The sequence below is a fragment of the Camelina sativa genome, chromosome 2 (assembly GCF_030686135.1).
Source record: "Camelina sativa cultivar CO46 ecotype springtype chromosome 2, ASM3068613v1".
Lineage (NCBI taxonomy): Eukaryota > Viridiplantae > Streptophyta > Magnoliopsida > Brassicales > Brassicaceae > Camelina > Camelina sativa.
This window is the reverse complement of record NC_141881.1, coordinates 4410017-4482105: the sequence shown is the minus strand read 5'-3', so window position 1 is coordinate 4482105 and position 72089 is coordinate 4410017. Positions and strand designations below refer to the sequence as shown.

The following is a 72089-nucleotide window of genomic DNA, read 5'->3' as shown; positions in this document are numbered from 1 at the left end:
AATAAAAAAATTACAATTAATATTTTTTGAAAAGTATATAAAATCAAAAGTAATCTATTATATCACTAATTCTAATAGGAAAATTATCTATTAAATTACTAATTTCAATAGTAAAATATTTGCAATTAATAAGGAAAATATGTGCAATTAATAAGGAAAAATATTTGCAATTTAATTGTAATTATTATTTATTATAATCATATAGTAAAAAGAAATTATATATACTTTTGCAACATTATCCAACCGAATCATTTGATAATATATATATACTTCACTAGAATAGGTCAGTGTATCATAACATTATGAAACATCAATCTCTAGAATAGGTCAGTGTATTATTGACTTTATGGTGTATATATATTATCATAAAGTACAGTCCTATTATATAGAAGTTTGTATTCAAACTCAATTTCTATATTCAAACCCAATATGATAGTTTATACAAACTCAATTTCTATATACCCTTAAATTCATCTCACGGGAACCCTTAAATTATCATCTCAAAGTGTATATATATTATCATAAAGTACAGTCCTATTATATAGAATAGCTTAATTATATAGAATAGTTTTATGAGTTATGAGTTATATATACTTACCATAAATTATTTGATGTTTTTTCCAGTGATACTATCATGGACTGTACTTTATGGGAGAATCACGCTGAAGATGTACATTCTTATGTTACCAAAAACACTGCAGGTCCTATAATATTACTTGGGAGTCTTATGAGGATCAAAAAGTTTAATGGTAAGAAATTTAATCTTATTACTAATTTATAATATGAACTCTTCTCTATGTGACCTTTTAACAAAACATTTACATTTTTTTTATATAATATAGGTAAAGTATCTGTTCAAAATTCTAGATTCTCTACAAAATTGATTCTTGATGGAGACCTACCTGAGATTGCTGAATTTAAAATGCAGTAAGTCATTTTTTTTGTTTTAAATGTTCTAAGGAAATACTATCTTAAAAGAAAAAATGTTGACAGTATCTTCCCTTATTTTCAACATAACATTACAGGCTGGGCAATAGGGACTCAAATGATGTTCATAGAGTTTCTCAACTTATGACACCTGATTTGAGCAACAAATTTGAAGATTCTTTCCCATTAAGTAGCTGGGAATCTATTGATCAGATTACTAAAACTTCTCAGGTATTTGTTTTCTCATTTGTTTTCATATTCAAGTGTACATAATATAAAGTTGATATATACTTATCTGATTTTTTTTTAAATCTCAGGAAAATACTTGCGTTACTTTTGCTAAAATTTTGGAATTTCGAAAAGACATCGAATGGTACTATGTTGGATGCACACAATGTTTCAAGAGGGCTGTGCCCTATTTTAATCCAGAAACAGAAGCACTTGACCTCAACAAGTATTCATGTGATCATTGCAACAAGGAAGAAACTTCAACAAGTATAAGGTAATGCTCATCTTAACAATTTAATAAAGTTTGACACTGCTTTGCCATAGTCCTCATAAGCTGTCACATAAAGAGAAAATATTGAACGGTACTAAATTTAGTGTTGACGTAAAGTTGTTGTAAATATTGCATAAAAAATACAGCTTACATATTTGACTAATATCTGTTTGAGGTGGTATTTCAACTTGCTGAGTATTTGAGCTGCTACATATGTTTCTCCCTGCATTATTAATAATGAAGTTAGTATGAATATAACTATTACTTTAATCAAAGATTTGAATAGGTTTACTGATTTTCCTATCTTCTGTGTGAATATTTGATGATAGTCATACTTCATCACTTGACTTTATTCGAATTCATACTTTAGTTGAGTTGTTTAGTAGAAAAGTGAAGTTAACTTACGGTTTAATATTGTTTAGTAGTCATATCACATGGACTAAGATATTTGCCTTCTTTCTCTTCCTCTCAGGTACAAAGTACATGTTAAAGTTGTTGATCATACAGCTGCAACCGCTTCCTTCCTTTTGTTTGATAGGGAAGTTATGCAACTTATTCATAAGTCTGGCTATGAATTGCTTGAACAGCAAATTCAGGTGTGGTTCACATTTTCTTAATACAATTCTTTGTCATGTTTTAACCCGTTATTTTTTTCAAATATACTAATCAGCTTATAACCAAACTTCTTTCTCTATTTTATTTTGTAGTTTAACCGTCAAGGTGAAATTCCTCAAGATCTCATTGATATACAAGGAAGGGACATTGTTTGGATTGTTCATGTCAAAGGTACAGAAAAAAAGAATCCACAATCAAGTTTCAAAGTTGTTAAACTGACTGAAAAACCACAAACTATTCAGAAATTTCAAGATAACCTGATATTCAAGGTACGTTGTTACAGAGGTAGTTATTGTATTTTTAGTAATGTCTTACTTGTGATTGGAAAAATCGTTATTAACTCGGTTTCCATGTACAAGGAGAGAACTCCATCTGAAGTTTCTATCATTTCAAGCACATCAAACGCTATTCAGGTTATATACTTTTTCATATCTCTACATACTAAATTATTACTATAGCTCTCTCATATATACATGAAAGATTTCTTTAACAATTGCAGATAAAGAATATATTTTCAGAAACAAAAGATAATGAATTGCCTTTGTGTTCTCCTCCTACTCCAACCACAAAACGAGTACGTGATGATGTTGTTGATGCTGTTCAAGAGTCATCAACAAAGCAAAAATCAACATCTAAGGTAGCTTACAAAAGCAAAACATACTTCAAATTTATATTTGTCATTTAAAAATATGAATTAAGTTCATTTACAATTGTTAGGTTGGAACACTTGGTAAAGGTCAGGAATCATCATGCAAAGCAAAAGCATCGACATAGTTGATTCCAAAGAGAGGAGAAAGTAATATGTTATGTCATTTACATGTTTGTTTCATGAATGTAAATCATCCCTTTGTGCTTCTTTTACTTTAACTATTGTGCTTCTTTTACTTTAACTATGACTTATTTAGGATTTATATGTTTGTAACTATTTATGTAAATCTAATTTTCTTTCTGTCTAATGTTAATGTTCTATCTGTTTATAAAATACCTAGGACATTTGTAAGATAAAGTGCAAATAAAATAATGTTGAAATCAATAAGAATCAGATTTTTTTTAATAACAATTTCGAATAAAATTCCTTATTGTTATCCTATTAATAACAATTTACTTTCGAGGTATGTGCTCCCAACTGAAGTCGTTGTAAAATATGAAAGGATTGCTCAGAGATAACTATCCCAAACTACAATTATACAATGTTTAATAACATTACGACATTTCATTTAACTAACTCACATGATTTTTAAGATTTCATATAATCAATCTGTATGCATGCAAAACCAAATAACTTCTTCATATTGTTATTACATAAATAAAATGGTTTAAATAATCACATATAATCCCTAAATTTACTCCAACACAACACCACAATTATGATTGCACGATCTTTGGATAGTTGCAACCGGCTCCAAATTTCTGCTTTTTTTTTTTTTGGGCCAACTGTTATAACATAAGTATAAAAGCATTAATCAAAGATCGTTACATCCCTTCCTCCCTTATAATCTTCTTTTGTCTCTATGTCTTTCGTTCTCTCAGTTCCTTTCTTTTACTTTCTTCATATTATTAAATTCTACTTTTCTTTATTTTTCTTCCACAAAACTCTTTCTACATGGTTTTCATAGCCTAAGATGAAAATCTTGGTAGATAAGTCCGTGGAGATCACATCTAACAAAAGGAAACGAGTTGTTGCCGCACCACCAAGTAATCAGAGTCCAAGTGAAAGCAGCCTACAGATCATTAGTCGAAGAACATTTGAAGCTGCGGTTTACAAACTATCGAAGAGTTTTGAAGTTGTTGCTTCTCCAACATGTGTCATTGCTTCACCGCAAACATGTTCTGATCAATTTGGTAGCAGCGTAGTGGTTATAAGTCGTGAAGCATTTGAAGCCTCTGTCTCCGCACGTCCAAAAACAAACAAATCTCCAGATGGTTCTCAATGGATTCATTGTCACTCTCTTGGCGAAGGTGCTCATGGCTTTGTTTATTTAGCCAAGCGAAACACCGATGTTGACAATGATGGTTTGCCATTAAAGATGGCAATCAAATGCTCATCCATTACATTTTCATCAACCCTTATTGAAGAGGAACAAATCCTCACAAGCCTTTCTTCTCCATATGTTATTTCATGCTATGGTAGCAGAATAACAATGACAAAAAGTCGACCACACGGCAGCGACTACAATTTGATTCTTGAATACTGTTCTGGGGGAAGTATTGCAGACTTTCTCAAATTTCGAGGAAAGGGGATGGTGGAGAGCGATGTTCAGCTTTTTTCTACAGATATCCTCAAAGGTATCAGCTATATACACTCAATGACGATTATTCACTGTGATATTAAGCCAGGTAATATTTTACTTAAACCTCAAGTAACTCGTTCTATGCCTAATGGTTTTGAACCAAAGATTGCCGATTTTGGGTTAGCATTAAGAAAAACTTCAGTTGAGTATGGAGATGGTAGTGGTCATAAAAGAGGAACATTATTGTACATGTCTCCTGAAGTTTTAAGAGAAGGTGTTTTGGATTATGCTGCTGATATATGGTCGTTTGGATGCACTGTGTTATAGATGTTAACTGGGAAGAAGCCTTGGACTGAATTCCGTGTATTAGATAGAAAGAAACTGGAAGATGTCATCGCCCATAGCTGTTTAAAACCGTCCATACCTCCTTGGTTATCTGATGATGCACAGGATTTTCTACACAAATGTTTGGAGATTGATCCCTCGCATAGGTTTGACTCTACAGCTTTGTTGAAACACAAGTTTCTGTCATCATGCAATGTTGATGATAATGTTGTCCAAAAAGGGTGAAGATAACAGAGACGGTGATCGGACCACATAGATTCGAAAAAATCCATTCAAAGATCCTCAAGACGATCCTTATTGTACTTATATATGTTATTAAGTTTTTATTCCTACGTTTTTAACATGTGTGAATTATGTAATGTTTTTCCTTTTATTATGTCCTGCTTTAAGTAATTAAAAAAAAAAAAGTCTACGCATTGGTTTTTCTTACGCAATCAAATTTCAACGTTCATTCACGTATGTAGGAAAAATAACTAAATATGAAAAGCAAGGATCAATAGAAGCTTCACAACTAATACTTTGAAGCTCAATTTTAATTGAATCCACCTCCACTAACATGTTATGTTTCACCCTCACTTGGGATCGTCAAATAAGCTTCAACCTGCAAGTAATGATCAATAGAAGCTCCAAATAATAACTTTGTAGCTTCAATTTCATATCAAACCTCTATAAGCTCCACTTATATATTACAACCTTTTATAAGTAACGAAACCTGTATAAGCTCCACTTATATATTACAACCCTTTATAAGTAACGAAACCTGTATAAGCTCCACTTATTCATTACAAATTAAAACATTAATGAACGTTAAACCAGCAATGTCATTGACTATATATGTCACCTGTCCAATTTCTGTTAAACCAGTAACCAAGAAAACAAAATCTCAACAACAACATATCAAATTTAATTTTGGAGAATCAAATACTCTGTGCCCTTGAAGAAGATCCATCAACGATCCGTTTTCTTGCTGAAGCTCAATCTCCCAACCAGTTTATACAATATAAATTCAAATCTTTTGAACTTACCTGCAATCCTTTCAACTCCATCTTGGAACTACAGGTTATAGATCAGATCATTAGAGACTATAAAACAAAGGTTCTATATAACCATAGAGATATCATTTATCCAACAAAAGTATCCTTAGAGATAAGATATAAAACTATATAATCATTACGAATATGCAGAAAGTGTATAAAACTGATAAGATATAAAACTATATAATCGTTATGAATATGCAGAATGTGTATAGAACTGATTTCTAAATGATAATTAAACTTTATATTTTCGTAACCGTCCAAAGATATGGACGACGAACATGGATATATAAAAAAAATTAAAACCGTAAAAATATAGCCATCTTTTCACAAAACAACCTGTATCGCTCATTTTCTTATTCATTTCCAAACTCCTATCTTCATAGTAAGAAAAGTATAATTCTTTCAGTTCTTCAAAATGTTTCACAGAGATGTATTTCTTCTCTAGAGCAAGATCCTATTCATCTATATCTAAGTGATTCCAACCAAACTGCGAAGATGAATAGCCAGAATTCTAACAAAAGGAAAGGGAAAGAGCTGTCAAACGTAATAACCAGAAAGGAAAATAAAATATGTTGTGATGGTAAATTTTTTATTCTCAACAGATTTTTCATGATAATCTTCTTCAGCTTTTTAGAAAAGATGTATACCTTTTGCAGAGAATGATCCTATTCATTTACATGTAAATCATCCTTCCGAAGCTCATAAAATGGTAAGGCAGAACCCTAACAAAAGGAAAGGGAACATGGTGTCATATGTAAACACCAGAAAGGTAAAGAAAATCTTTAGTGATGGTAAGTTACTTATTCTCATATTATTATTCAACCTAAACTAAAACAAGATACATATCTTATTTAACTCTTTCTATTCAATATGTTATCCTACGAAAGGGAAAATGCAGTGTCAAGTGGTACCTCCTCTTTTGCATCGTCCACACATAGTCAATCAAATCAGCCTCTAAGTGATATTACAAACCGTAAGTTAACTTCACTTTTCTACTAAACAACTCAACTAAAGTATGAATTCGAGTAAAATCAAGTCATGAAGTATGGCTATCATCAAATATTCACACAGAAGATAGGAAAATCAGTAAACCTATTCAAATATTTGATTAAAGTAATAGTTATATTCATACTAACTTCATTATTAATAATGCAGGGAGAAACATATGTAGCAGCTCAAATACTCAGCAAGTTGAAATACCAGCTCAATCATATATTAGTCAAATATGTAAGCTGTATTTTTTATGCAATGTTTACAACAACTTTACGTCAACACTAAATTTAGTACCGTTCAATATTTTCTCTTATGTGACAGCTTATGAGGACTATGGCGATGCAGTTTATTTGTGTCAGCATTGTAATGCTTTGATGTGGTATAATGAACGTATAAACAAAAGAAGAAACCAAATACCTCTGCAGTTTTCATTGTGTTGTATGCACGGCAAAGTTGAACTCCCCCCCCCCTCCCATGTTACCTCCAACCCTTTTCAGACTGATGTTTGGCATTGACAGTGTAAGCATAAACTTCAGAGAGAACATAAGGCCATATAATTCCATGTTTGCATTCACTTCCATGGGTGGACAAATTGATGCATCAGTTAAAAACGGACGTGGACCATATATCTTTCGACTTCATGGTCAGAACTTCCATCAAATGGGCAGCTTGCTACCTTTTGAAGGCACTGCTCCTGCATTTGCACAGTTGTATATATTTGATACTGAAAATGAATTAAGCAACAGAATATCAGCTTTCAGATAATTATGATAACTAAATCTTAACAGTGGAAATATATTCATCATATTATTTCACTTTCAATTATTATACCAAGTACTAATGTTTTGAATCACCTATCCACTTTCTTTAATTTTGTAGTTCAAAACGAAGAACACCTACTTCAGAATCCAGAACACTAAGACATGATATTGTCGAAGCAATCAAATCTATGCTAGATGAGTGCAATCCATACACTAAGATACTCATAACTGCAAGGGATCGTTTCGGTGATTCATTAGAATCATGTAATGTTAAGATTGTATTGATTTCTGGTCGTGATGTTCATGACAAGACATATACGCTCCCAACAAGTTCTGAAGTTGCTGCATTATTTGTTGGAGATTTTGACACTGAATTTGATGGTAGAGATATTGTTGTGGAAACAAAGACTAAACAATTGGCAAGGATTAGTGAGCTTCACCCTGCATATCTTCCTTTACAGTATCCTCTTTTGTTTCCATATGGAGAAGACGGTTACCATATTGATCTGCATCTTAAGAAGACGACAACAACATCGAGAAACCCACGGTTTCGAGTAAGCATGCGAGAGCTTTTTGCTTATAAAATCATTGAGCGTTATTGATGTGATCGCAGGACGCGACCTCAGCCAAGAAGACCAAGATACGCCGGACGCGACCGAGACGCCTGGCCAAGACGCGGCCAAGGCTCCAACGATCCTTCCCGGAGCCACCACACGTTCCAAGAGCTCAGCAAAGGCGGCCAAACAGCGGCTCAACCTATTTGTCCAAACCTACGTCCAACACCAGCCACCCCACGAAGACTCCGAAGGCTCAGTCCGCTTAGTCTTCACTCTTACCCAAGAGTGAAGACGGTCAAGTCGTTAAGCGAGGAAGTGTACTCTTTTTCCTCACTCCGGGTTTGTCCCAATGGGTTTACCGGAGAAGGTTTTAACGAGGCATGGAGCTAAACGCAAAACGCCTAAAGGCTAAGTTGCTTCACGCGCAAGGCCAAGGCGGTTATCTCTTTTTCCCTCTTATTTTTGGTTTAATTTTGAACTTGAGAATATTCTCTTTTGATCCTATGTTTGTGAACGTTGGAGAGTGTTTGTGACTAAGCGTGTTAGTCAAAAGGTGGCGATGTGTTCTCTTTGTAAAGGGGACACGTCAAAAGGACGATGTGCGGATCAAGATGAATCCGCGTGTCCTTAAGCTCCTATCTAGACCTAGCTATTTAAACTCTCCTTAAGCCTTTGTTCCTCCTTAGACTTGTATGAAAATAAAACTTTTCCTCAAGAGAGATTCTTGAAACTTGTCTCACTCTTCTCTTCCTTCAATCCGGGATTGAACCTTGAGAAAACCCTAACAAGCCTCGAACCGGGTTCGACCTTGTTGGAGACCGTATCAAGAGGAGAGCCAAACCTCTTGTGTCGTCACTCGATCCATCCGTATTTCCCCTCACTTCGTTTCCATCTGTCCTCTTCTTAAACTCGAGTCCTCCTTCTTCGGTTCTCGAGCTCCCCACGATTCATCTCAAATCATCCCCGCTATCGCTTCCCCTCGTAGACGTCCACCCGCTCGTTCCGCATCCGTACTGTCCGATTGAACCGTTCGTGGCTTCTCGACGTATCTCCCGAACAGCTCGTTTGAAATCCTTCAAACTCCGTTTCCCTCGTTTGATTCTCTCCTAGATCCGAAGCCCAGAACCTCGGCCGAGGAAAGATTCACCGACTGAAAGTTGGCCGAGAGCTCAAGCCGCGACCGTACCGTGACCGTGTCCTCGGGTCGCATCAGCTTGGTATCAGAGCTTCAAAGCTCCTACGAGGTTGTTTCTTTCCAGAACTCTCAGTTCCTTTAAAGTTTCAATCTTTGAGTTTAAAGCTTGCACCTTTTAGCTCCATAGGACTCGCTTGTTCCTTTTGGTTTAATTTGGTGCATGCTTAGGATTGTCTTTCGTTCGCTTAGGTTGTTAGAATTCGCATTAGTTCTTCGTGTTCATATCTCTGTTCCTTTGTGTTCTTGCGAGTTCACTTTTGGATCCATAAAGCTAGTTACGCGTTTTATTTTTGTGTTTCCGATCTTAGGCATAAAGCAATTCTTGTCGCATAGCACTTTTACTTTTGCTTTTGCTTTATTTGTTTTAGTCATAGGATTGCATGTGTCATAGCTGTCCTCAATCATTGTTAGTGAAACGAATCTTTGTGTGGTCCTCTTGAGCGTGTGAGACTCACGTGTGGTATTCTTTTGCGAGGTTTAAATTCAAACTTATACCGCGGAGCCACGCCACATCACCAACAACCAGTCCGTACGATGGCCGAAGAAGTTCCACCAGCGCCACCAGAGATTGGTGTCACCCTCACCGCATTACGAACCGGCCTAGAGCAACTAGCTGATCGCCTCACGAGGATTGAACTTATGAATCCTCCTCCCGAAGATCCGTTACCCGCGAGGCGACCACGACGCGAGCCGGCAAGTGATCAGTCCGATGAGGACTTTGAACCGAGGCCTAGACGACGACACCGCTGTGACGATCAAGACGACGAAGGCCCAAGACGTTACGAGCCGAACCACAAGATGGTCCCACCAACGTTCGCAGGCAAGTCAGACCCCGAGGCCTATCTTGAATGGGAAAGTCGCATGGACCACTTATACTCGTGCCATGCCTATCCGGAGCTACGAAAGGTCCAATATGCGGTGGCACAATTCACCGACCACGCCCTTACCTGGTGGGATCGACTGGAAGCTGAACAACGACGCAACCGCGACCGACCTATCACCGTTTGGGAGGTCTTGAAAGCAGAGATGCGAAGGCGCTACGTGCCTCCATACTACCACCGCGAGCTCCAGAAGAAGTTTCGGCGACTAACGCAAGGCGCACGGAACGTGGAGGAGTATTACGAAGAATTTGAACACTTGCGCAACCGGTTGCATGTTGATGACTCCGAAGAATCACTCATGGCCTAGTTCTTGGACGGATTGCAAGAACGCATTGCACGCAAGGTCGAGCGCCAACCCTATCAAACCTTTGAGGAGTTATTGCATCTCTCGGTGCAAATTGAAAATCAAATCAAGAAGAAGAGCGCCTCTGCGCCTCGTGGCCGAACTCAAGGGACTACCAATTGGACTCCTAATGCGTCGCCATCAAACCGAATGCCGGAAAAGCCAAAGGCGACCAGCGCGGACTCGAGATTCAAACCTAGGGAACCGTCCACCAATGAGCGCCAAGATCCGCGACGCAACACCACCGACGTCCGGAGCCGCGACATTGTATGTTTCAAGTGTCAAGGGAGAGGCCATTACGCTCGTGATTGTCCGAACGCACGGACCATGATACTGACCGAGGCTGACGAGATCGAGTTCGACGATGAGGCCACCGAAGAGATTGTGCGAGAAGAAGCTGAGCTGGAAGAAGCTGTTGCGGAACCCGAGGTTGGAGAACTGCTCATGATACGCCGCATCCTGAACGCCGGTGTAGCCACGGATGACGCCAACCAACGTGACAACATTTTCCACACGAGATGCACTGTAAGTGGTCGCGTTTGTGGCTTGATCATAGATGGAGGTTCTTGCACTAACGTGGCAAGTTCCAGTCTTGTCAAGAAACTTTCTCTTGAAACCACAAACCACCCCCGCCCTTACCGCTTGAGATGGTTAAATGATAAGACTGTGATCCAAGTAAAGGAACAGGTCACGGTCCCATTCAGTATCGGTCCGTATAAGGATCAAGTCCTTTGTGATGTGGTGCCTATGCAAGCTAGCCACCTCTTATTGGGGCGCCCATGGCAGTTTGATAAGCGCACCACACACTGCGGCCATACTAACCAATACTTTCTCGTTCATGACAACAAACGTATTTGCTTGAAACCCTTGAGCCCCACGCAAGTGCATGAAATGCAAGACAAGTTGTCTAAAGATTCGAACGATAAAAAGAATTTCCTGATTCAGTATGGTGATATTAGAAAGTCCCTTAAGGACTCAGCCCAAGTGATTTTGATGTTGTTTCGAGATGCATTGCTTTCAGGTCTTGATGGTTCTCTAGAGGCCTTACCGGAGGTCATACACGGCGTCCTCAAGCGTTTCGCCGATGTGTTCCCCGAAGAACTCCCCGAAGGCCTACCACCGATCAGAGGCATCGAGCATCAGATCGATCTAGTTCCAGGAGCGCAGCTTCCCAACCGGCCAGCCTACCGTGTCAACCCCGAAGAGGCGAAGGAGCTTGAACGACAAGTCAAAGAACTTATGGCGCAAGGTTACGTCCGAGAGAGCTTAATTCCGTGTGCCGTGCCAGTGCTCCTAGTTCCGAAGAAAGACGGATCATGGAGGATGTGCGTTGACTGTCGATCCTTCAACAACATCACTATCAAATACCGCCATCCCATTCCGTGCCTCGATGATATGCTGGATGAGCTTAGTGGCACCAGCATCTTCTCCAAGATCGATTTGAAGAGCGGTTACCACCAAGTTCGAATGAAGAAGGGAGACGAGTGGAAAACGGCCTTCAAGACAAAACAGGGTTTGTACGAATGGCTGGTAATGCCATTCGGTCTTTCTAACGCCCACTCGACCTTTATGCGTCTTATGAACCATGTTTTGAGGTCGTTTATCAATAAATTCGTAGTGGTTTATTTTGATGATATATTGGTATATAGCGCTAGCTTGACTGATCATGTTAAACACCTAGAGGCTGTCTTGCTTACTCTCCGCGAAGAGCAACTCTACGCAAACTTGAAAAAGTGCGTGTTTGCTGCTAATGAATTGGTCTTTTGTTGTGAGTTCGCAGGGCCTTAAGGTCGATGGAGAGAAGATACGCGCAATAGAGGAGTTGCCCACGCCAACGAGCATCACTCAAGTCCGGTCGTTCCACAGCCTAGCCAGTTTTTACCGGAGGTTTGTGCGAGACTTCAGTACGATCGCCGCGCCTCTCACCTCCGTGATCAAGAAGAATAGCGAGTTTCGATGTGGAGAGGAACAAGACAAGGCGTTCACCGAGCTCAAGAAACGCCTCACGCAAGCACCCTTGCTTACATTGCCCGACTTCAACAAAACTTTTGAAGTCGAGTGCGATGCGTCGGGAGTCGGGGTCGGAGCTGTCCTGACTCAAGGAGGCAAACCGGTGGCGTACTTTAGTGAGAAGCTTAGTGGAGCCACGCTCAATTACCCGACGTATGACAAGGAGTTATACGCTCTCGTTCGTGCCATGGAGGTTTGGCAACATTATTTATTGGCAAGAGAGTTTGTGATTCACACCGATCACGAAACTCTCAAGCACCTCCGCGGCCAGACCAACCTCAAGCGACGTCATGCGAAATGGTTGGAGTTCATTGAGTCGTTTCCATACGTCATTAAGTACAAGAAGGGCAAGGAGAACGTAGTCGCCGACGCCTTGTCGAGACGGCTTGCACTAATCACCACAATGGACGCGCGAGTATTGGGTTTTGAAAGCATCAAAGATGCTTATGCTGGAGATGCTGAGTTTGGAGATTGCTTCCAGAACCATGGGAAGGGAATCTACACCGAGTTCTACATTCACGAGGGTTTCCTGTTCAGAGGTCGAAGGCTGTGTATACCAAATGGTTCTATCCGGGAGTTGCTAGTTCGTGAAGCCCATAGTGGAGGTTTAGCGGGTCATTTTGGCATCACCAAGACCTTGGCCGTGCTCAAGGAGCATTTTTACTGGCCAAAGATGCGAAGTATGGTGGAGAAGCACGTCGGCCGTTGCGTAGTTTGTCGCACCTCCAAGTCGACAACTCACCCGCATGGCCTCTACATGCCTTTGCCCGTGTCCACCGCACCATGGATCGATCTCTCCATGGATTTCATACTCGGCCTACCCTTCTTGGCGCATAAAGATAGTATCATGGTGGTTGTTGATAGGTTCTCGAAGATGGCTCACTTCATTCCATGCAATAAGAACAATGATGCTGTGCAATTGGCGAATTTGTTCTTTAGTCAGGTCGTAAGGCTTCATGGCGTTCCGCGCACCATCATATCCGATCGGGATCCCAAGTTTCTTGGCCACTTCTGGCGAACTATTTGGCGCAAGCTCGGGACGAAACTACTTTACTCCACCGCGGCTCACCCTCAGACCGACGGACAAACAGAGGTCGTCAACAGATCAATAGGCGCCTTACTCCGCACAGCTATCGCAAGCAACAAAGGCTCCTGGCTCGAGTGCATTCCGATCATCGAGTTTGCGTACAATCAAGCGGTGCATTCAGCCACAAAAAGGTCGCCAAACAGCGGCTCAACCTATTTGGAGAATCCTTCCCGGAGCCACCACACGTTCCAAGAGCTCAGCAAAGGCGGCCAAACAGCGGCTCAACCTATTTGTCCGAACCTACGTCCAACACCAGCCACCCCACGAAGACTCCGAAGGCTCAGTCCGCTTAGTCTTCACTCTTACCCAAGAGTGAAGACGGTCAAGTCGTTAAGCGAGGAAGTGTACTCTTTTTCCTCACTCCGGGTTTGTCCCAATGGGTTTACCGGAGAAGGTTTTAACGAGGCATGGAGCTAAACGCAAAACGCCTAAAGGCTAAGTTGCTTCACGCGCAAGGCCAAGGCGGTTATCTCTTTTTCCCTCTTATTTTTGGTTTAATTTTGAACTTGAGAATATTCTCTTTTGATCCTATGTTTGTGAATGTTGGAGAGTGTTTGTGGCTAAGCGTGTTAGTCAAAAGGTGGCGATGTGTTCTCTTTATAAAGGGGACACGTCAAAAGGACGATGTGCGGATCAAGATGAATCCGCGTGTCCTTAAGCTCCTATCTAGACCTAGCTATTTAAACTCTCCTTAAGCCTTTGTTCCTCCTTAGACTTGTATGAAAATAAAATTTTTCCTCAAGAGAGATTCTTGAAACTTGTCTCACTCTTCTCTTCCTTCAATCCGGGATTTTACCTTGAGAAAACCCTAACAAGCCTCGAACCGGGTTCGACCTTGTTGGAGACCGTATCAAGAGGAGAGCCAAACCTCTTGTGTCGTCACTCGATCCATCCGTATTTCCCCTCACTTCGTTTCCATCTGTCCTCTTCTTAAACTCAAGTCCTCCTTCTTCGGTTCTCGAGCTCCCCACGATTCATCTCAAATCATCCCTGCTATCGCTTCCCCTCGTAGACGTCCACCCGCTCGTTCCGCATCCGTACTGTCCGATTGAACCGTTCTTGGCTTCTCGACGTATCTCCCGAACGGCTCGTTTGAAATCCTTCAAACTCCGTTTCCCTCGTTTGATTCTCTCCTAGATCCGAAGCCCAGAACCTCGGCCGAGGAAAGATTCACCGACTGAAAGTTGGCCGAGAGCTCAAGCCGCGTCCGTACCACGACCGTACCGTGACCGTGTCCTCGGGTCGCATCAGTTATGGTCAGTTTAATCCTTTGCTGCATTCCGGGAAACTCTTTTAGCAGTTTTTGGTTGATGGATTTACAATGATCGAAGCTGAAAGAATAGGATATCTTAGACTAAACCAAAAGTTATTGCGGGCAGATAAGTACAAAAACATTGCAGCTTCTGCAGCGAGTGGAAACCAAGATGCTGATAAGTGCGGGAAGCGAAATCTCTTACCATCAAGTTTTGTGGGAGGTGCACGATATATGCAAGAAAAATACAAGGACGCAATGGCAGTTTGTCAAAACATTGGGTATCCGAGTTTATTCATTACATTCACTTGCAATCCTAAATGGCCAGAGATTACAAGACACTTACAAGCAAGGGCCCTAAAGCCGGAAGACACGCCTGACGTGATCTCTCGAATATGCAAGATGAAATTAGATAATCTCATCTTTGACATCCATAACAAAAACCTTTTTGGTCCATCAATCGCAGGTAACCTACATCTAATTTTTTTTTTATAAGTGATCATGTTCACAATTGTATTTTTATCCTTATCCATCTCCTTTTATATTTTTCTCAAACAGTGATATATACGATCGAGTTTCAAAAAAGAGGTCTACCTCATGCCCATATTTTGTTATGGTTAAAGCGTGGATCAAAACTAGCTACTACAAAGGATATCAACGAAGTCATATGTGCTGAAATCTTTGATGAAGCTACTAACCCTGTCCGTTGTATTTGATTTGCTTCTGTATTGTATAAACTCGTTTTGATATCATATATATTAATTTGCCGTTAAAAAAAATATAATACTAATTTTAATTTTAAATTACTAATTCTATAAGAAAAAGAATTAAAAATATATATACAATTAATTACTAAAATACCATAATTAAATAAATTATACTGTCAATTATTAATCTTAAAAGAAAAAGGATGGTAGATACTCACCTTTACATAAACAAATAACTTTTCTCATAATAACGTCTTTAAATTTTTGATTAATTATGATAACGTTAGTATAGTTTTATTTAAAATTAGTTGGACAAATAGTATAACTATTACGTATGAGATTACAAAATCTGAAACTTATATATTTAAGATATTTTTTTTTTCAAATATGAGATAAAATTAGTTCTCAGTGTTTTTCTTTGATAAATATGTTTTATTAATTTTTAAATTTTTAAAAATATTAAGTAAGATATAAATTTAATACAATGCACATTTTTTTGATATGAAAATTATAAATGTTACTCATTGGGATTGAGTGCATATAATTAAAATCTAATTTTATTGTTATATAATATACAAAGAAATTGTATTGCAAGATGGAGTGTGTGAACTCTAAATCCGGTTTAAAAAAATTCAAATAAAATAAAATTAATATTTTGTATACAACTTAAAATTTTACATATTTTTCTTATATTCGCAATAATACACTGACCTATTCTAGTTTATTATATTTTGAAGTTTTCTAGTTTTATATATTTCTACAAATCGAAGTGAATTTTTGACTCTTCTTAGCAAAGATTTCGATTTGATATATTATTTATAATTTTTTTGCCAAACTAAGTGTAATGACGATGATTAATATTAAGAGTAATGACGATGATATATTATTTATAAACATTTGATTTCATAATATTAATCTGTAGTTTTTCTTTAAGATGAAAAATTACTAAATAAGAATTAACGATTTAGTGAGATATGAAAAAAATAACCCCTCCAATGAAGTATGATATATATTAATGGTGTCACTATTTTTAAAGAATACTTTTTTCACCCTACGTACTTCTATTTCTTACAAATAATTTATCCACCGATTTGTATATAAAAATTTCCCAACCTAACAAGTTGTCGTAGTTTAAAAAATGATTAATTATAAAACTTTACACTTTACTAGTATAATTTTAACAGAACAAATCAAGAAGCCCCGTTGGAAGCTGTACACTCACACTTCGTTCCAAACTCTTTACTTCAGATCGCCAGCTAAAATAATCTAGGGGCTAGGGCTTTTCACATGGTCGGTACATACATATTCTTGATCATTTTGGTTTTACATACATAAATCATTATTATAATCCTAAGTTGCATTTGAATATATAGTCGCACTAATACAATCGTCTTACTCATTTGATTCTTTACTCAAACTACTCCACTTACCCTATAAATACCGACTCATACACCCTCGATATCTTCACCAATCTCAAGCATAAACAACACTCCGATCTTCATTCAAGGCTAAGCAAAATGGCTCTTAGAAACTCTCTCGCCATTTTCCTTGTCCTGAACATCCTCTTCTTCGCCTTAACCGAAGCCACCCGCTCCGGTTGTCCACCATCATTTTCTAACAAACCGAAGCCAACCCCAAGCAGCCCTCCTGCCATCGAGACATGCCCAAAAGATGCTTTGAAGCTCGGTGTTTGTGTTCAGGCGCTCAACCTGGTGAATGTGACATTAGGTGCTCCTCCGGTTAAGCCGTGTTGCAGCCTCATTGACGGTTTGGTTGATCTTGAAGCAGCAGTGTGTCTTTGTACCGCGCTTAAAGCCAGCATTCTCGGCATCAACATTAACCTTCCAATCAACCTCAGCTTGCTCCTCAATGTTTGCAGCAGAAAGGCTCCACGTGGCTTCCAATGCCCTTAATTTAAATTTTCTTAATCCTGAATTTGTTGGGTATGCATGAAATGTGCTCGAACGTTAAATTGTATTCCTTTCCTTTTTTTTTGTTTTTTTTTTGTGTTTTCTGTTTATTTGATTTGGTGCATGAAAAAAGAGAAAGATCCTCATCAAGAAATATGGGTTTGTGTTGTTGTAATTTATTTCATTTGTCTTGATAATAAAATAATGCTTTTGTTTAAGTGTTACAAACTATGTTTGCTCCGTTTTTAATCAAAACAATGTAGGGGAAAATAACTTTAATCGGGTCCGTGAGTATTGGATTTGTTCATGCACACGTGCATTTAGGATTATTCAGAGTAAATGAACTGTACTAATATTAAGAGGAATATACATACAAACACTAATCAGGGATTATTTAATTCTGCATCAGAAAGCCATGCATTGTTTATAGCAACTAGCAACACGTACGTGCGAGGAATGAGCTATATATAGAAAGATAATTATGATAAATAGTGAAAAGGTACTAAACTATAGTAATTAGTATTATCTTATTTAGAATAAGCTACGTACTCTGAACTTCTACATAGAAGTTACCAAAATGCGAATTATTTTCAGTTGGTACGCATCTTTGATTTTAAAGTCGGACCTCACAATAAGATCGACGGACTAAACCCAAAAGCCGATTAAACCTCAAACGAAGAGTAAATTAACGTTTTACCAAAAAAAAAAGAAAAAAAAAGAGTAAATTAACTTGAGCATATGAATGTTTTATATGTGAACTATATATACACATGTAGGGTAGGGAGTTTGGATTATGATTGTAGCATTTATACATATTGTTTGCTTTATAAGTTTCATAGTCAAAATCTATTAGTAATCAATAAATTGATTATTGTTTTTTATATAATATTTTAGGAGTCTCTTCAAGCTATAACCTCGCCAGAATTATAACACTAAGTTTGGTTCAGTTTGGTAAGATCAGTTTCAACCGATTGAATTAATTTTGGGTTAGGAAATTTCTGTTTGATATGGGTTAGCATATGTCAAACTATAACACTATATGAATTTCTGATTCAAAACCAATGAATAATTACTAGCTCTTTTAACCTGACGTGATTTGATTTGTGAATTAAATTTTATCAAAGTTTGGATCTAAATTATATCTTTCTTTCTGGTTTTCGAATTTCATTTTTTTTTTAGTTTTTAAAATTATTTTTCTTTCATATTTGAATTCTGACCTGTTGGGAACTAAGACTTATTTTCTTTCACCTTAAATTTCTGACCTGATGAGAATTCAAATGAACACCAATACTCTATTGAATATCTGAACTTACGTTGTGGGCGAGTTTGGGTTAATTATGATTTGTTAACGAATATTATGAAATGCGAAGCATGATTTTTTGGTAACAAGTAACATCTCTGAAAACCTAAGCATCATAATTTATTTTGTACTATCGTTTATGTGAATCAAATCGTTGCACATCCCATGAATTTCGGGTCAACTTTCACTCAAAAAGAAAAATATACAGAAAAAGTTCAACTTCGTTGTAACTTGATGATTGTTTTTGATCATTGATTTTCTAGGTTTTATATTGTACAGAAATATGTTTTAAAATTTATATTGTACGCATCTTTTTACTTATCTTCTATTAACTGAAAGAATTCATATGGAAACATTTGTTAATCTCCTATAACCATATGGTAACTTAAACATAAAAATAACTTTGCCTTTTGATAGGATTTTCTTAAGAGACAAGAAGACGATAATCACCATGCATTCACCACAACATATTACTTGGTTTAAACTATTTGAACCATACCAACTTTTTTCATTTTTCACTTCTTTTAGAACTACTATGTAGTTAACTAAAGAGAAATTCATTATTAGAAGAAAAAAGAATATAATTGACCAATCAATTGATCAATTTATTAAAAAAAGAATAATATGGCATGATGATTATCATATTGTTACTAGCCTGTCGAAGGAATAACTACATTCTCCATCTCTCCTATAGGCTGTAGCTAGCTACTACCCGTGAACCACATTTTGGCATGTAATTCGACCGTATTTTATAATCCAAATATGACAAGATAGACACCACTATACACGAAACAATAAGTTATTTATTCAGCAAAAGGATAAAATAGTAGGATCTCGCACATACATCTCATTCAATATAGAAACATATTATATCCGGAATAGAAATAACAACAATGATTTGATCGTTATTACAACTCAATATTGAATAAATTTTGATTTTAGTTCTTGCAATTATTTTTATAACAATCCATATTGGGCATGGCTGTCCTACCGTAGTTGCAACTTTCGCATATGTAAACTATATTGCATGAAAACAGAAATGGATATAAGACATTGAAAATTTCAAAAGTTAACGAAAACTATTTTTTTATGAAATTAGAACAATGATACGTTTTAGAAATGTATATCTATAACATTATATATATATATATATATATATATATACTAGATTAGGACTCGTGCTATAGCACAAATTGAAATTTCTTTTATATAATTTTTATATAAAATATAATTTATGTGATTGTTTGTAAAAAGTTGTTGTTAAAACATTATGCAAAAATCATATTTAGATGGACCGTGCTAGATCAGAGATTGAAATTTGTTTTGTTTGTTTTGTAATTTTTATTTAAAGCATCATATACGTGATTGTTTTATTTGTTTTAAAAGTGTTTTTTTTTCTTTTTTTGATGAAAAATTATGCTATTAAATCATATGTTGAATATGACTTATGGAAAGAACATATATTTTGTATAGATTTTGACCCGCGGTATACTACGAATTAATTTGATATAAAAAATTGTTTGTTAATTTTTTTTGAATTGTTTAGTGTTTAAAATTATATATTGTATTTTGATTGTTAATTCTACGATTTAACCCACAATAGACCGCATATTAACTTTTTGCTACAATATTAATTTAATCAACTTAATTAGATATGTCTATTAATTTAATATTTATATTATTAGCAAAATAATGAAATGATGTTTTACCCGTGTAGCAACGAATTAATGAAATTTTAGATTTATATTAGTATCTACTCAAACACGTAAAATCATATAACTCCGTCCTGTAATATTTTAACTTGCAGTACACCATGAATTTTTGTAGAGTTTCAGACGGTTTAGCATTGTAAACTGAGAAACGATTGTCATTTTTTTTTGTATGAATATGAGCGATGTATTTTGGTAAATTGAGATCTGAATAATTTATATTAAAAGTTTGAAAGGGTGTTAGGTAAGCTTTTATTTTGAACTGCACAATAAAATTTCAGAAATCACGATTAAATATGATTAATTGCCAAGATTTTATTTATTTTTACGCATAACCGTATATTTTTATGCCTAACAGTATATATGGTGTAACAATACATGGAATAATACAGATTTTATTTTTGTAAATTGTATAAATCATTGGGATATTCTCTTTAAGAGGATTCTTTATGATATTCTTAATTGTATTCATATAGCTTACGGATTGACCAATTAATCAATAACTTTTTTATGTAAACAACTTATATTTAATCTCTAACCTATTTTATAACCAACCTATAAATATTATATAGTCTACAAAAAAGTTTGTGTACTTCTGTAATATTATATAGGGGATATATATATCCTAAATAACCAAACATCAAACCATGATAAAGAAAAAATGTTTAATACAACAAGTAAATCTAAAACTATAAATATTACATAGTTTAACTAAAAGAAAAATATTAAAACTCTAAAATCCACAATTATAGGCTTTTAAATATCATATATTCTTGTATGTGTATCTTAAATTAAATTAGTTAGGTTTTTTAGGTACACAAGTATATACTATACGTATCATAAATCAAAATATTTTTAAATAATTTTTGTTAAAATTTTCCCTCGCATTCCCAAACGGAAATGAGAGTTTCTATCGTGTTTTCAAATAAAAAAATAGTGCTAATTAGAGCTTGTAAACATCTTTACGTGTTTACAAGAGTTTTTGTTTCTGAAATATTTTGGAAATAGAAAACAGACCTCAAAGTGAGTTTTTGAAACATCTCTACTGCCACCTTTCTTAATTTGCTTCACGTCTTCTATCGGCCGTGTATCCACCCTGATCTGATGGTGAGTATGCTACATTTGGAAGGTTTTAAAAGCTTCTTTACCGATCCTACAAACTTTGAATCACTTATACGGTGTCGACAATCACTTTTTGAAAAGTCACCCATTTTGAAATTGTTGTAATTCAAGTACGCTTAATTATGGAGTTTTTCCGGAATAGTTTACCAAAAAGATAAGTATATTTTAGCGATATAGATGACCAAATCAATTTTTTAAATCTTTCTGCATGCATCACCATAATTCCTGAAATCAAGGTGTTACAGTTTGGATTTTTTTTGTTCCAAACTATCAAATTGACCTTTTTATCTCAAATTTGTGTTTAACCATCTCATAAAGTGGGGCAAGTCTATACAATGAAAAAATACATTTGAGATATTTCTATATTTTAACCCAAAAAAAAAAAAAAAATCCAAACTAGTCTATCTGTTATACGTAATGATTTGATAGGTCGTCCCACCATTTGAGATTACTAAACGATTATCACATGAAGATGAAGTCATAAACTCTGTCTTTGTGTGAGATTATGTGTAGACTAAGTGTTGTTTTGGAAATAATGGTGATATAAATCTACCCCGTGACATAGAAATCTGTTGAAGGATAAGATATGTTCATATGGACAGCGTGAAGGATTAAAGAACAATAATTTCATTCTAGTCTTTATATGTGCTAAGTACATTGGCCGAGGGTGCCCAAAACACACTTGCAATGTACGTAATATATTTGCTTAATTATAACTTGGTCCTATACTAATTACACTCGGAATAATTGTTCTTTATTAAGGTAAGAACAGAAATGTTAAGGTAGCAATAGAAGTGTGATCAAGAGTGTATAGCTCAACTGGTAAAAATCTCATGCAAAAATTTAAAGGTTGTTAGTTCTAATGACTTTTGGAATTAGATCATTAACATGTTCTCGTTCTAAATAAAATAAAAATAATAAAAATATGTAATTTAAGAAAACAAAATAGAGTGATAGCTAATACGCGTAAATTATTGCAGGCCAACTAGTAAAGCACATAGAACAACAAATTCGAAATCAATTCTTAGCTCTTCAGCAGATGGGAGACCAAAGGTACGACGAGGGCTTGCTCTTATGGTTGAGTACTAGGCTGTGATTTGTGGTTTTCTTTTTTTTTTTTCTATCTAAATCTTTAGCTTTTGTAATCAAATATACGCTGCACTAGTTTTACCAACGTTATTTTTTCTTTGAATCTAATTTAACATTATATTCAAAAAAATATACGCGTAAATTATTAAAGGTTGGCCTTAGTCTAAAAGGATGTTTGGAAATTCAGCATAAAACCTCTATATTATATAAAAATAATAATAATAATAATAATAATAATAATAATAATAATAATAATAATAATAATAATAATAATAATAATAATAATAATAATAATAATAATAATAATAATAATAATAATAAGTAGTTATGTATTCTAATTAGAAAATTGCTCATGTTTTGAAATAGCCACATGATATATGTCTAATTAAGGCTTTAGATGGTAATTTATCTCATAAATAGCAAGAAAGAAACATGATGACAAGTATTATGCTTCAAAACAATTAAGTTTTTTTTTTAAAATAATAATAATAAAAAAGAAGGTACTTCAAGCAAGTCGTGTCATTTGGGTATGGATATTTGGATATCCTACTATATTAATTGAGAAGTACAAATCCTACTATATTAATTGAGAAGTACAAATATAAAACTAACCTTAAAATGTGTAAAAAATTACATTCAATTGCCATTAGAAAAAATTAATTAAGCTTAATTAACTAATTTAAATAAATATAATTAAATTAAAAATAAAAAACATTCACATATCAAATATTAAAAAATCTAAAAAAATCTAAAATAATATTTTCTCTCTCTAATAAATTATGGACGAAATTACTAATTATTTTTTTAAAAAATATATATTAACCAATCTGAATTTTAAAAACTAAGATTTTATATCCAAGTATACAATACAATTATTTTTAATAACTAAATTCGAAGATTTTGTTAAGATTTCAAATTATGATTCTCCTATCATTGTTATTTTATTTTATTTACAAATTGTTTAGAACTTTCATATAATACTTATAATTAATAAAATGCATATTTTTCTGCATATGTTGTGATTTGAATTTTTTAAACGAAGATATATTACTCAATGTATGAAAATATGTGTTTTAATTTCCACATTGGCGGGTTGGTAAAATTAAATTTATATAGATGATAAATTACTAATTTTTATTTACTCACAATTATAATATTAAAATTACTATTTTATATTTCACAAAATATGATGAAAATACAACAAATAAACAATATAAAACTGTAATAATACGTCAAAAATAAAATACTATAATATTCTAAAATAATAGTATTCAAATAGATTAATAAATTAACATAATGATTAAAACTAAATATTATCTCAAATAAAAAAAATTTAAAAAATAAAATAAAACAATAATTTTTATTATTATATTATAATTTTTTTTTAAAATGTTGACCCGTGCTTTAAGCACGGGATATATCCTAGTATAAAGTTATAAGGGTGATAACCAATTTGTGAGACTTTGCACAATTAATTTCTGAAATAAAACAGTATATTTGATTATACTTTTAATAATCGTGAAGGCCCATGTCACCAACTAAGTTGTTAATTAAAATTAGAACGATATATATACTCTTAGAGATTACCAGCTAACAATGATGAGTTGATGACAAGTAAGTTGTCCTTAATAATCAAACTATATCTATAAAAAGATATTAGTCAACTAATCCACTATTAAAGACAAACTAGATAATAACCCGCGCTGGTAGCGCGGGAAATTTTTTTATTTATTTTGTTATTTGTTAATATTATGTTTATGTTGTATCATTCATTTACATGTTATATAATATAGTACTATATGGTGAGTTTTGATTCATATTAAACTACTAATAGGTAGGCCTGAAAACTACTACCGATACCCGTATTCGACCCGTTTTTCGGTTTGTATCCGTCCCGAAAAAAGGTACCCGCAGCTTTAGGATCGAGTGAAGGGTATAATAATTATATTATCCGTGAATAATGATCGAGTATCAGATATTAATTTAATTTTTTAGCATCCCGTTACCCGTCTCATTACCCGTTTTATTACCCGACTCATAAATACACGTTAATATTTTGTAGAATAATGTTACCAGCGTGAGCAAATATTTATGTAATTTTGGATTTGTTTGTTACAAAATAATATAATAGAAAATATATTAATTTTATACATTTTATAAAATTATATATTTAATTTACTTAAGGTCATACTCTGATTTCGACCCGTAGTTGGTACTACTATTTTGGTTTGGTGCAATATCAAATTCGTTAATTATACATTCGGTAAAGCTAAAAAATCCAACAAAACATATATTGACCCGTGATTTAGTATTACAAATTGATGTGATCGTGTTTAGAGATCTTAATATACCAAATTTACAAATTGAAGTTATTGGAATAACATGTTATATATTAATTTTATAGGTGAAAATTACAATTAGGTTATGTATATTATCAACATTATACACTTAGTATTGTTTATATAGTGAATATTGTGTATAAACAATTAAGTTCTAGCCAATTAAATAGTTTGTTATTATTTTTTAAGATTTATGAAACAATAAATAGAGTTTTATTATTTTGTAAACAAATCTAAACTTTTCTTTTGTAAGTTATTTGAATAATTAAAATATAATAGCATTTTCGTAATATATCACATCAGAACTGATTAAATTTTTAACAACATAGCTTAAATAATTATATAGATATATTTTAAAAATATAAACAATGTTGTATCCTAATTTTAATATATATTTGTTATTATTAAATGATTTAGATATGTAAATATTTAATCTTAGTTTTATAAATAAATTTAAGTTTTATAGTTTTCTAAATAGTTTGTTATTATTTCCTAAGATTTTTGAAACAATAAATAGAATCTGTTTAATTTTATTACATAATTTCGAAATAATTTTATTATTATTTTATTAAATAATTTCGAAATTATTTTATTAATAATTTCTTGTAATCTAATAAATTAATAATTACTATTTTTTTGGATAATCATTTTCAGGTTACAACAAATTAATATTAAGATTCTGTTATTATATTTTGTATTAAAATACAGTGGCATTTTGTGTAATATTTTATATAGAGTAGGGTTATTTGTTTAAACGGTTTCTTAAATAAGTATATAGATTATTAATTAAACCTTCACATTTCTTTCCTAATGAAAACACTATAAATACCCACTAAACGCTTAACATTTCTCTCCATCAATCTCAAACAAACTTAAACTCACTACTACTTCTTGAGCCTTTTCACCTCCACAAACAAATGGCTCCAAGAACCTCCCTTGCACTTTTCCTTTCCCTCAACCTCCTCTTCTTCACTCTCACCTCTGCGACCACCCCAAGCACAGGGTCTTGTCCTAAAGATTCTCTACAGCTCGGTGTTTGCGCCAATGTGCTCAAGCTAGTTGACTTAACATTGGGAAACCCACCTGTAAAGCCATGCTGCTCCCTCATCCAAGGCTTGGCTGACCTTGAGGCTGCAGCCTGCCTCTGCACTTTGCTCAAGGTTAACATTCTTGGAATCAACATTAACCTTCCCGTCAATCTCAGCGTACTCCTTAATGTTTGTGGTAGAAAAGCTCCAACGAACTTCCAGTGTGCCTAAGTTGAATACTTATGAAGTCTTGGAATCTACTTTCTTAAATTCTTGTTTTATTTAAGGTGATTATTATTTTTATTTTTGTATTTTTCTTGAACTGTTTTAAATAAACGTACGTTCTCATGCAATAATGGATAATCGGTTTGTCTGTGACTGTGTTATCGGCAAATATGTACTCCTTTGCTTTATTGTTCCTCCATCTCTTCTTTGTAACCGTGTCTTTCGAACTCGATTAATAAATTCACTTACTTTTTTTTTTTTGGGCAAAAATTTCACTTCTGATTATAATTAAATTTTAACATAGCAAATGAAAGAGCCCCAATATTGGAAACTGTATACTTCACACTTCGTTGCAAACTCGTTCCTTCAGATCGCCTGCTAGGGCTTATTACCACATGGTCGGTACACATACATATTATTGATCATTTTGCTTTTACATACATATATCATACTTATAAGTTATAACCCTAAGTACTCAGTCTAACACAGTCTTGTTACTCATTTGCCCACTCACCCTATAAATACCGACTAATACAAATTGGAAAAAATGTCAAAAACAAAAAAAACATGAACTTTCAAAGTGTCCTTTAAATCTTAAAAATTTTATTGACTTTTAAATAAAATAACTAAGTTTAGTTGACTCGGCCATTTAAAGCTTGACATTAAGTTTCCGTTAAAACGATAATGACGGAGTTTAATCTCCATTAAATATCAATCTACGATTTAATTAGATATATAGATAAATTGTTAATATACATTTTTGTGAATGTTGTTGTGGCCTACCGGTAATGTTTATGTTTCGATTGTTCAAGGAAACGAGGGTTCGATCCCTATATGGCCCAATGTGACCCCGGAAGAGACTAAATCCGACTTGGAATTGGCGTTGGGGTCAACTGTGTCTCCACTGTATTGGGGCTAGGCTTAGAGAAACAAACTAAAGAAAAAGAAAAAAAATACTACATCACTTACGTATCGAACACAAAGTTTACTCAGATAAAAATGTAACATATACATTACCAGTAGGCCACACCAACATATTCATAAATGTATATAAACAACTTCTATATATCTAAGTAAAACGTAGATTAAATTTTAACGGGAAGTTAATCCCCTCGTCATCATCGTTTTAACAAAAACTTAATGTTATGGTTTAAATGGTCAAGTGAACAAAAATTAACTATTTTATTTAAAAGTCAACGAAAACTTTAGAATTTAAATGACATTTTGAAAATTCTTATTTTTTTTCTTCTCAAATATGAAAGTTCTTGTTTTTTTAGACATTTTTCCTAATACAAATTCTCAATAACTTCACCAACCTACAGTGTATGTGCGGGGAATGAGCTATAGAAAGATAATTATGGTAAAATAATTAATGGAAAGTTAACTGTAGTAATATATCCTTATTTAGAATAAGCTACGTACTCTGAACTCTAGAACATGCTTAATAGAAGTTATTTACCAAAATGCCGACCGTTTCAAATGCTAAGTCTGTCGTTCAAAACACTATAAACACTTGAAATTGCCTTTAAAGACAGACCTCACAATGACCTCATCGGACTCAGTGCCGTACTAAGGCAAATTGTGGCTTAGAGCGGGTAAATAAAATGTGGCTTTTATTATTAGAAATATAAAAAAAATATATATTTTAAAGACAATAACGGTGAAAGAAAAAATATTCTAAACCACAATTTTTCTATCATTTTCTCCTAAAAAATCATTCACCAAACTCACATAATCAAGCTCTAAAACCAATTCTCTTTTTATAGATATGATAGCTAAAGAAAGGTGAAGCAAAAAAAGTTTATGAGTTGAGTAGACGACACAGACATGGTGAATAATCGTGAGAAAAATAGGTTATCAATTGTTCACTAATCACTATTCTTAAACCCACGAGTAGTTTCCTTTATTCTTAACAAGATTAAATCCCACGTATACGACAAATTCTCAATATTAAAATTTGAAAAATAAGTTAAATCATCCATGTAATTATATAAAATTATATTAAATATGCTATCAAATTATTCATCGATTGAAAAATTTAAGAAAATTACATTAATCTTTTATTTTGATTCTCATAATTTTCTTATATTATTTTAATTACTAATTTTAACACATGAAATTTGTATATTTTAATCACTTTTCTGTATAAATTTCTTTTTACTATATGTTTATAACAAATAATAATTGCAATTAAAGTACATATATTTTTCTTATTAATTGCACATATTTTTCTTATTAATTGCATATTTTTCTATTAAAATTAGTAATTTAATAGATAAATTTCCTATTAGATTTAGTCATATAATAAATTACTTTTGGTTTTACATACTTTACAAAAATATTAATTATAATCTTTTTATTTTTAGGATTTTTTTCATTTTTCTATAAATTTAAAATATTCACATGTGTCAGAATATTCTCGATATACTTGACACATGTCGCGATTATATGAATTACTAACTGAAAAAACTAAGCTTTATACAATAAGATTATCTTCCATTAGTATTATTGTTATTAGATTTAGAGTATAAAACATGTGTAGAAATTTTCTTATATATTAGATTTATTAATATTGTCATGGGCTGCTCAAACCAAAAAAACCCACTTTACATACACATTTATTTTATCAATTTAAACACATAAGTCTAGATAGAAAAAAAATGTGACCTAACAAATTTTTAATTTTTGGTGGCTTAGGGCAATTGCCCTTTCCTCTTACCTGTAAGCACGGCAAATCTAAAAGCTGGTTAAATCTCAAACGAAACTACAAAAGAGTACTTAACTAATATAAATGGTTTTTTTAACCAAGAATATAAATATTAATATGTGAACTATATATAGCGCTATATTTAATATCATAAAATCAAAATCTATTCGTAATAAGTCAAAAATTGATCATTATTTTGGTTTGATTTGGGTTAGCATATGTCGGACTATAACACCATATTAGAACGTATGTGTTTCCGATTCAAAACCTATTAACAATGAATAGATTAAACTTTAGGATTTTTGTCCCAACCAATAATATTAGATTCTTGAAACACTTAATTTTTGAATTCACAATTTCTCTTCTTTATTTTTTTTTAATCTTTTCGTTTATTTCAAATTCTGATTCATTAGCCCGTCGAGGATTAAAAAGAATAATTACTAGCTCTTATAACCTCACCTAATTTGATTTGTGAAATAAATTTTATCAAAGTCTGGATTTAAGTCACTTTCTTTTTCTCTCTTTTGAATTCTGACCTGTTGAGAACTAATTAAAGAATCATTTTCTTTCATTTTAAATTTCTGACCAGACGAGAATTCGAAAGAACACGCTACAAGAAAAGAGCCTATTTCCAAAATCAAATCAATCCTATGTTCTTTCTTTGATCTTCAAAATCAATTTTTTCTTAATTTCAAATTCTTTTTTTTTTTTTCATTTTTAGATTCTAACCCGATGAGAGCTAGCTACAACATCACTTTCTTTCATTGTATATGTGAACTTAATTAAGTTGTGGCGAGTTTCGATTATTATTTGTGAACGAATATTATGAAGTGCGGTTCATGTTTTTTTGGTAACAAATAGTCAAATGCATGAAAACCTAAGCATCATATTTATAGTATTTTACTATCGATCGTTTATGTGAATCAAATCTTTGTACTTCCCATTAATATCGGGTCAACTTTCAAAAAGAAAAATATTCAACTTCGTTTCCACTTGATTATTCTATTTGATCATTGATTATATGCCATTATTACAGAAAGATTTACTACACATTTACTTATTTTATATTACCTGAAAGATTTCAGATGGAAACATAACTCAATCTCCTGGTGACATAAAAATTGTTATGTTCAGTAAAATTTAACTTCGCCTTAATCAACAAGAAGATGATCACCAAAATATTATTACTAGCAACTTCTTTCATTTTTCACGTCTTTTAGAAATACTATCTAGTTAATCAAAAAGGAATTCATTATAAAAAATAAGATAATTAGAATATAATCGACCAATCAATTTTATAAAGAATTATATGGCATGATGATTATCATATTGTTACTAGCCTGTTGAAGGGAATAACTAAATTCTCGATCTCTCCAGCAGCTACTACCCGTGAACCACATTTTGGCATGTTCGACCATATTTAATAATCGAAGATGATAAAATACACCAAACTTGTTATTTATTCAGCAAAGGGATAAAAGTAGTATATATCCCACGTACATCTCATTCAATATAGAAACATATTATTCGAAAGAGATATAACAACGACGATTTTGTTTTTATAACACCTTAATATTGAATCTATTTGAACACCTTAAGTTGCAATTGGTCGTATAGTATCCAGAAATTTTAATGTTAGATGAATTTCAAATTTTTGTTAAACCATATAATAAATTGTGACAAGTCTAACACTGAAATTATTGGATAGGGATATTTCTTTTAAACCAAAAAAAAAAAAAAATCCAAACTAGTCCATCTGTCCATCCTGTAACCTCTATTATACGGAATGATTTGGTAAGTCCAACCATTTGAGATTACTAAAACAATTATCACATGAAAATGAACGTCATAAACTTTGTCTGCGAGTGAGATTATGTGTAGCGAGTAAATGATGGTTCAGAAATAATGGTTATATAAGTCTGGCCCGTGACAAAGGGATTTGTTGAAGGATAAGATATGTTCACATGGACAAGCGTGAAGGAATAAAGTACAATCATTCCATTTTAGTCTTTAGATGTGCTTACTTGAATATATTGGCTGATTGAGGGTGCCAAAAAACTCACACAAATAGTTGTCTTAATTTAATTTACGACTTTATTAATAATAGAAACGAACGTTTAATATGTTCAAGTTTTCTAGTTATGAAAAAGAAAACTAGATACATTTTTTATAACTTGGTGCTATACTAAATTACTAATAGCTCTGAATATTGTTCTTTACAAACATAATATACTCCCTCCGTTCTAGTTTAACTGTCGTTTAAGGTTTTTGCACACAAATTAAGGAAACTATTAAATTTTATGTTTTGCCCTTCATTAATATATTTTATAATTTTTTCATTGGTTGAAACTTTAAAGCAGCAGGGATAAGATTGGAATATTCATCAAACATCTGCATTGAAAATCTAAAACGACAACTAATATGAAACAAAAATTAAATCCTAGACAACTAAATTAGAACGGAAAGAGTATAAAATAAGTAAAAAGGATGTATGGAAGTTTGGCACATAACCTCTTGGTTAGTGGAAGTTCCCTTGGACCAAGGGTTGATTAATGCTTTTATATCAAGAATTCTCGGGTTTGACACCCATATAATGGGACCAAGGGTTGATTAATGCTTTTATATCAAGAATTCTCGGGTTTGACACCCATATAATGCGATTTATTAATTAGTCTGTTGATTTAAGAGACAAGTTTACATGAAATCTCCAATAAAGCACAATTAGAGCCATATGCCGTGATTCTACGCATAGAGGAGAAAAAAAACATCGTCTATCAAAGAAATAAGTGTAATATGTGGTGAATCTAATAGAGTCAGAGAAAATTATCAGTAGTAAGTAACAATTCTCATAATTTACATTACATAATAAATTAAAACGATAAAAAAAACTTCTGGGTAAAAAAAAAGAAGAAGAATCAAGTCGCCATGGTTCTTGGGTTCGAGTCACCTTGGCCATCTGGCCGTGGTTTAAATTTGGAATATTTCTGAATGTGTATCAGAATGCAAAACTTTGTAGGATTAGTCTTTGAGCCTAAAATGTTTTTAGGATGTCCACGGTCATATATATATATATATATATATTTAGTATTAACAATAATAATAAAAATGTGTATGTATTCTAATTGGAAAAATGCACATGTTTTGAAATAGTAAACAACCACATGTAATATGTATAAGGTAGTTCAAGCAAGATGATAAGTTTGGGATTTGATTATGCTTCAAAAGAATAAAGTTTTTTCAACAAGTCGTATAATTTCGTTATCAAAGAGGGCACGTATATTCGGATATAGTATTAGATTACAAGGGTGATATCCAGTTTATGAGACTTTGCACAATTAATTTCTAAAACAAAATTGATAGATTTATTAATACTTTTGATAATCGTGAAGGCTCGTACATATATTGATATAATTCGTAATTATTTGGGAGTTGCCTAGTTAATTAGTTTAGAGGATCGACATCAACCACCGAATTTTTTTTATGGATATATAATTTCTTACCACCAACTAAGTTGCTAATTAAAATTAGAACCGTGAATACCCATAGAGATTACCAACTAATTTGAACAATGATGACAATTAAGTGTTCTTTAATAATCAAATCAAACCTATAAAATAAATAGTCATTAATTTCCTAATAAAGACAAATTATCAATTAAACCTTCACATCTAATGAAAAAGCCTATAAATACCCACTAAACATTTACATTTTTCTCCACCAATCTCGAAGAAACTTAAACGCACTACGACTTCTTGAGCCTTTTTAACTCCACAAACAAATGGCTCCAAGAACCTCCCTTGCACTCTTCCTTTCTCTCAATCTCCTCTTTTTCACTTACACCTCTGCAACATGTTCCAAGTGCCTCCCCACCCCAACTACGCCAACCACCCCAACTACGCCAACCACCCCAAGCTCAGGGACTTGTCCTAGAGATTCCCTACAGCTCGGTGTTTGCGCCAATGTGCTCAAGCTAGTGGACCTAACATTGGGAAACCCACCTGTAAAGCCATGCTGCTCTCTCATCCAAGGTTTGGCTGACCTTGAGGCTGCAGTCTGCCTCTGCACTTTGCTCAAGGTTAACATTCTTGGAATCAACATTAACCTTCCCATCGATCTCAGCATACTCCTCAATGTTTGCGGTAGAAAAGCTCCAACGAATTTCCAGTGCGCGTAAGTTTAAATACTTATAACGTACCTATAAAATAAATGAATCATACACTTTATGAATTGTGGAACCTATTGTCTTATCTTTTGTTTTATGTACGGTGATTTTTTTTTTTTAATCTTTTTGTATTTTTTTGTATTGTTTAAAATGAACGTACGTTCTCATGCAATAATGGATAACGGGTTTACGTGTGTAATCGGAAAGTTTGTACTCCTTTTCTTCACTGTTCCTATATCTCTTCTTTGTAACTGTGTCTTTCGAATATGATTAATAATTTAATTTTAAAATAACAAATTAAAAATCCCTATTGGAAACTATATACTTGACATTGCGTTCCAAATGCTTTACTTCAGATCGCCAGCTAAAAATATCCTAGGCGCTAGGGCTAACCACATGGTCGGCACACATGCATACATATTCTTGATCATTTTGGTATTTACATACATATATCCTTGTTAATTATTATAACCCTAAGTTGTATTTAATTAGTAGAACTACTGTAATACAGTCTTATTACTGATTTACTTACTTACTCAAACCAGCCCACTTATCATATTAATACTGACCAATACACTCTCAATATCTTCTTCATCAATCTCAAGCATAAACAACACTCCAATATTATTAGGGTTATATGATGGGTTTAGTATGTTGGGCCTTTAGCGTGTTATTTATGTCAATTGACGGTTTGTGTAAACCCTAGATACATATGCATAAATAAAGTTGTCACCTAAATCAATAAGATCAAGTCAAGTTGGGTGTTCAAGACCTTCTCACCAACGTGAGGAGAAGTATTAGGGTTATATGATGGGTTTAGTATGTTGGGCTTTTAGCGTGTAATTTATGCCAATGACAGTTTGTGTAAACCCTAACATGTATAAATAAAGTTGTCACCTAAATCAATAAGATCATGTCAGATCAATACCTAATTCTACAAATATAATTTCAAGGCTAAGAAAAATGGCTCTTTAGAAACTCTCTTGCCATTTTACCTTGCCTTCAACATCGTTCACCATCGTCTTCTTTTCCCTAACGAAAGCCGCCCCCTCCCATCGTCCACCATCGTCTTCTTACAAACCAAATAGCCAATCTCAAGCGCTTCCGCCATCGAGACATGCCCAAAAGATTCTTTGGACGCTCGGTGTTTACGTTAACGCACTTAACTTGTTGAATGTGGCATTATGTGTTTCTCCGCTTACGCCGTGTTGCAGCCTTATTGACTGGTTGAGGTTGACATTTGGATTGATCAATTTCTTCATCAAAAAGCTATGCATGGTACACTGTTTATAGCAACTAGCAACAGGGGTTATAGAATAGTGAAAAAGGTTATAGACTATATTATAGAACAAGCTACGAACTCTGAACTCCAAAACTTGGTTAATAGAAATTGTTTACAAAAATCAAACGTCATGCCTCACAATAAGATCGACGGACTAAACCCAAGAGTAAGTTTAGTTTAGAATATTAATGTTTTATATGTGAACTATGTATAGCTGTAGCAAGTTCGTATTATGGCTGTTATATTTATACAGATTATTAGGTTTGTTAATATTCATAATCGCGTTTAAAAAAAAAATATTCATAATCAAAATTAATTTGTAATGAGTAAATTGAATAATTATATAGAAAAATAAAGTAAATTGATCAATTCCTTTGATATAATATTTTAGAAGTCATTTGATTATGGATGTGAGATTTTCAACACAAATGACTCTTCTAACTATTTATCTCGACTGCATTGTACTATAACATAAATTTTGTTATAGTTCGGTAGGATCCATTTTATGTTGTGAAAAAATTCACACTAATTAATAGTGAGTAAATTGAATATTTATGTCCTGGAGAGTATTCAAACTAATATTTTAAGTGATTCGTGAAAAATCTACAAATCATATGTTATTCACTCATAGATTTTAAAAAATCTAATGAAATCCAATGTTATTGAACTAATGATTTAAAAAAACTAATGAAATCTACCTAATTATATTGTTATTGAAAACCGTTTGTGGATGTGATTTTGATGATTTTAAAAGAATTTAAAAGAATTTATTTAGTTAAAAATATATATATATATATCAAAATCTCATGGTTTTAGGTGGATTTGAAAATTTTTTATAATAAATCATATCAACTTCCTTAAAATCATCAAAATCATAAAAAAAAATTCAGAAAAACTCAAATCACTTAAAATACTAGTTTGAATACACTCCGTTAGGTCTCGTCTCAATCTAAACAAGAATTAGTAAAACGTCCATTTTTGTTTCTTAATTTATCTTTGATTCAAATTTTCTTCTAAGAGTTTTGAATCTTTTTCTTTATTTTTAATCTTGGACTGGATTAATTTGCTGATTTTTTTCTTTTTCTATTACTCATTTTATAATTTTGTCCCAGTCTAAAATTATATTCTTTCTTTTTAAAATTCTGAATCTGACCCAGAGAATCAAAAAAGGCACCGATATATTTGTATATTTTGAACACAAGTATAGCGAGTTTGGGTTATGATTTGTTAACGAATATTATGAAGTGTGAACCATGTTTATTTGGTATAGTATTGGTTATGTGAATCAAATATATGCACATCCCATAAACAAAAAGGTCAACTTTCAAAAAGATAATACACAAAACGCTCAACTTGCTCAACTTCGTTTTCACTTGTTGATTGTTTTTGAGCATTGATTTATCATTTATGCCATTATTATGTATGTAACCGTTCAGAAATATGTTATTTTTTTATCATTTTTGTACGATATTCTACAATATTTACTACACTTCTTACTTATTTCCTATTAATCGAAAAATTCAGATGGAAACAAATATTAATATTTTTTTTTTTGCTAGAAATTTTTTAAGAACTAACTTTGCCTTAATCAACGTAAAATACGATGATCACCACAATATAATACTTGGTTTAAACTATTTGAACTATATATATAACTTCTTTCACTTTTCACTTCTTTTTAGAAATACTATGTAGATAATTAATTAAAGAGAAATTTTATTATTAAAAAAGAATATAGTTGATCAATATTATGAATGCCAGAATGATTTGGTATGATGATTATCATATTGTTACTAGTCCGAAGGAATAACTAAATTCTCGATCTGTTCTACAGCTAGTTCCCGTGAACTATATTTTGGCATGTTCGACCCGATAATAAAATAAATACCACTTGTACACGATACTATGTTATTTATTCAGGAAAAGGATAAAAGTAGTATGCTCTCGAAAATATATATATATATATCTCATTCAGTATTAGATAATAGAAACATTTAATCCGAAAGAGAAATAACAACGATGATTTTGTCGTTATAACATCTTAATATAGATTATATTTGGATCTACTTTAACAAATTTTTAATATATACTGTATTATTCATATTGGATTGGAGGAGATTGGCCGCATAAGTATTCCTAAATTCTAAGTTACTCGAATCGGGGTTTAATTTTTTCCACACTATAAAATTTTATGAGCTATCACCTCATTATTGTGTTAAACCTAATAAAATGGGGGAAAGTCTGACATTGAAATTATACGATTGAGATATATAAATATATATTTAAAATCCAAGCTAGTCTATCTGTCCATCTTGTAACCCCTGTTATACGGAATGATGTGATAAGTAATAAGTCTAACCATTTGAGATTTACTAAACAATTATCACATGAAAATGAAGTCATAAACTTTGTCTTTGTTTGAGATTATGAGTAGACTAAATGATGCTTCCGAAATAATGCTTCAGAAATAAAGAACAATCATTGGCCGTTTTAGTCTGACTTTAATTTGTCTCTTTTAAAGAAACTAACGTTTAATGGGTTCAAAATTTCTAGCTATGAAAAAAAAAACCTTAGATACATATACTCACTTACAAGAAAATTTGTTAAAAATACCCCTTTTGATATATCCCTTTTCAAAAATACCCTCTTTTCTGGCCATTTTTATTTTTGCCCTCTTTTAATTTTTAATGGCCATTTTACCCTTAGATGAAAATTATTTTATTCAATAAAAAGAAAAACAAAATTTCCCCGCCAAAAAATTTCCGACATATTTTCCCGCCAAAAAATTTTCGAAAAATTTTCCCGCCAAAAAAATTTTTTTCAAAAAAATTTTGATACAAATTTTCGACAAAAAAATTTTCCCGCCAAAATTTTTCCCGCCAAAAAATTTTTACAAGGTTTTTAAAAAGTTTTATAAGGTTTTTATAAAAACCTTATAAACACATTGTAAAGGCTTTTACAAGATTTTTTAAAGAGTTTTAAAAGGTTTTTTAAACAACTTGTAAACGTTTTTACAAGATTTTTACAAAGTTTTTAAAAGGTTTTAAAAGGTTTTTAAAAGGATTTTAAAAGGTTTTCCTATGGTTTTTAAAAAGATTTTTAAAAGGTTTTTAAACACCTTGTAAACGCTTTTAAAAGCTTTTTAAAAGCATTTACAAGGTTTTTAATAGCATTTACAATATGTTTAAAAACCTTGTAAACGTTTTTAAAAGCATTTATAATGTTTTTAAAAGGTATAAATTTCAATATTTTTGGCGGGAAAAATTTTCAATTTTGGCAGGAAAATATTTTTTGGCGGGAAAAAAATTATGTTTTCGGGAAAAACTTTCGATTTTGGCGGGAAAAAAAATTTTGGCGGGAAATTTTTTTTGGCGGGAAAATATTTTTGATTTTGATGACTGTACATTCTTGCTGTCACTCAAAAAAGGATAATTTGGTCATTTTGTATATAAAGAGGGGTAGTTTTAAAAATGATCAACATGAAGGGATATTTTTAAAAAGAGGTATGAAAAAAGGGGTATTTTTGAGAATGCCCCCACTTATAACGTACTCCTTTAATGGGTAATATATTTGCTTATTACTTGGTGCTATACTAATAACGATATGAATAATTGTTCTTTTCTAACGTACTAATATAAGTACACTCTACAAGGTCACAATCGAGTAACTGATACGAGTCATTTTTTACAAATTAATAATATAATTTCATTTTTATAATTTAATTTAATTATGTCAATTAGTTTTTGATATTTTTAGCCTTAGTGGCTATTATTAATTTGTTTTTTGAAACATATATTTGTAATGGCATTTGAATATAAATATACACCCTTATAAAGGTTATTTTTATTATGTACTTCCTAATCAATAAAGAGGGGATACAAATTTGGCATAGAACCTCTTAAATAGAAAACAGTAACCTATAAGATGATTTCACCGTGCTTCGGGAGTCATTTCCTTTATATTTTCTGTCTAAAATCCTTCGCTCGTCAAATTTGAAAACAGATTGTCTTGTTCGGTATTTCAGGTCGTTTTTAGCTGCAACTTATTTTATAAACTCTTTTTCCCGGTTTGCGCTACCAACTTTGAAGTTCTTTTCTCATTAATTGTTGGTTTACAAAAAGAAATAAATAAATCAATAATTGTAATAGTAGAACTGTAGAAGTGTGTATGTATTCTAATTAGAAATTGCACATGTTTTGAAATAATAGATAACCACATGTTTTGAAAGAAACAAAAAGATCTTCCTGTAACAAAAAGGGTACTTCAATCATGGTGATAAAGTATGGGATTTGATTATGCTTCAAAACAATAAAGTTTTTTCAATAAGTCACTTAATTTGGGTAGTGAAGAGGGTATGTGTAACGACCCGGATCCTCGGTAGAGACAGTGTCGAGAATTGTCGAGAGACAGTATCGAGAGTTACCGAGAATCAGTATCGAGAGTTACCGAAAATCAGTATCAAGAGATGTCGAGAAACGGTACCAAGAATTGATGATACTTGGTATCAAGGAATGCCGATGGATGCCGATACTTGGTATCGAGGAATGCTGATGAATGCCGATACTTGGTATCGAGAAATGCCGATACTTAGTATAGAGAAATGCCAAAGGAATGCGGAAATCAGTGATGGTAGAATCCGACGATAGAACTCGATAGGTTAAGGAGATTGGATGGAAATGGAGAGTTCGAGACTACTGAAGTAGCGAACATACGTTTGAATTGAAGAAAGGGGATCTTCGGTTCAGACGATACAGGCCTGTAAGTTGCTGAATAAAGAGAAGAGAGGTTTCAGTACTTAGTCCGAGAGACAGTCCGAGTAGCATTAGGAATGAAAGTCCTAGTGATAGTGATAGTGATAGTGAGGTGGTAGTGATAGTGAAGTAGGCTATCCGGAAATGATTGTATCGGTGAATGATGGATCAAGCCAATGGACGAGGATGGATCGATTAGACTATGGGCCGATAGGTGGCTCAGGGACTCGATAATCTTGCGAAGATTTAAGCCGACTCACGGGAAAGGAAACCCGAGAGAAATGAAAACTCGCAGAAAAAGGTAAGGTGATCGGATAAGGATAGATGCAAGAAATAAGGGAAGCTAGGGAATGATAAGGCTTATCGATCTAAGGCAACTTAGGGCGGTTTAGTCGACCCTATATAAGGGATGGAACCCTTAGAGATTCTCTAGTTTCGCATAACACATCCGAGAGCTGCCGCGAGAGAAAGAAAGAGTTTCCATCGAAGCTTAAACAGAGAGATCCTAAGTCTAAGTCGAGAAAAGAACAATAAGTATCCTTCCACCTTGATTCGTCGATGGTTATGGGTTATACATCGGATATTAACGGTGTTGATCTGTCCGTATAGAAGTGGGGATCAGATTTGGGCATAGGAACCGAGAGTTCAATACCTTAGGTCGATACCAAAGATGAGTGCGAGACTGTGGCCGAGTTCCATGGTTGATTTTCTTGACCTGCGGTTTATTTAATCTCGTTAATTGCTTGTCTTGGTTGATGGTTAATGTGTTCTATTGCAATATGAATGGTGGTTGGTCTAAATGACTTAGGCGACTATCCGATGTGAATTGTTTGACTTGCGTGACTTGATTAAAATTTACCCTGTATTAGTTTGAGATCGTTGAACTGAGCCTAGTGTGACGGGATGACCGCTCCACTAAGCAAACATTGTTTTCTTACGCCTCCTTTTAATGGACGCAGGAAAGAAAAGGTCCGATGGTCAGGATTATAGTGGCTGACCAGCTCGTGTGACGGAGGCAAGGGAGGAAGAGGATGGTGGCTTTGGGTAGTTTAATTTATGACGTTATCTTTTAAGGATTGTATTGTTACCATGCATGGGATAAGATTATTTGCTAAGGATAATTGAACCTCGGAATTAACTAATGAGTATTTTTAAGTTATATTACCTGATATACATTATTGCTGCTAAGTCTGGTCGAACGAACAAGTAGAAATTCATAGGCCCTAAGAAATTTTTTATATCAGCCGGTACATCCGTGTACGGGTTTTTAGGGTCGGGGTCTTACCATATGGGTCCGATATATACAAAGGTCATACACAATTTATGAGGATTTGGACAATTAATTTCTAAAAAAAATTAATATATTTATTTTGAATAATATCGTGAAGGCATGTACATATTGATATAATTCGTAAATTTGGGAGTTGTATTGTTAATTAGTTTAGAGGATTGACTTCAACCACCAAATTTCTTTTATGGATACGTAAATTCTTACCACCAATTAGTTTCACTAACCTCCACATTGCTTCTGATTCTAAACAAGTCATCGAAATCTTAAATTCGGAGAATCCACTAAAGGAACTCCATGAAATTCATTATGATATCCCCACTCTATCTTCTTTTTTTTTCAGAAAATTTGTTTCTCCTTTATCCCTCGTAACTTCAATAGGGAAGCTGATGGGATTGCTAAGCTGTCTCTTATAAACATTGTACCAAACCCGTTTAATTCAGTTATGAAAGATGTTTTTTTTTGAATGAATGTAAAATTTTATTCAACAAAAAAACCTTTTTACAATAAATGTATCATTAAATCAATATTTTCTGAAAGAAGAAACTAGAGTGTTAGCCCCTTGAACCGAACCAAATCTGTAAGCCATCTTGAAGTTTAAGTGGGTTGAGAAGCTGAACAGAGGATATCTTATTGCGCATCAAAAGATCAAGGAACTTAATTGATTGTTTGATCTGGCGCATCTTGAAGTTTATGGAAGATGCATTTGAACAAAAAAAAAGGATATATAAATTCTTACCACCAACTAAGTTGTTAACTGTAACTAGAACCATATACTCTTGGAGATTACCAGCTATTTTGTACAATGATGACAATTAAGTGCTATATAATAATGAAATCATATCTGTTAAACTATTAGTCAACTAATATTAAAGACAAATTATCAATTATACTTTCAAATTTCTCTCCTTATGAAAACCCTATAAATACCCACTTAATACTTAGCATTTCTCTCCACCAATCTCAAACAAACTTAAACTCACTACTACTTCTTGAGCTTTTTCAACACCAACAAACAAATGGCTCCAAGAACATACCTTGCACTCTTCATTTCCCTCAACCTCCTCTTTTTCACTTACACCACTGCGACCACCCCAAGCACAGGGTCTTGCCCTCGGGATTCTCTACAGCTCGGTGTTTGCGCCAATGTGCTCAAGCTAGTGGACTTAACATTGGGAAACCCACCTGTAAAGCCATGCTGCTCTCTCATCCAAGGCTTGGCTGACCTTGAGGCTGCAGTCTGCCTCTGCACTTTGCTCAAGGTTAACATTCTTGAAATCAACATTAACCTTCCCATTGATCTCAGCGTACTACTCAATATTTGCGGTAGAAAAGCTCCAACGAACTTCCATTGCGCCTAAGTTGAATACTTATAAGCATACGTATAAAATGAATGAATACAGTTTATGAATTCTGAACCTATTATCTTATCTTCTTGTTTTATTTTAAGGTGATTTTTTTTTTGTATTTGACTTGGATTGTTTAAAATGAACGTAATTTCTCATGCAATAATGGATAAGGTGTAATCGGCAAGTTTGTACTCCTTTGCTTTATTCTTCCTCCATCTCTTCTTTGTTACTGTGCCTTTAGAATTTGATTAATAAATTCACTTCTTACACTGTTCGCTTGATATTGTGTTCCAAACGCTTTACTTCAATCTAAACTACCCTAGGGGCTAGGCACATGGTCGGTACATACTTATCCTATTAATATTGACCAATAAACTCTCAATATCTTCACCCGTCTCGCATATTTTATTAACGCTATGGAAGATGGCTCTTAGAAACTCTCTCACCATTTTCCTTGCCTTCAACATCCTCTTCGTTTCCCTAACGGAAGCTGCCCCCTCCCGTTGTCCACCATCTTCTTCTTACAAACCACAGCCAACACCAGGCGCTCCTGCCATCGAGACATGCCCAAAAGATGCTTTAAAGCTTGCTTTTTGCGTTAACGCGCAAAACTAGTTAAATGTGAGATTAGGTGCTCCTCCGGTCAAGCCCTGCTGCATCCTCGTTGAGGGTTGGCTAAACTAGAGCTGGGGTTTGTCTTTGAACAGCGCTTAAAGCTCATTGACGGTTTTGTTGACATTTGGATTGATTAATTCTGCATAAAAAATCCATGCATGGTTTTACAGTGTTTATTGGAACTAGCAAGTCTAAAACTTGGTATCTTTGATTTAATAAAAGTGAGGCCTCACAATAAGATCGGCGGAACCCAATATTTGGTTAAACCTCAAACGAACAAGAGTTATATGAGTTATATGAGTCACATATTTGCACATACCAAATATATCGGGTCAACTTTCAGAAAGAAAATTATACAGCAAAAGTTCAACTTCGTTTTCATATATTTTATGCAAATTATTAGCGATCTGTATGTAGAGTCCTACAGAACTATGTTCTTTTATACCTTTCGTTATTAAATTAAAAAATATTTACTACACTTTTTGATGGAACCCGGGACGACGGCCAGTATGAGTACAAGACTGCACATGGAACCGTGGACACTGCCGCGACCGAACCGAGACGGCCATCGACCCAAGCACCGAATTTAACACCCGGAGCTACAACAAGGAGCCGTACAGCAGCTAGGACCGCAAGAAAGAAGTGTCTCATCTTTATCCAAGCATTTGTCCAAGAACAAGAAGCGTTCGGCCACGGACCCGTTCAGCCCGCCGGACAGCCAACCGAGGTTCTTCTCTCGATCTTCACCATTACACAAGGGTGAAGACCTCCAAGTCGTTAGGGTAATAATACTCTTTTTCTTACTTTGGGTTTGTCCCAATGGGTTTACCAAATGAGGTTTTAACGAGGCTATGATCCCTAATGCATGGCCATGGCCGTGGACCACTTTTGGCCACGTGGCCATCCTATCCTTCGTTTATTTTCGCTTATGACTGTTGTCTTTTAAAACTATTTCATGGATGCTGCGTTTTGTTTTGATCCACATGTTTAGGGTTTAGAGTTCTCTTGTAAAGGCCAGCCTATTTAAAGGGCCTAGACTCCATCATGTAAATGTTAGACTGGTAATAAAAATCAAAGTGTTCTTTATCTCTCGTTTTCAGCGATTGAAACAAAACACTAGAAGTTTCACGAACCGGATTCGTAATCTTCTAGTCCAGTTGTATCACAAGGAAGGCCATCCCTCGTGTGTTGCTACCTCGTTCCCCCTCTACCTTCATCTGTTCAAGAGACTAGCGAGTTGAGTATCTCTTCGTGAACCTCTATCCATTCGTTTCTATCGTCCCTTTGGTGTTGTTCGTGTCCGAATCTCATTTCCTGTTCGTTTCCTTCCGTTCCGCAGCCTAGCCGAGCCGTTTGTTCTTTCCCTACCGCTGGTTCAAGTTCCGTCCGTACCTTCGTGGTTCACGTGGCCCGGGGTCATATTACTTTTACTCATTTTTATTAACCTAAGAATTCATATGGAAACACATATTAATCTCCTATAATCATATGGTGAGATAAGAATTATTATATATGTTCATGAAGAAATAACTTTTCCCTTGTAAATATTATTATGTTCATCAAGAAAAATTATTATCACAAGCCTTCGACAGGCTTGCAATAATATAGTAATCATCATGCCAAATCATTTTCTTTACTATAAAATTGATCAATTGATTGGTTAATTATATTGTTTTTATTAATTTAATCCAAGTAGTATATATTGTTGATGAAAGCAAATTTAACTATTAAAAAATCTTAGCAAAAGAAAAAGATAAATTATGTTTCCATCTGAAGTTTTCGGTTAATAAAATAGTAAATAAGAAAAATGTACTAAATATTATACAACATCTTACAAAAAGGATTAAAAACATATTTCTGTACGTTGACAATAAAAAAAAACATATTTCTGTACAGGTAATATCTTCACCAATCTCAAGCATAAACAACAGTACAACACACATATATATATATATACATATATATATATATATATACATATATATATATATATATATTCTTTCAAGGGTAAGAAAGATGGCTCTTAATTAGAAAATCTCTCACTATTTTCCTTGCCTTGAACATCGTCTTCTTTGCCTAAACCGAAGCCGCCCCCTCCGGTTGTCCACCATGGTCTACAAACCGAAGCAAACCCCCAACTGATTCTGCGATAGGGACATACGTGCCCAAAAGATGCTTTGAAACTCGGTGTTTGTTTTAAGGCGCTTAATATCAGAAACCTATTCTGCAGTACGGTACTTTAACGTGAACACCCACTTACAGCCTAAAGCTTTCTTGCCTTTAGGTAATGTCTCAACAGTAAACGTACCGTTCTCCTCCAAAGCTTCAATCTCACCACGTACCGCCTCACGCCAGTGTTCATTCTCAAATGCTTCGGCATACGATTTGGGAATAATACCATCAGTAATAGCAGCAAGGAACGCTCGATGATGGTCCGAAAATTAAGAACAATCGACATAATCAGCAAGGGGATACCATGCAGAGTCCACAAAACACTATCTGACCCAACATGGGTAGTGTTGGTCACGTAATCATGCAAGCGAGTACTGGCAAACTTCTGTCTACACCCCTTACCCATCGGAGGATCAGTAGCAACGGGAGGGGTGTCTTCATCCGTGGATGATAAAAATGATGAATCGGGGCTATGCGTATCATCACTGGTCTGTAAAACAGAGTCGGACGTCTCAAGAACAGGGGTTGCAGTCGGGATCGTGGGTGTAGGAGCAGGGGAATCAGGAACCACGACAAGTGGTACTAACGGTGAATCTGATGAGGACACATTCGGCGTATCAAGTGCAAAACAATCATCGTCCAACGTGATAGGAGTATCAACAGAAACCGAAGGAGAAGAAGAAGGCTCGAACTGATGAGTAGAGAAAGGAAACCAATGTAGTGTGCACCAAGGTCCGGCTAGGGGACAACATAGACTTCGCACCACCTTTGGAGGAGCTGTACAATCCGGAGGAGGAGTCCGAGGCAGAAGAGAGAGAGAGCCGACTGGGCAAAGACAGGGAGACAACTCGGTCGATTACGATTTCGAGGAGTATGTTTGCTCTCAGAAGCAACCAGTTGGGGTGAAGGAAGCTCACAAGAGGATCAGATGGCTAAAGAGGATGAACAAGTTCCTAGCTAGAAAAGTGAAAGACCTTACCGGCTCAGTGAAGATGATGGGAGGTCAGATAAAGGAGCTGCAAGACAAAGAAAGCTGTGCCTCAGCCCCCACTCCGGCATATGCACCTACATGGATGGGGAGAAGCGGACCAATAGGAGGAATCCGAGGACTGACACCTCCATAGCCTTACAGAGCATCGTCTTACGAGCCCCAACCAAAGGAGGATGTCACAAGACCCGACAGATCGCGGAGAAGCCACTCAGATGCCTATCCGACGCCTGAACCGATGGGGTACACGATGCTTTATCCGATGCACCAATCGAGCACACATTCGGGTGAGTACACGGGTCAATTCTCACCAACCTATCATAAGCCGTATCCGATGCCATATTCGATGCACCCTGCGAGTGGCTTTACGGGTGATCACTCCGGACCTCTCCCGCCATACCCGTCATACTATCTGATGCCCTTCCCGATGAGCTACGCGATGCCGTACCCGATCAACCCTTCAGATGCTGGTCTGAGCAAGTCGTCCGTGCATATCACCGAGCTCTCTGATGAGCAAATCCCGGCACCTGCTGAAGCCGGTGATGACCCTGCCTACACGTTGGCGAGTATGGAGGCTGCTACAACCTCCTTCTTTACCAACCCATAAGGTACCACATTCATCCAACCTTTGTAAATAACATTGCATTTAGTTTTATTTCATTTTGTGTGATTCTTGGATTCTTTTTCAGACTTTTATTTACATGGGGATTGTGTAATTTAAGTTTGGGGGAGAGTCCTAGAATGTATATAACATTGTGTTTTATTTTATTATTTCAAATTTTTGCATGCTAGTTTTATTCATTTGATTATGCATCTATGTGCATTGAAAAAACCCAAAAAAAAAAATATTTTGAAAATTTTTTTAAAAATATATAAAAAAGAGTGTTCATGTAGTTGCATTTACATATTAGGATTGAGTCTAGTTTGCTTCATATCGGATTGTTGCATATGCATTTTAGGGGACAATGATTAAAACTACCTTGTTGAAAGTCAAACCTTAGGATTGAAGCTATAGCTCTTAATCACAGTTCATTGTTGCTAGATCAATCTTTGGAAAAAATGAAAAATCTTTGTTTATAACCTTGTGTCTTTTGAATGCTTCCTCCACTTGCTTGAACATTGAATCATCTATATATTATTGAACTTAACCTGAACTTAAATTGTCTTGCTTGTGGAATTTGAATACTTGCTCATGGTAACTCTAAACTCGGGTTAGCACTCCATTTTTACCAATATTTTCGTTTAACCCGATTTGTTTTTCCTACCCATGAACCCAAACCTTTGTTTCAAACTTCGTTGTGAATTGTTGAGTGAGACCTTTTCATTGTGCTATAGGTTGTGAAACATTGAGAGTATTGAGAATGACAAAGAACTGGCTCTTGATTTGGCTAAGTTAGAATCATTTGGACTAGCTAATAGAATAGGTTTTGAAAAATAGGTGGTTAGCATGTTTATTTGGGGTTGGGTTGAGAAATAAAAAAAGAAGTCCCTAAGGTTCAGTTCAATTAGCTTTGAGTCAAGTAAAAAAAAAGAGAAAAAGACCTTGCTATAGTCTCCTAGAAAAAGGGAAAAAATATATAGGAGTATTATTAGGAGTTTAGCAAAGAAAAAAAAAGAAAAAAAAAGAGGTAGATGTTTAAAGTTTAGACCTTAAGGATTACAAAAAAAGAAAAAAAGAGTTAAAATCAAAGTTGTGGGTAGTTTTGTTCTAGGGATTTGATTTAAAAAGAGATGAATGATAAAAGAGTAGATTATCAAGAGTTAAGCTTTGTATGCCCAAATTGTACTCAATCTTAGATAGTTTTCACAACTGTCTAGCATTCCTCATTTTGAGAGAAAACCACCCAAAGAATTTGTTTGAAACACTCTTACCAAAAAGCCTTACCCTTGAAACCGATTAAGCTTGATTCACCTTCCATTTGCAAGAATTTGCCAAACACTTAAATGAATGTGAAAGAGATGTTCTTTAGAATTGCAAGTCTTTACTATTAGTTGGAGGTTGAACTAGATCGATGCATGGTAATAAGCATAGAAAAATACTTGTAAGTATGTTGATTGATCTTAGCACCATTAAACTATCTTTAAGGACTATAGCTTGAATCCTTCGCTTAGCATAAAAAGGTTATGAGTCTCCGTTTCTAAACCTCATCCTCCTACTTCCTTGCTAGAGGACTAGCAAGATTTAAGTTTGGGGGTCTGATAACTCTCTAATTTACATGTTTTTAGCAACCTTTTTTGTCCATATTTTGCATTGTTTATAAACCCTTACCTTAGCATTTTAGATCATTAACTGTAGGATTTCGCATTTAGGCCATTTAGGGTGTTGCATTATTGCATTTGCATACTTTGGATGAAAACAGGTGCTTTAGAGCCTAAAATAGGGAGAAACAAGGACAAATCCGAGCATGTACCCGAAGGAGCTATAAAGCTAGAAGAACAGTCCGAACCCCAACACGATCGAGGAGGATCCGAGAGAAAGAAGAACAACCCGAAGACCTACCCGAGGAGTAACCCGACCTCATCCTCATGCAAACCATCGAGTAGACCCTCGGGCAGGACTGGGAAGCTAGGTCAAAGGGGTTTCCATATATAAACCCCCCTCTTCTTCGGTTCTTCCTCTCGCCCTAGCACGCCGCAGACCCTCAAACCAGAGAGCGAGAGCTTCTGAGAGAGATCTAGAGTGACTCAGACATTTTTTCCACTTTTGTTAGGATTTATTTTGACATCTTTTCGTTATTCTTTTAGATTTCCACTCTATACTCTTCTCTTCTACTTTATATTTTAATATAATGCAATTTTCATTTATATATTCTTTCATGTTTTCTGCAATGAATTCCGAGTAGTGAAGTAAAGTTTCTCGGGATGGGATCGATGATTTTGTGTTCCTGATCGGTTAGGATGTCTTAGATTGATTGTTTATATTTTATAGATTCCCTTCTAGATTGGTGTTCTTAATGCTATCAATAAATCGAGAGGGTGAGATTAGATCTAAGGTGTTTTACCACCGAGAGGTGTAGATGAAATGCTTGAATCAATCGATGCTAGAGATTTACCTACTTAGCCTAAGAGATTAGATGAGTAAGGGGTTTCTTGACTATAATGAATCGGTTCATATTGCCTGCTTGGTCATGTTTCTCCAACGAGAGTTGGGTAGGGGAGTGATCAAGGTTGATTGTTTCTATCACGAGAGTGTTTTAACAAGGTTTTAGAGATTCATTGTCTAGGGAATATTTGCTTGAGGCATGTAAGACATCTGTATCGGTCAGGAACACTTAGGAGTCGATTACCCCATCCTTAGAAGCTTTCGTATTTTAACTGTTTGCATTTTCATTCCTTACTCGATCCATTACCCGAACAGGTACACGATCACCTGCTTCGAGTAACCCTTCGAGCTGTTCATACGCATCTTGCTTACTCGATCACTCCATCCGATCATGTACTCGAATGCTTGCATCGAGTGCTTAGGTCGTGTGGTTCCTTGTTTATATTGTTTTCTTTTATTATTTTAGGATTGATAGACAAAACCCCTATTATTGCTTGGCTTGACTTGCTTGCTTTCAATTGCATCCTATCTGCTAGCATAACAACCATTTGGATTGATAACACTTTGTACTACAACTGCATAGGGAATTGATACCATGGGTTAAAAGCCTGTTATCAGCGCTTCCTTGTGTTGGCAGTGGATTAGGGCAAGTAACTTTTACTGGAACCTTGGGGTTGATTATGGGGAGGTAGAAAGTTATCTTGGGGGGTATAGCAATTTCTTGAGGTTGTTCTTTGATAAGAGTTTGGTAGGTTTTGAGTACCTTGTATAACCGGAGCCTTGTTTGTGGCTTGCAAACCCAGACACTGGGACTTGTCATGAGTCAGCCTGAGGCAGTGGGAGCAATGGTTTTTGAGGTTTTTGTATTCTAGGCAGATTAGGGCTTCACTTCCATCCGCAAACTCGATGATTGTTTCTTTAGTAATGGGTTCCAAGCCGTTAATTAGGATTTTGAGTTTAACTGAGGAGGAAGTTATGTCCCAGTCTAGGATCTCTCCTAGGGCTTCGCCTATAGAATGGACCATCTCTTTTTTCTAGTAGTGCTTGGGTAAGCCCTGGATCTCAAGCGAGAAGGGAAGCTGGGAGGGGAAAGAGGAGGATATTTAGGTTCCCATCGTTGAATGATTACCATCCAATGGTCGAAGTGGTAAGGTATATTAGCTAGGAATTGGTGAATATCTTCCTCTAAGTCAAATTTGAATTGGAAGACTCCTTGTCCTAAGTCAGCATCTGTTGCTTTGCCTCACAGGTTCCACCGGTTGAGGAGGAAAGGAAAAAGGGCCCACATACGCTGTCCAGTAGGGTTAGAGAGTCTCCCTATAAGGGTGAGGGAATTTTCCTGTATCAGATCTGTTGTGTCTATTTCCGGAGCTCTGATTCTCTTAAGAGGGGATGGGGAAAATCCTCTTGCGGGGCCTTTACCTTTAAGGTGGTAAAGGTTTGACATGGTTACAAGGATTAAAGAGAAATACAAAAACAGTCTTGGTTGCAGGAAAGTGGTAGCGGGAGGGAGGAACTTAAACAAGGGGCTATAACGGGGGTTTAAACTATCTTGGTGGGAACGGAAGATGGATTAAATACAAAGGTAGGAATCACTGGTACCGTTTTGGTAGACAGAAGTTAATGCTTGATGCAGTTCTGGTTGGAAAACGAAACTGGATCTGGGTTGCAATCCTGAAGAACAGCCCTCATGTTCGTGAAGACCCAGTGGATAAAGCTTTGTGAAGCTTCTATTGGTGGGAGGAGTGGTTGAGATCCGGTTAATAGCCCGCCTCATGCTTCCTCGGGGAAGGTGCCTGAGAGTGTTTTTTATCTACGTGGTTTGAAACTTGCTTAATATAGCATTTTTTACAAATATGCAACCAATTTTCGTTCTTCGATTAAGATCGGCAGACTACAAACCCATGAGCCGGTTAAAATGAACCAGAGTAAATTAATAAAAGTAAAATAATTTTAAAATATAAATGTTTTATACGTGAACTATATATATAACTGTCGTGAGTTTGGATTACGATAGTTATATTTACATATTAGGGGAGAACCCATGCTGTATTAAGGGACTATATATTTTATTAGTAATTTTTTGTATCAATCAAATTGTATTTAATAGTATAGATACATATACAAATATATTAAATAAACATACAGCTTCATCAGCAAGAATCAATTCGATTGATTCACCGACTTTAATTAGTAGAATTCATTTTCCAACTATGAAGAATTTTAACTTGAATACACTATGATTTTTTGTATGGCTTGGGATCTTTTAAAGGAGTGAAAAAAGGGAAGAACCATCATTTTATTATATTGATATAGAAATGTAGTCGTAATTTGAGATATTTCAATGGTTAAGAACTATTGTATTTATAGTGAGATTAGATATATTTAGATATATATATATTTAGAAGTTAATATTTGATATGTCAAATCTCTGAAAAATAATCTTGTTTCTTGTTTTGTTATAACTAAAATATAAATATTTCATGTATAAGATAATCTCATAAGATTGTTTTAGATTTGCAATTAATGAAATCTTGGCAACCAAGCAATTTTGTAAGATTCGAAAATCAAAATATATGGTTTAAATTAAAATCATTGAAAAAATCAGTGGCCAAGATTTAATTTCATTTAGATAATAACCGGTAAATATTTGAAGAGAAAATCAGGCCAACTAATCGGATATTAAATGACCCGCGCTTATCCATCTTAATTTGAAAAGTTAGAGAATTTTATTTTAATGATATACTAATGTATAAATAATTATTGAATACTAACTTTTTATTTAAAAACTACCGAAACAAAGTCATGATCCAAAAGTTGGTCAATGTGTAATTCTGTTTTAATAGTATAGATATTATTAAGTCTCATCTGAACGGTTTTTTTTTAATTTTAAATTTTCTTTCGTTTATTTCAAACTATCTGACTCGATTAATTTGTTAAGGATTCAAAAAGAATAATTACTAGCTCTTAATTAAAACATTACGTAACTTGATTTATATAATAACTTTTGATTTTTGTATCAGCATATTTAATCATTTTATTTCTTTGATTTTGGTATACGATTTTCTCTTTCGTTTTTATATTCAGACCCGATGAGAACTAAAGACTAATTTTCTTTCTTCTCTAATTTATGACTCAATGGAATTAAATAACACCAATACTCTATTGTTTTTTTGGTAACATGGAAAACACTAAGCATGTTTGTTCCAAAAAAAAAAAAAACAAGGAAAACACTAACCATCAGAATTTATTTGGTATACTATTGGTTATGTCATATGTGAATCAAATCTTTGCAGTTTGCACACATCCCACATATATCGGGTCAACTTATAAAAAGAAAAATATACAGCAAGTTCAGCTTCGTTTCACTTGATTATTATTTTTGATAATTGATTTTGTGCCATTACTATCTGTTTACAGAAATATATTCTTTTATTCCTTTTGTAAGAAATACATAATATTTACTACACCTTATACTAACCTGTCGAAGATATTCTCGATCTCTCCAAGAGTCTATCTGTCTAAACAAGCTACTCATTGAAAAATAGCCTGACCGAGTTAAAAAAAAAAGGTTCTTCAAACAAGATGATAGATATTACGCTTCAGAATAATTACAAGGGTACGTGATATGTTATACATGAGGGAAATTTTGAAAATATCTCTTTTCCAGTGTCACTTTTTTAAAATGTCTTCTCTCAAAAAATATTTATAAAAAATGCCAGTAAAAATATAATTTTTATCGAATTATGTTTGTAATCTTATACACAAATTACTTTTATAAATGCACCAAAAAAAATGTATTACTCAAAAATTCTCCAATTTTTATGGCATTCTCACAATTGATCAGTATAATATTGATTATATTTTTAATAGTCGTGAAGGCCAGTTCATATGTTGAAATAATTTGTAACTCTGGGAGTTGTCTTCAACCACAACATTTTTGTTATGGATAAATAATTTCTTACCATAAAATAATAAGATCCAGATACTCTTAGAGATTACGGGCTAATTAGTACAATGAAAAATTAGATGTTCTTTAATAATCAAATCATATCTATAAAAAATTAGTCAACTAATCCCCTATTAAAGACAAATTATCAATTAAACCTTCAAATTTCTGTCCTAATGAAAACACTATAAATACCCACTAAACACTTAACATTTCTCTTCACCAATCTCAAACAAACGTAAACTCACTACTTCATCTTCAACTTTTTTAACCCCACAATCAAATGGCTCCAAGAACCTACCTTGCTCTCTTCCTTTCTCTCAACCTCCTCTTCTTCACATACACCTCTGCGGCTTGTCCTAGAGATTCCCTACAGCTCGGTGTTTGTGCCAATGTTCTCAAGCTAGTGGATTTAACATTGGGAAACCCACCTGTAACGCCATGCTGCTCTCTCATCCAAGGCGTGGCTGACCTTGAGGCTGCAGCCTGCCTTTGCACTTTGGTCAAGGCTAACGTACTTGGAATCAACCTTAACCTTCCCATCGATCTCACCGTACTCCTCAATGTTTGCAGTAGAACAGCTCCAACGAACTTCCAGTGCGTGTAAGTTCAATACTTATAGCATACCTATAAAATGAATGAATCATACATTTCGATGTATTGTGGAACAATTGTCATATCTTCTTATTTTGTTTTAAGATGAATTTTTTTTTTGGGTATTTTTCTTGGATTGTTTAAAACGAACGTACGTTCTCATAAAATAAAGTTTGTACTTCTTTGCTTCATTGATCCTCCATCTCTTCATTGTAACTTTGTCTTTAATTCGAATTTGATTAATAAAAGTATCAATCGATTTTGTTGACGTTGTCTATATGTCTATCTTAACAAACCAAGGTGACATTATAATACTATATCACTACAAAACATGTGTTTATTAGTATTCGTTGTAACCATTAAGACATTTTACATCTGACAATTGCTGACAAAAACGAAAATTATCCAAAGACAACATATTTCTGCAAAATTGGATAAACCGAACATATTTCTGTGTTGTTATCGGCAAGTACGTACTCCTTTGCTTTATCGTTCGTCCATCTCAGACAAAAATATTATTTTATTTACCTGAAACTTGTTATTTACATAGAGACAAAATTGATTATTATAGAAAACAAACAGCAGTCACTACAAGACAATGATTTGTGTCTCTTCGTACATTTGACTGGGATGAAACCACACAAACCTAAACGTCACGACCGAAACATTGCAATGCAACTCAGAAACTCAATTACCGACCATGACATTGCGTTCCAAATGCTTTACTTCAGATCGCCTTATGTGCTAGGACTAATACATGGTCAGTAGACACTTATCCTATTAATATTGATCCAATACCTTAAAATCAGGTCTTACACACAAAATTTCATTAGAAGATACATATGATAAATTAGATTTTTTCTCTTTTTTTGTCATATTCAATATCTCATTTCTTCTAAAACTAGGACCACAAATAAATCTTTCTTGTTATGACACATGATCATGAGTATATTGGTATTTCTATTTGCTTTTGTCTTATACTTTCTCTCACAAATTCTCTATCTCATAAAAGCTAAAAAATACAAATTCTTCAAATTTCTAACAAAAATTGCTTACTTTTCTATTTATTTTTCAAAAAATGTCTAATACACTAATGGACTCGTGTAATCTATTTAATTGGTCATGATAATAAAGTAATGCTTTTGTTTCAGTATTACTAACTATATTTGTATGTTTGATTCGTTTTGATCAAAATGATGTAGAGTAAATAACTTCTTAATCTGGTCCGTGAGTATTGGATTTCTACATGCACACGAAGCAGGATTGCTAATTCTGCATCATAGTGAAAAGAGGTTATAATCCTTATTTAGAATGGGCAACATACTATGAACTTTGAAACTTGCTTAATATAGCTTTTTTTTTTTACAAATATGCAACCAATTTCCGTTCTTTGATTAAGATCGGCGAACTATAAACCCATGAGCCGGTTAAAACGAATAAGAGTAAATTAATAAAGTAAATGTTATAGATAGATAAAAGAGGAGGAAGATATAAGTGTCATATTTCAATGAATGAAATGTCATTTATATAGGAGTACAAAGAGAGGATTTTGCTTGATGACAAAGTAAACCTAGTTTACAAGTAATTCTAGAGACTTCTAGAAAATGGGTCTTATAATGGGCATCCATCTATTATTCATAACACTCCCCCTTAGATGTTCATTATAAAAATGTAATTCAGAATAAGCCGGAAATGCTACCTCATTAAAAAATTTAGCAAGAAAACCCAATGAGAAAAACCATAGTTAAGGAAAAAAGAGTGCATCGTGCAACTACTCCCCCTGATGAGTACACATGTTGAGATTTTTGAGACGACGTAATCCGAGATGATAAATCAACTTCTTGAAAGTAGCAGCATGTAGCACCTTGGTAAATAAGTCCGCCAAATTTTCACTCGAACGAATCTTTAAAACGCGTACATCGCCATTTTTCTGTAGGTCGTGTGTGTAGAAGAACTTTGGTAGAGTATCCGTCTATCGCCTTTGATGTATCCGTCTTTAAGTTGTGCGATGCATGCAGCATTGTCTTCATACATAATTGTTGGAGCATCTTTCCCTGCACATAGAACACAATCTTCTTGGATATGATGAATTATGGATCTTAACCATACACACTCACGACTAGCTTCACGAATGGCTAAAATTTCTGCGTGATTAGAAGAAGTGGCTGTAATAGTTTGCTTCATAGAGCGCCAGGAAATAGCAGTACCTCCACATGTAAATACATATCCTGTTTGCGATCTACCAGTATGGGGATCAGATACGTATCCTGCATCTGCAAAACCAATTAAATCTTTCCTGGATAAATTTGAAAATAATAAACCCATGTCTTTCGTACCTTGAAGGTAATGAAGTATAAGTTTAATCCCATTCCATTGCCTTCGAGTTGAGCATAAGCTAAACCTTGCTAATAAATTCACCGCAAATGATATATTATGTCTTGTATGACTAGCAAGATACATTAACCCCCCTATTGCACTTAAGTATGGTACTTCAGGACCAAGAACTTTTTCATCATTTTCCCGAGGGCGGAAAATGGATCTTTTTCACATCAAGTGTTCTTACAACCATTGGACTACTTAAGGGGTGTGCTCCATCCATATAGAACCTTTTAAGCACATTTTCCGTGTATGTCTCTTGATGTACCAAAATACCATTTTTAGGTGTTCAATTTGTAGTCCCAAACAAAATTTGGTTTTCCCGAGATCTTTCATCTCGAATTCTCTCTTCAAATATTATACCACATACGCCTTGACTGTTTTAATCCATAAAGAGATCGATTTAATTTTATGCAGTATTGATCTTGAGAATTAGGTTTCACTGCTTCAGGCAGTTTAAATCCTTCTGGGACTTTCATATAAATATCATTTTCCAATGGTCCATATAAATAGGCTGTGACTACATTCATTAAACGTAAATCAAGTCCTTCTTTTATTGTCAGACTAATGAGGAACCTGAAAGTAGTTGTATCCACCACAGGAGAGTATGTCTCTTCATAATCAATTCCAGGTCTTTGTGAAAAACCTTGTGCAACTAAACATGCTTTATACCTCACAATTTTACCAATTTCATTCTTCTTTCGTACAAAAACCCATTTATGTCCCACTAGTTTTACACCTTTAGGTATACAGACTACTGGTCCAAAAACTTCTCTCTTTGCAAGAGATTTTAATTCGGCATCTATTGCTTCATTCCATTTTGGCCAATCACTTCTTTGTGTACACTCTTCAATATATGTTGGTTCATGATCCTCATCCATAACATCAACTGCTACATTGTATGCAAACATATCATCGACGTCGATTTGCTTTCGGTTCCATTTTATTCCACACAAGACATAATTAATTGAGATCTCTTCATTATCAGGTACCTGAATTTCTTTCTTTGTCATGGCTAAGGTCTCTTCCCGAGATTTTTCTTTCATAATTATTTCTTCTGTTTCACCATTGCTAATTTCTGCTCCTTTTCTTTTTCGAGGATTTTTATCTTTGGAACCAACGGGTCTACCACGTTTCAAACGTGTCTTAGACTCATTAGCATTTTGATTTTGTCCTTCTGGGATATTTATTCTTATTGGAGCATTTACAGCTAGTATATATGATTTGATTACACTTTTTGGGTCAGCAAACGTGTCTGGCAATTGATTTGCTAAACTCTATAAATGAATTATCTTTTGGACTTCTAATTCACACTCTTTAGTCCGAGGATCAAGATAAGCCATTGACAATTGATTCCAATTTTTATCTTTATCCAGCTGTTTATTTTCTCCCCCTAATGTTAGGAAAACAGACTCATTAAAATGACAGTCTGCGAATCGAGCCTTGAATAAATCCCCCGTGAATGGCTCAAGATACTTTATTATTGATGGAGAATCTAATCCAACATATATTTCCAACCTCCTTAAGAGGCCAACCATTGATGGTCAAGCTTTCTCTACAAAGACCAAACAAAGGAAGGTGCAACATCTTGAAGAGGTCAACACCACATTTGCCTTAAAACCTGGACAAAACCTGGAAAATCTGTTGAACCAGCCTGCTACAGTGGAGAGGATTCCAGAACCCTTTCTACATGGACCCCATGCTTAAGGAGCATGAAGAAACAAGCTTAGTGACTTTAAACAAGCTCATTTGGGAGGAATTCCCAAAGGTATCTTTTATATTTTAGTTTATTTGTTTTATTTATTTTTCTCTTTTTGCAAATTTATTATAAATAAAAAAAAACAAAAAAAAATGGAAAATTGAAAAGAGGAAAATTGGGAACTCGAGGGTCAATCCGACACCGTACTCGACACGCCTGATCGTGTCCCTGCTCGGGTGGCGAGTGAAGTCCGAATTCCACAAGGAAGCCCACTCTCGGTGAAGCCCACTAACCAAACCCTAGCCTATTTAAGGGGGTTTCGAGACTCTTCTCCCTCATTACCACCGATAAGTCTCTCCTATACTCTAAAGCTTTTTAGTTTCCATAAGATTCTATTCTCTCTCCATCTCAAGCTTTATTCGGTTTCTTTGGTACTAACCCTATTAACCTCGAGACTTAGCCTTTTTCTTCTCAAGGAATCAAACATGGAGCCAATCGCTAAAACCTACCAAAGGAAGGGAAGAAGATCAACCTCCGCCCTGCTACAACCGGAGATGATGCCGTCGAAGTTCGAGAGTCTCAAGGGAGACGAAACGTTCCACATTCCCAACCGTTGGCTGGACGTTTTGCCTCTCCAACCCGATGCTCTACCCGATCAACCAACCAATCCGATACTCTTGTAACCGATCGAGTAGGCCCCCCGAGTTCGCTCACCGAGTCCAATGGCGAGTGCTGTCCGCCGTTCTCCTCGACGTAGGGACCTGTCTACCTCCAAAAATACCCTTACTGACCCTGTGGAGGTCGATTCTGATGCTGGAGGAGAAGAGCAAGGGGAGATCCAAACCTCTCGATCAAGGAGCAGAGCCGCGGTTGCAAGGGGGAAGAGACCGGCTTCAGAGAAGGCTGAGAAGATAGTTGAGAGAGCGGTTGAGGAAGAAGATCAACACACCGAGGAGGAGGAAAGAGAGAGAGAAGAGGAGCAGAGAGAGAGGACCCGCCAAGCCTCGCGGAGGCTAAAGCAGAAGGAGGTGGATACTCTGGCAAGACTATTCAAAGTTTTCTGGAAGATGAGCTTCGTTGGTACCCGATACCCTCACCGCGAGACCATGAAGATGTTGGGCATCGCAAGGGATGTCGAGTTTCTGTTCGACATGTGCCACCTGGGCCAGATGGTGCGAGCCCACCTTGAAGCATATGAGGAGGAGACGGTCCACTTCCTTTCGACGTTGAAGCTGCACTATTTCGAGGACCACCCGACCCTACTACCCAATGGGGAGATCGGGTTTATCACCTTCTCCGTGAGGAACAAGGACTACCGACTCAGTTTCAAGGAGATGGAGAAGCTTTATGGCTTCAAAGCTGGTAGTGGAGAAGGGATGGAGGTTAGCAAGGAGGAAATGAGGTCCCTATGGCTGACAATAGGAGACAAGAACCCCTACAAGTCCACAAGCTCCAAATCCGCTCAAATAAGGAGCCCTGTCTTGAGGTATTTTCATAAGTCCCTCGCATGCACTCTTTTTGCTAGAAAAGAGACTGGGAATGTGAGCGACCATGAGCTCCAACTGTTAGATATTGCACTGTGTGGAGTTTTGGATAGCGCTAGGGATGGAACACCACTAGTAGGAGATGTTGCTGATACTAGTATGGTGTTTGTGTTACTCGATCAATTCCTCTACCCGAAATCGTGGGCGATGAAGAAGAGAGAAGGAGGCGGAGAGATCTCCATTGGGGGACTAGTCACACCGATCTTAGTGGCATGCGATGTGCCCTTGAAGGGAATTGTGCACGAACCAAGATGGCAGGATGCGGATTACCTCGTGCTGGCGAGACTTTTGGCTTATGAGAGGCCTAATGACATGACGCTGTTCAAGTTTGTCCATCCAACCGCCGGAGCTGCTCAAATGGTCCTGCCTAATGTCATATGCACCAAGGTTCGGCTGGGAAACAACATTGACTTCGCACCACCTTTGGAGGAGCTGTACAACCCGGAGGTGGAGTCTGAAGCTGAAAAGAGAGAGGAGACCGGGCAAAGACAAGGAGATAGCTACGAGGAATTCAATTTTGAGGAGTATGTGTGCTCTCAAAAGCAACCGGTTGGAGTGAGGGAAGCTCACAAGAGGATCGGCTGGCTGAAGAAGATGAACATGTTCTTGGCGAAGAAGGTAAAATATCTTGCTGGTTCAGTGAAGACAATGGAAGGTCAAATCAAGGAGTTGCAAGACAAGGCAAGCTGTGCCTCAGCTCCTACCTCGGCATAAGCACCAGTTTGGATGGGAAGAAGCGGACCGCTAGGAGGAACTCGAGGACTGCCACCTCCAGAACCTCAAAGAGCATCATCATACGAGCCCCGAGCTGAGGAGAACATCACCCGACCAGAAGCATCGAGGAGAAGCCATTCTGACGCTTACCCGACGCCCAAGCCGATGGGATACACGATGAACTATCAGATGCACCCGTCGAGCACCCAATCGGGTGATTATGCTGGTATTTTCCCTCCGCCCTACCAGATGCCATTCACGATGCCGTACACGATGCACCCTGCGAGTGGATACACGGGTGATCATTCTGGACCTCTTCCGCCATTTCCATTGTACTACCCGATACCCTACCAGATGAGCTACGCGATCCCACCCTCGATCAACCCCTCGGATGCTGGTCCGAGTAGGTCGTCTGTGCGCATTTCTGAGCTCTCTGACAAGCAAACACCGGCACCTGCTGAAGCCGGAGACGACCCTGGCTACACGTTGGCGAGTATGGAGGCTGCTGCAACCTCCATCTTCTCCAACCCATGAGGTACCAATTCATCCACCCTTGTATATATCATTGCATTTAGTTTAATTCATTTTGTGTTATTCTAGGATTCTTTTCCAACTTTTATACACAGGGATTCTTTTCCACCCTTGTATATATCATTACATATATTTAACATTGTGTTTTATTTTCTTATTTTTATTATTTCAAATTTTTGCATGCTAGTTTTATTCATTTGAGTCTGCATATATGTGCATTAAAAAACCCAAAAAAATTTGAAAAATTTTGAAAATAAAAAATATTAAAAAAAGAGTGTTCTTGTAGTTGCATTTACATATTACGATTGAGTCTAGTTTGTTTCATATAGGATTGTTGCATATGCATCTTAGGGGACAATGATTAAAACCACCTTGTTTAAAATCAAACCTTAGGATTGAAGCTATAGCCCTTAGTCACAGATCATTGTTGCTAGATCAATCTTTGGAAAAAAATGAAAAATCTTTGCTTAGACCCTTTGTGTCGTTTGAATGCTTCCTCCACTTGCTTGAAAATCTCTATATTATTGGATTTAATTTGAACTTTAATTGTCTTGCTTATGGAACTTGAATACTTGCTCATGGTAACTTTAAACTCGGGTTAGCACTCCACTTTTTACCAATCTTTTCGTTTTATCCGATTCATTTGTCCTACCCCTGAACCCAAACTTTTCTTTCAAACCTTGTTGTGAATTGTTGAGTGAGGCCTCTTTCATTGTGCTATAGGTTGTGAAATCTTGAGAATATTGAGAACGACAAAGAACTGCCTCTTGATTTAGCTAAGTTAGAATTTGAACTAGCTAATAGATTCAGTTTTGAAAGATAGGTGGTTATAATGTTTATTTGGGGTTGGGTTGTGGAATAAATAAAAAAAACAGGTTAAAATCAATTAGCATAGTCTCCTAGAAAGAAAGAAAAGGATATGTATTTATATTAAGAGTTTAGCAAAGAAAGAAAAAAAAAGAGAAAAGAGAAAGAGGTAGAAATTTAAAGTCTAAAAGTCTAAACCTTAGGGAGTAAAAAAGAGTTAAAATCAAGGATGTAGGTAGTTTAATTCTAGGGGGTTTAAAAACAAAAAGAGTGAATGAGAAAAGGGTAGATCATCAAGAGTTAAGCTTTGTATGCCCAAATTGTTCTCAGTCTTAGATAGTTTTCACAACTGTCTAGCATTCCTTCATTTGAGAGAAAACCACCCAAAGAATTTGTTTGAAACCACCTTGCTAAAAAGCCTTACCCTTGAAACCGATTGAGATTGATTCACCTTCCATTTGCAAGAATTCGCCAAACACTTAATTGAATGTGAAAGAGATGTTCTTTATCTTTAGTTGGAGGTTGAGCTAGATCGATGCATGGTGATAAGCATAGAAAAATATTTGTAAGTATGTTGATTGATCTTAGCACCATTAAACTATCTTTAAGGACTATAGCTTGAATCCTTCGATTAGCATCTTAAGGTTATGAGTCCCCACTTTCAAACCGTACCCTCTTACTTTCTTGCTAGAGGACTAGCAAGATTTAAGTTTGGAGGTCTGATAACTCTCCTTTTTATATGTTTTTGGGATCCATTTTTGTCCATATTTTGCATTGTTCATACTTCTAACTTAGCATTTTTAGGTCATTAACTACAGGAATTCACTTTTAGAGCATTTAGGGTGTTGCATTTCTAGATTTGCATATTTTGGATGAAAACAGGTGCTAAAGAGCCAAAAATGGGGAAAAACAAGGACAAATCGAGCATGTACCCGAAGGAGCCATCGAGCTGCAAGAACAAGTCCGAACCCCAACACGATCGAGGAGGATCCAAGAGCATGAAGAGCAACCCAAAGATCCACCCGAGGAGTAACCCGACTTCACCCTCGTGTACCCTATCGAGTAGACCATCGGGCAGGTCTAGGAAGCTAGGTCAAACGGTTTCCATATATAAACCCCCTCTTCCCCTAGCTCACAAACGAGCACGCCGCAGACCCTCAAACCAGAGAGCGAGAGCTTCTGTGAGAGAACTGAGCGAGTCAAATATTTTCTTTTCGTTTTGCATTTTTATTTTGTAGTTTTCTTAGATTTCTATCTTGTACTCCTTCTACTCTACTCTATCTTTTAATACAATGTCACTTTCATTCATTTTTGTTGCTTTGTTATTTGTTTCTATGTCCGAGTAGTGTAGTAAAGTTTCTAGGGATGGGATAGATGATTTTGTGTTCTTTATCGGATAGGATGCCTTAGTTGATTGTAAATGATTGATAGATTTCCTTCTAGGTTGGTGTTCTTAATGTTGTCAACAGACCGAGAGGTTGAGATTAGCTAGATCTAGGGCGTTTACTAATGCTACAGGCCGAAAGGAGTAGATAAAATGTTTGATTTAGCTAATGCTAGAGGTTTACTTGACTATGAGTAAGAAATTAGATGAGTTCGAGTCTAGTGACAATAATGGATCGATCTTAATGCCTGCTTGTTCATATTGCTAGTGCGACAGTGTGGTAATGTGTTCAAGGTTGATTGTTGCTAGTGCGAGAGTGTGGTGACAAGGTTTTAGAGGTTCATTGTCTAGGAAATAATTGCTTGAGGCATGTAAGGCATCTGTACTGGTCTAGAACACTTAGGATTCGATTACCCCCATCCTTAGGAACTTTCGTATTTTAATTATTTGCATTTCCTTTACTTACTCGACTACCTACCCGATCAGGTACACGATAACCTCTATCGAGTAATACCTCGAGCTGTTCATATCTCACTTGCATACTCGACCACCCCACTCGATCCTGTACTCGATTGCTTGCATCGAGTGCTTAAGTCGTGTGGTTTCTTTGTTTATATTCTTTTCTTTTGTTTATTTTAGGACTGTTAGAAGTAAAACCCTATCTGCTTGGCTTGACTTGTATTGTACTGATCATATCCTTCCTGCTAGCAATAGACAACCATTTGGATTGATAACCCTTTGTACTACAACTGCATAGGGAATTGATACCCTGGGTGAAAACCTGTCTATCATTTATATAATAAGTTTTGATTTTTGTATCAGCATATTTAATCATTTTATTTCTTTGATTTTGGTATACAATTTTCTCTTTCGTTTTTATATTCAGACCCGATGAGAACTAAAGACTAATTTTCTTTCTTCTCTAATTTATGACTCAATGGAATTCAAAAACACCAATACTCTATTGTTTTTTTGGTAATATGGAAAACATTAGGGATCCCAAAACATTAAGCATGTTTTTCCAAAAAAAAAAAAAAAAAAAAACACTAAGTAAAACAACTCGGTCCATTTTTAATAATAATAATATAATTAAATACCACATAATATTTAGTTACAATCCAAATAATAAACCAACAACGAATCAACATACACAGCGGAAGATAAACCAAACCAACTTCAGTTTAATAAAAATACCATATCAGTTAAAACTAATAAAATCATCAACCTAACATACTTCTAAACCAGGTTCCAACATAAATAACATAACCGAGAATACACAATCAAGACCCTAGATCATCCTCCTCCTCATCGCCATGATTCCACCCTATAGATGCATTACCTGTACCACAAACACAATGAGATGCGTGAGTATTACTAGAAATACCTAGTGAGGCGATTCTCCCATCTACGAGCTATACACACAAGCAAATCACTTGTGAGATTGTTCAATCTCATCTTGTTTTGCTTGTGTGTATAGCTCGTAGATGGGAGGATCACCTCACTATGTATTTCTGGTAATACTCACGCATCTCATTGTGTTTGTGGTGCAGGTAATGCATGTGTAGCGTGGAATCATGCCAATTAGGAGGAGGATGATCTAGGGTCTAAGTTTTGTGTTCTTGGTTATATTATTTATGTTGGAACCTGGTTTAGAAGCATGTTAGGTTGATGATTTTTATTGGTTTTAATTGATATGGTATATTTATTAAATTGGAGTTTGTTTGGTTTGTCTTCCGCTATGTATGTTAATTTGTTATTGGTTTATTATTTGGATTGTAATTAAATATTATGGGGTATTTAATTATATTATTACTATTATAAAAAAACGGATCGGGTTGTTTTATTTTGGTATCAGAGCCCTTACGGTTCTAGGGAGGTTAAATGGATTGGTGTTAGAATGGTTTAAGAGAATTTAATTGGTGGAAATATTTTCTTGTTGCTTGGTGCATGATATTGTGAATCGTTGTTGTGTGACAGAATTGATTATAAATAGTTAGTCAATTTGGATGTGGTATGGAGTCCTAGTATCATCCTCTATAAGATGATTAGTTCTTATGGAATCTTGATGTGAAATGGGTTAAGGGATTATGCGATTCTGAAATAGAAAGATTACATAAATAGAAAATTTCTAAAAATAAAAAGTTTTATGGAAAGTTAGAACATGTCTATTTTTGGAAAGAATGTGTGTGAACATTAAAAGTGGTTGGGATGTTTTAGAGTGTAGCCTAGGAGTGGCCCAGGTGGAGGTGATATTCCGGGAGAGAATATGGTTGTTGGTAGGACATTGCGATGTTCTACGCGGATCACAAGGGGTGGTCCTGGTTGAGGAAATGCTTATAGACGTTATGACTGGTTGCTGTAAGGACGGGGGGTCCTGAACTACTCATGAGGAGATGGGGGTTCTTGAGGGGACGAAGGGTTCCCTAGATACCTATAACTCAAGAGATTGCGGTCCTGAGAGTGGCAGAGGAGATGGGTTCCTGTTCAAGGAGAGGCGTTTGTGCATCCTAAACGGTCTATGCGAGAGTTATTGATGAGGGAGGTGGACTTACGGGTCACTTTAGCGTGGCAAAGACCTTGGCCATTCTGAAGGAGCACTTTTATTTGCCTAAGATGAAGTGCATGGTTGAGAAGTTTTATGGGAGGTGTATCCCATGTAGGATGGCCAAGTCGACTACGCATTCCTACGGTCTCTACACACCACTTCCGATCGCATCAAGACCATGGGCTGACTTATCTATGGACTTTGTTCTTGTTCTTCCTCCATGTGACAAGAAGGATTCCATTTTCGTAATAGTTGACCGATTCTCCAAGATGGCCCACTTTGTGCCTTGTAACAAGACCAACGACGCCATGTACATCGCCGACCTGTTCTTCCGCAAACTAGTGAGACTGCACGGCCTACCCTGCACCATCGTATCAGATCGAGAGCCCAAGTTCCTTGGTCACTTCTGGAGAACCTTGTAGAGGAAGCTTGGCACGCGGCTCCTATACTCTACCGCGTGTCATCCGCAGACGGGCGGCCAAACCGAGGTCGTCAACCGCACCCTTGGAGCATTGTTGCGAACCACCGTAAGCAGCAACAAGAAGAACTGGGTCGAGTGCCTACCACTTGTGGAGTTCGCCTACAATTTAGCCACACATTCGACCACCAAGAAGTGGCCGTTTGAAGTCGCATACAGATTTAAACCACTGACCCCTATGGATGTGCTGCCATTACCACATGGCAAGATAGTGAACTAGGACGGGTTGGAAAAGGCCGAACTTGTCAAGAAGATTCATGCTGACGTTAGGGTCGCACTGAGAGGCAGAGCAAACACTATGTGCAGACAGCAAACAAAGGCCGCAAAACCATGGTCTTTAAGGAGGGCGATTGGGTTTGGTTGCACCTACGGCCAGAACGGTTCCCACAAAAGAGGAAGGACAAGCTGAGCTCCCGCGGTGATGGACCGTTCTGAGTCATCGAGAAGATCAACGATAACACCTACCGCCTCGAACTGCCCAGTGAGTACTTAACATCAACCTCATTCAATGTGTCTGATTTGGTCCCGTTTGATGTAGGTACCGAGGAAGATGTTTTAAGGGCAAAACCTTTTCAAGGGGGAGGTAATGATGGAACCCAGGACGATTCCCAGTACAAGGACATAGACGAGGACAGGACTGCATATGGAACCGTGGATGCAGCCTCGACCGGCCCGAGGCGGCCATCAACCCAAGCACCGAATTTAACACCCGGAGCTACAACAAGGAGCCAGACATCAGCTAGGACCGCAAGAAAGAAGTGTCTCATCTTTGTCCAAGCATTTGTCTAAGAACAAGAGGCGTTTGACCATGGAACCGTTCAACCCACCGGACAGCCAACCGAGGTTCTTCTCTCAGTCTTCACCATTACACAAGGGTGATGACCTCCAAGTCGTTAGGGTAGTAGTAACCTTTTTCCTACCTTAAGTTTGTCCCAATAGGTTTACCAAGGGAGGTTTTAACGAGGTTATGATCCCTAATGCATGGCCATGGCCGTGGACCACTTCCGGCCACGTGGCCATCCTATCCTTTGTTTATTCTCGCTTATGACCCTTTTCTTTTAAAATTATTTTCTGGATGCTGCGTTTTGTTTTGACCCACGTTTTTAGGGTTTAGAGTTCCATTGTAATGGCCAGGCTATTTAAAGGGCCTAGACTCCATAATGTAAAGGTTAGACTGGTAATAAAAATCAAAGTGTTCTCTATCTCTCGTTTTCAGTGATTGAAACGAAACTCTAGAAGCTTCACGAACCGGGTTCGTAATCTTCTAACTCAGCCGTATCACAAGGAGATCCATCCCTCGTGTGTCGCTACCTCGTTCCACCTCTACTCCCATATGTTCAAGAGACTAGCGAGTCGAGCATCCCCTCGTGAACCTCTATCTGTTTGTTCCTATCGTTCCTTTGGAGTTATTAGTGTCTGAATCACGTTCCCTATTCGTTTCCTTCCGTTCCGCAGCCTAGCCGAGACGTCCATTCGTTTCGTACCGCTGGTTCAAGTTTCATCCGTACGTTCGTAGCTCACGTCCGTGGACTGGGATCATATCAAGTGGGGTCTTATACTCTCTCTAATTGTCTTTCTATTTATTTTTGTCTTATACTCTCTCTCACAAATTCACTATCTCATAAAAGCTAAAAAGTGCATATTCTTCAAATTTCTAACAAAAACTGCTTACTTATTTATTTATTTTTCAAAAAATGTCTAATACACTAATAGACTCTTGTAGTCTATTTAATTGGTCATGATAATAAAGTAATGCTTTTGTTTCAGTATTACTAACTACATTTGTATGTTTGGTTCGTTTTGATCAAAATGATGTAGAGGAAAATAACTTCTTAATCTGGTCCGTGAGTATAGGATTTCTACATGCACACGAAGCAGGATTGTTAATTCTGCATCATAGTGAAAAAAGTTATAATATCTCTCATGTTAATTCTACATGCACACGAAGCCGTGGCTATGTGAGTAAATTTTACTAGATACCTCTTCATTGTAACTTTGTATTTAATTCGAATTTGATTAATAAAAGTATCAATCGATTTTGTTGACGTTGTCTATATGTCTATCTTAACAAACCAAGGTGACATTATAATACTATATCACTACAAAACATGTGTTTATTAGTATTCGTTACATTTTACATCTGACAATTGCTGACAAAAACGAAAATAATCCAAAGACAACATATTTCTGCAAAATTGGATAAACCAAACATATTTCTGTGTTGTTATCGGCAAGTACGCACTCCTTTGCTTTATCGTTCGTCCATCTCAGACAAAAAATTTATTTTATTTACCTGAAACTTGTTATTTACATACAGACAAAATTGATTATTATAGAAAACAAACATCAGTCACTACAAGACAATGAGTTGTGTCTCTTCGTACTTTTGACTCGGATGAAACCACACAAACCAAAACGTCACGACCTAAACATTGCCACTCCGAAATTCAATTACCGACCATGACATTGCGTTCCAAATGCTTTACTTCAGATCGCCTTATGTGCTAGGACTAACACATGGTCAGTAGACACTTATCCTATTAATATTGATCCAATACCTTAAAATCAGGTCCTACACACAAAATTTCATTGGAAGATACATATGATAAATTGGAATTTTTCTCTTTTTTTGTCATATTCAATAGGAATATTTGCACTCTAACACACTTTTTTCAAAAGTATTTGCCATGTGACACACTTTCTACTATTTTGACATTTTCTCTATGTCTATTAACTATCATATCCTTTCACTATAACTCTATTTACAACAATGCCGTCAAACTATAAATCTCTCTCTAGTTACCCAATTCACATGTTTCTTTTTCATTCTTTTTTCTCTCTTTCATTGTTTAAATAAATATAAAATTTTTGTTAGTTGGAAAGTGTAGACACAAAAATATATAATTTTTGTTAGAGAAAAGCATCAATATTTTCTAAATGAAATAAGCAAAATGGTGTATTATGTCATACAAATCATGAACATGTGGACATGTTTAAATGAATAATTCTAGTTTAACACTTGGTTATAGAATTTTTTCAATGAAATCTTTCTCTTAAGCTCAAAGAATTGAGGCGATGGATTCCAAGTGTTTCTAGCACAAAAATCAGTAATATAATTTCCAAATCTTTCTTTACCATTTAAGAACAACATCAATAAATTTAGAAATTTATAAAAATCTAATACAAGAAATCAAAACTTTGGCCTAATTTAAGGTTCATGGTTTACAAGTTGGGGTAGGTCAATTTCATGTTTTCTAGTAAAAATACTTCAGATTTGGCTACATTTGTTAAAATTGCTATGAAATTAAGTTTCTGATTATAGTTTATGATCGAAATTTTAGGATTTAGGGTTTAGGGTTTAGTATAAGATATAATGGACGGTTTTATGCTTAGGTTTTTAGGGGATATGATGAGGTTAAAATTGTTTGATAGTTAACAATGACTACTTCACCAAAACAAAAGTATTTTTTAGTGGACGTGTATAACTTATCGTCCATATGGACTTGATTTTATGGACATGAAAAATTAAAATTGTTTGATAGTTAACCATGACTACTTTATCAAACCACATTTTTTTTTAATTAATTAGGCATTCATATATTTTTTTCTCTGATCATCCAAAAATAAGTATCCATCTATGCATGTTAACCATCCACATAATAGTGAACAATATCAATGAATTTGAAATTTATAAAGAATGTAAGGCAAGAAGTCAAAAATTTGGCCTAATTTAAGGTTTAGGATTTACTGGTTGGGGTAGGTCAATTTTATGTTTTCTAGTAAAAGATCTTCAGTTTGACTACATTTGTTAAAATTGCAATGAAAATAAATTTATGATCATGGTTTATGATCTAAGGTTAAGGTAAAAGTTTATGATTTAGGCTTTAGGGTTTAGACTCTAGGGTTTAGGATTTAAGATTTAGGGTTTAGGGTTTAAGGTTTAGGATTTAGGGTTTAAAGGTTTAGGGTTTAGGGTTTAGGGTTTGAGGTTTTGTATAAGATATAATGAACGGCTTCATGCTTAGATTTTTAGGGGATATGATGAGATTAAAATTGTTTGATAGTTAATAATGACTACTTCACCAAAACACAAGTAGTTTTTTGTGGATGTGTATAACTCATCCATGTGGACTTGATTTTATGGACATGAAAGATTAAAATCGATTGATAGTTAACCATGACTACTTTACAAAACCACAAGTTGTTTGATTAATTGGTCATCCAAAATAAGTATCCATCTATGCATATTAACCATCCACATAATCGCGAACAATATAAATAAATTTGGAAATTTATAAAGAATGTAATGCAAGTAGTCAAAATTTTGGCCTAATTTAAGGTTCAGGGTTTACAGGTTGGGCTGGGTCAATTTCATGTTTTGTAGTAAAAGATCTTCATATTTGGCTACATTTGTTAAAATTGCTATGAAATTAAATTTATGATTATTATTATGATCTAAGGTTAAGGTTTATAGTTTAGGATTTAGGGTTTGGGGTTTAGGGCTTAGAGGTTTAGGGTTTAGGGCTTAGGGCTTAGAGGTTTCTGATTTAGAGTTTAGGATATGATATGATGAACGGTTTCATGCTTAGGTTTTTTGGGGATATGATGAGGTTAACATTGTTTGATAGTTAACAATGACTACTTCACCAAAACTTAAGTAGTTTTTAGTGGACGTGTATAACTCATCGTCCATGTGGACTTGATTTTAGAATAAATATAGTATCCACAAAAAAGTATCCACATAATAAAATATTTTTATCATCCACATATAACAATCAACAAATATTCCATTATAATTGGATAATGTATATTATAATTATTCATTTTAAATATAGTAAAATGGATCTTAAAATATAGAAAAAATAAAATTATGATCAATCATAAAAACAAAATCAAAAATATATGTCATAATAATTAAATAAAGTGGTTACAAAGAGAGTAGGAAAAAAAAAAGTAAAGTATAGAAAAAAAAAATATGATAGAAAATCTTGTCCATTGAATTTTAACTAATAGTTTCAATCAAATGGTTCTTATTATTTGTAATACAAACTGCGTTTCTCTCTCTAGTTATACCTTAACTTACATGATGAAGGTTAAAATAGTCTATAAATTATGTGAACAGTAGAAAATTTGGCAAAAAAGTGCTCCATGGACAGAAAGTGTGTTAAATGAACATACTTTTATAGAAAGTGTGTTTGAGTGCAAATCTTCCTATTCAATATCTCATTTCTTCTAAAACTTGGACCACAAATAAAACTTTCTTGTTATGACACATGGTCATGAGTATATTGGTCTTTCTATTTGTTTTTATCTTATACTTTCTCTCACAAATTCTCTATCTCATAAAAGCTAAAAATGAATATTTTTTAAATTTTTAACAAAACCTGCTTATTTTTCTATTTATTTTTTAAAAAATGTCTAATACACTAATGGACTCGTGTAATCTATTTAATTGGTCATGATAATAAAGTAATGCTTTTGTTTCAGTATCACTAACTATATTTGTATGTTTGGTTCGTTTTGATCAAAATGATGTAGATGAAAATAACTTCTTAATCTGGTCCGTGAGTATTGGATTTCTACATGCACACGAAGCAGGATTGTTAATTCTGCATCATAGTGAAAAAAGGTTATAATCCTCATTTAGAATGGGCAACGTACTATGAACTCTGAAACTTGCTTAATATAGCTGCTTTTACAAATATGCAACCAATTTCCGTTCTTTGATTAAGATCGGCGAACTATAAACCCATGAGCCAGTTAAAACGAACAAGAGTAAATTAATAAAAGTAAAGTAATTTTAAAATATAAATGTTTTATATGTAAATATATATAGCTGTCGATCGTGAGTTTGGATTACGATTGTTATTTTTACATATATTATTAAGTTTCATATGAACTTTTTTTTTTTTTTTGAAATTTCTTTCGTTTATTTTCAAACTATCTGACTCGGTTAACTTGTTAAGGATTCAAAAAGAATAATTACTTTCTCTTAATTAAAAAATTACGTAATCTGATTTATATAAGAACTTTGAATTTTTGTATCAGCATATTTAATCATTTTATTTTTTTTGATTTTGGTATACGATTTTTTCTTTCGTTTTTATATTCAGACCCGATGAGAACTAAAGACTAATTTTATTTCTTCTCTAATTTCTGACCCAATGGAATTCAATAACACCAATACTCTATTGTTTTTTTGGTAACATGGAAAACACTAAGCATGTTTGTCCAAAAAAAAAAAGAAGGAAAACACTAAGCATCAGAATTTATTTGATATACTATTTGGTTATGTCATATGTGAATCAAATCTTTACATACATCCCATATATATCGGGTCAACTTATAAAAAGAAAACTATACAGCCAGTTCAACTTCGTTTTCACTTGATTATTATTTTTGATAATTGATTTTGTGCCATTACTATCTGTTTACAGAAATATATTCTTTTATTCCTTTTTAAAGAAATACATAATATTTACTACACCTTATACTAGCCTGTCGAAGATATTCTCGATCTCTCCAAGAGTCTATCTGTCTAAACAAGCAACTCATTGAAAAATAGCCTGACCGAATTAAAAAAAAAAAAAGGTACTTCAAACAAGATGATAGATATTACGCTTCAGAATAATTACAAGGGTACGTGATATGTAATACATGAGGGAAATTTTGAAAATATATCTTTTCCAGTGTCACTTTTTAAAAATGTCTTCTCTCAAAAAAATTTATAAAAAATGCCAGTAAAAATATAATATTTATCGAATTATGTTTGTAATCTTATACACAAATTACTTTTATAAGTGCGCCAAAAAGATGTATTACTCAAAAATTCTCCAATTTTTATGGCATTCTCACAACTGAAGTCTAAAAAGATAATATTGATTATATTTTTAATAGTCGTGAAGGCCAGTTCATATGTTGAAATAATTTGTAACTCTGGGAGTTGTCT

General features: G+C 34.9%; 2 protein-coding genes and 4 pseudogenes across 2 annotated transcripts; all 6 read left to right on the top strand.

The window, feature by feature from the left end:
* Positions 1 to 289: 289 nt before the first annotated feature.
* Positions 290 to 3094, top strand: LOC104748342 (uncharacterized). The gene is made up of 10 exons (XM_087476739.1): positions 290 to 326; positions 625 to 749; positions 843 to 927; positions 1026 to 1158; positions 1245 to 1429; positions 1899 to 2022; positions 2134 to 2310; positions 2401 to 2454; positions 2541 to 2678; positions 2759 to 3094. The coding sequence occupies exons 2-10, from the start codon at positions 635 to 637 to the stop codon at positions 2813 to 2815; spliced, it is 1068 nt and encodes a 355-aa protein (XP_087332865.1). The 5' UTR covers positions 290 to 326; positions 625 to 634; the 3' UTR covers positions 2816 to 3094.
* A 13795-nt stretch (positions 3095 to 16889) lies between these two features.
* On the top strand, positions 16890 to 17578 carry LOC104717463 (putative lipid-binding protein AIR1 pseudogene; annotated as a pseudogene).
* An 8188-nt stretch (positions 17579 to 25766) lies between these two features.
* Positions 25767 to 26416, top strand: LOC104717452 (putative lipid-binding protein AIR1B). Its single transcript, XM_010435023.2, has one exon. The coding sequence runs from the start codon at positions 25827 to 25829 to the stop codon at positions 26166 to 26168; it is 342 nt and encodes a 113-aa protein (XP_010433325.1). The 5' UTR covers positions 25767 to 25826; the 3' UTR covers positions 26169 to 26416.
* Positions 26417 to 32574: 6158 nt separating this feature from the next.
* Positions 32575 to 33335, top strand: LOC104717446 (putative lipid-binding protein AIR1 pseudogene; annotated as a pseudogene).
* A 7979-nt stretch (positions 33336 to 41314) lies between these two features.
* Positions 41315 to 41982, top strand: LOC104717437 (putative lipid-binding protein AIR1 pseudogene; annotated as a pseudogene).
* Positions 41983 to 52674: 10692 nt separating this feature from the next.
* LOC104717428 (putative lipid-binding protein AIR1 pseudogene) lies at positions 52675 to 53330 on the top strand (annotated as a pseudogene).
* The last annotated feature ends 18759 nt before the right edge of the window (positions 53331 to 72089 follow it).

Excerpts from the sequence above, each read along its gene's own strand:
- LOC104717452 (XM_010435023.2), top strand. The coding sequence starts at position 25,827 with ATGGCTCCAAGAACCTCCCTTGCACTTTTCCTTTCCCTCAACCTCCTC.
- LOC104748342 (XM_087476739.1), top strand. The coding sequence starts at position 635 with ATGGACTGTACTTTATGGGAGAATCACGCTGAAGATGTACATTCTTAT. Across the intron at positions 2,023-2,133 it reads TGCTTGAACAGCAAATTCAG|TTTAACCGTCAAGGTGAAAT; the intron begins GTGTGGTTCACA and ends TTTATTTTGTAG. Across the intron at positions 2,455-2,540 it reads GCACATCAAACGCTATTCAG|ATAAAGAATATATTTTCAGA; the intron begins GTTATATACTTT and ends TAACAATTGCAG.